The following is a 72,089-nucleotide window of genomic DNA, read 5'->3' on the forward strand; positions in this document are numbered from 1 at the left end:
ACTACATATAGGTCACTACCTATGTGTAGCTTCACAATGGTAACTCCGAATATGGCCATGTAACATGTCTATGATCATGGAATTGCCCCCTCTATGCCATCCTGGCATAGTTGGCACAATCCCATGATCCCAGTGGTCTGTAGCACAGACCCTGGTACTGCCAAACTGCCTTTCCTGGGGTTTCACTGCAGCTGCTGCTGCTGCCAACCCCTCAGACAGGCTTCTGCCCTCCTGGGGTCCAGCCAGGCCTGGCCCAGGATGGCAGAACAAAGGACTTCCTCTGAGAGAGGGTGTTACACCCTCTCCCTTTGGAAAATGGTGTGAAGGCAGGGGAGGAGTAGCCTCCCCCAGCCTCTGGAAATGCTTTCATGGGCACATTTGGTGCCCATTTCTGCATAAGCCAGTCTACACCGGTTCAGGGACCCCTTAGCCCTGCTCTGGCGCGAAACTGGACAAAGGAAAGGGGAGTGACCACTCCCCTGACCTGTACCTCCCCTGGGAGGTGCCCAGAGCTCCTCCAGTGTGCTCCAGACCTCTGCCATCTTGGAAACAGAGGTGCTGCTGGCACACTGGACTGCTCTGAGTGGCCAGTGCCATCAGGTGACGTCAGAGACTCCTTCTGATAGGCTCCTTCAGGTGTTGCTAGCCTATCCTCTCTCCTAGGTAGCCAAACCCTCTTTTCTGGCTATTTAGGGTCTCTGTCTCTTGGGATTCCTTAGATAACGAATGCAAGAGCTCATCCGAGTTCCTCTGCATCTCTCTCTTCACCTTCTGCCAAGGAATCGACTGCTGACCGCGCTGGAATCCGCAAAACTGCAACATAGTAGCAAAGACGACTACTGCAACTCTGTAACGCTGATCCTGCCGCCTTCTCGACTGTTTTCCTGGTGGTGCATGCTGTGGGGGTAGTCTGCCTCCTCTCTGCACTAGAAGCTCCGAAGAAATCTCCTGTGGGTCGACGGAATCGTCCCCCTGCAACCGCAGGCACCAAAGAACTGCATCACCGGTCCCCTGGGTCTCCTCTCAGCATGACGAGCGAGGTCCCTTGAATCCAGCAACTCTGTCCAAGTGACTCCCACAGTCCAGTGACTCTTCAGTCCAAGTTTGGTGGAGGTAAGTCCTTGCCTCCCCACGCCAGACTGCATTGCTGGGAACCGCGACTTTTGCAGCTACTCCGGCCTCCGTGCACTTCCAGCGGAAATCCTTTGTGCACAGTCCAGCCTGGGTTAACAGCACTCTAACCTGCATTGCACGACCTCCTAAGTTGTTCTCCGGCGACGTGAGACTCCTTTGTGCGACTTCGGGTGAGCACCGTTTCATGCATCCTCGTAGTGCCTGTTTCTGGCACTTCTGCGGGTGCTGCCTGCTGCTGAGAGGGCTTCTTGTCTTGCTTGACAAACCCTCTGCCCCCAGACGCAATTGGCGACATCCTGGTCCCTCCTGGGCCACAGCAGCATCCAAAAACCCTTACCGCACGATTTGCAGCTAGCAAGGCTTGTTGGCGGTCTTTCGGCGGGAAAACACTTCTGCACGACTCTCCACGGCGTGAAGGATCTGTCCTCCAAAGGGGAAGTCTCTAGCCCTTGTCGTTCCTGCAGAAACCTAAGCTTCTACAGTCCAGTAGCAGCTTCTTTGCACCCACAGCTGGCATTTCCTGGGCATCTGCCCATCTCCGACTTGCTTGTGACTTTTGGACTTGGTCCCCTTGTTCCACAGGTACCCTCGACTGGAAATCCATCGTTGTTGCATTGTTGGTTTGTGTCTTTCCTGCAGAATTCCCCTATCACGACTTCTATGTCCTTTGGGGAACTTTAGTGCACTTTGCACTCACTTTTTAGGGTCTTGGGGTGGGCTATTTTTCTAACCCTTACTATTTTCTAATAGTCCCAGCAACCCTCTACAAGGTCACATAGGTTTGGGGTCCATTCGTGGTTCGCATTCCACTTTTGGAGTATATGGTTTGTGTTGCCCCTATCCCTATGTGTCCCCATTGCATCCTATTGTAACTATACATTGTTTGCACTGTTTTCTAATACTATTACTGCATATTTTGGTATTGTGTACATATATCTTGTGTATATTTGCTATCCTCATACTGAGGGTACATTCTGAGATACTTTGGCATATTGTCATTGTTAGAAATGGGGTTTTTGGTTGGCAGTCAGGTTACCCTCTGTCCAAGCAAAAGCCCTCACTCTAGTCAGGGTAAGTCACACACTATCCAAGATTATACTGTGCCCACCCTCTGGTAGCTTGGCACGAGCAGTCAGGCTTAACTTAGAAGGCAATGTGTAAAGTATTTGTGCAATAAGTCATACAATACCACCATATAACACCACAAAAAAACACCACACAGTGTTTAGAAAAATATATAATATTTATCAGGATATTTGTAGGTCAAAAAGAATAAAGATGCAATGGAAAATTGTAGAACTATCACAGGAAAGTGATATAAAGTGTCTTAAGTTTTTAGAATGCAATACAGTGTCTTTCAAGCACAAAGTACCTGGTTTCTGGTGGAAAATCTCCTCAGAGGGCCACAGGAAAGTGGATGCGTGGAAAAAGGGTGTGTGCGTCGATTTCTTCTCAGCACACAAAGACTTGCGTCGGTCCTTTCCACGCGGGGAAGTCGGGCGTCGTTTTCCGGCGCGCAGACAGTCTCTTTTTGTGGATCGCGGGGATTACCAGATGTCCCGGGTCTGTGCGTGGATTCTCCTGCTTGTTTTCCGGCTGCGCGTCGTTCTGCGGGGCTGCGCGTCGAAGTTTCGATCTCACGGTAGGCGTCGCGTCGATTTCTCCTTGGAAGTCGGGCGGCGTTGTCCTTGCGAGGCCGTGCGTCGAAAGTTTGGTCTCACGGCAGGCGTCGCGTCGATTTCTCCTTGGAAGTCGGGCGGCGTTGTCCTTGCGAGGCCGTGCGTCAAAGTTTCGCACTCACGGTAGGCGTCGCGTCGATTTCTCCTGGAAAGTCGGGCGGCTTTGTCCTTGCGAGGTTGTGCGTCGAAGTCTCGATCGTCCCGAGGGCGTCGCGTCGATCAGCGTCGGTGTGCGGCGTTTTTCTCGCCGCGAAACAAGCTGTGCGTCGAAATTTTCGACGCACGGAGCGTCCAAGTGAAAGGAAGAAGTCTTTTTGGTCCTGAGACTTCAAGGAACAGGAGGCAAGCTCTATCCAAGCCCTTGGAGAGCACTTTCACAGCCAGACAAGAGTTCAGCAAGGCAGCAGGGCAACAGCAAGGCAGCAGTCCTTTGTAGAAAGCAGACAGGTGAGTCCTTTGAGCAGCCAGGCAGTTCTTCTTGGCAGGATGTAGTTTCTGGTTCCGGTTTCTTCTCCAGAAAGTGTCTGATGAGGTAGGGCAGAGGCCCTGTTTTATACCCAAATGTGCCTTTGAAGTGGGGGAGACTTCAAAGAGTGGCTAAGAAGTGCACCAGGTTCCCTTTCAGTTCAATCCTGTCTGCCAGGGTCCCAGTAGGGGGTGTGGCAGTCCTTTGTGTGAGGGTAGGCCCTCCACCCTCCCAGCCCAGGAAGACCCATTCAAAATGCAGATGTATGCAAGTGAGGCTGAGTACCCTGTGTTTGGGGTGTGTCTGAGTGAATGCACAAGGAGCTGTCAACTAAACCTAGCCAGACGTGGATTGTAAGGCACAGAAGGATTTAAGTGCAAAGAAATGCTCACTTTCTAAAAGTGGCATTTCTAGAATAGTAATATTAAATCCGACTTCACCAGTCAGTAGGATTTTGTATTACCATTCTGGCCATACTAAATATGACCTCCCTGCTCCTTTCAGATCAGCAGCTGCCACTTCAACAGTGTATGAGGGCAGCCCCAATGTTAGCCTATGAAGGGAGCAGGTCTCACAGTAGTGCAAAAACGAATTGAGGGTTTTTTACACTATCAGGACATATAACTACACAGGTACATGTCCTGCCTTTTACCTACACAGCACCCTGCTCTAGGGGATACCCAGGGCACACATTAAGGGTGACTTACATGTAGAAAAAGGGGAGCTCTATGCTTGGCAGGTACTTTTAAATGCCAAGTCGAGGTGGCAGTGAAACTGCCCACACAGGCCTAGCAATGGTAGGCCTGAGACAAGGAAAAGGGGCTACTTAAGTGGGTGGCACAATCCGTGCTGCAGGTCCACTAGTAGCATTTAATCTATAGGCCCTAGGCACCTGGAGTGCACATTACTGGGGACTTATAAGTAGATTAAATAGTTCAATCAGGTATGATTCAAGGTTACCATGTTTACAGAGAGAGAGCATATGCACTTTAGCACTGGTTAGCAGTGGTAAAGTGCGCAGAGTCTAAAAACCAGCAAAAACAGTATCCACAAAGTGGAGGGAGGCAGGCAAAAAGTTAGGGGTGACTACCCTAAGGCTGTCAGGTCTAACATGTGTCCCCCCCAGCTGAAAGTGGGGAGAGCTACCCGACCTCTTGGGAGCTCTCATCGCTAAGGCGGAAGTACCTGGAGAGACCATCAGCATTGGCGTGGTCAACCCCTGGGCGATGTTCCACCGTAAAGTCCATCCCCTGTAGGGAAATGGACCACCTCAAGAGTTTTGGATTCTCACCCCTCATCTGCATGAGCCATCTGAGGGGCCTGTGGTCTGTCTGAACTAGGAAGTGAGTCCCAAACAGGTAGGGTCTCAGCTTCTTCAGTGCCCAGACCACAGCAAAAGCTTCTCTTTCAATAGCACTCCACCTCTGTTCCCGTGGTAATAGTCTTCTGCTAATAAAGACTACCGGTTGATCTCTGCCCTCCTCATTTAGCTGTGCTAGAACTGCCCCTATGCCATGCTCTGAAGCGTCTGTCTGCACGATAAATTCCTGGGAGTAGTCAGGGGCCTTGAGCACGGGGGCCGTGCACATGGCTTCCTTCAGGGCGTCAAAGGCTTTCTGACAAGCCTCTGTCCAATTCACCAACCTAGGTTGCTTCTTGGAAGTGAGTTCTGTCAAGGGTGTTGCAATGGTACCATAGCCCTTGACAAATCGGCGGTAGTATCCTGTGAGGCCTAGAAAGGCTCTCACCTCCGTCTGTGTTCGGGGTGGTTGCCAGGCCTTGATAGTTTCAATCTTGGCCTGGAGTGGCTGCACCTTGCCACCACCCACTAGGTGTCCTAAGTACACCACGGAACCCTGCCCAATCTGGCACTTACTGGCCTTGATGGTCAGGCCTGCCTGTTGCAGGGCCTGAAGCACCTCCTTGAGGTGAAGCAGGTGTTCCTCCCAGCTGGAACTGTAGACAGCTATGTCATCCAGGTAGGCTGCACAGAAGGCATCCTTGCCAGCTAGGACCCCGTTAACCAACCGTTGGAAGGTAGCGGGGGCATTTTTCAACCCAAACAGCATCACCCGGAACTGGTAATGGCCATCCGGGGTTGAAAATGCGGATCTTTCCTTGGCCCCCTCAGTTAGGCCGATCTGCCAGTACCCTGAAGTAAGATCAAACGTACTCAGGAACTTGGCAGCGCCTAGCCTGTCCACGAGCTCATCAGCTCGGGGGATGGGGTGAGCATCAGTCCGTGTGACTGAGTTGAGACCCCGGTAGTCCACACAGAACCGGAGTTCTGGCTTCGCACCTGGGGCAGTAGCCTTAGGGACCAATACCACTGGGCTGGCCCAGGGACTACTGGATTTCTCAATGACCCCTAGAGTCAACATCTTGGAGACCTCCTCCTTGATGCTGGCCTTCACCTTATCCGACAACCTGTAAATTTTGTTTTTCACAGGGAGACTGTCACCGGTGTCAATATCATGAACACAGAGGTGGGTCAGCCCAGGAGTAAGGGAGAACAGGGGGGAGAACTGCTCCAACAGCTCATAACAGTCTCCTTTCTGATTTAGAGTCAGGGTGCCAGACAGAATGACCCCGCTTACTGACCCATCACCTTCTTGGGCAGAGAGGAGGTCGGGGAGAGGTTCACTCTCCTCTTCCGTTCCTTCATCTGTGACCAGAAGCATGTTGATCTCCGACCTCTCACAATGAGCTTTTAGTCGGTTCACATGGAGCACCCTTAGGGGATTCCTAGGGGTTTTGAGGTCCACTAGGTAAGTGGCCTCCCCTTTCCGCTCCTTTATTTCAAATGGGCCAGACCAGCGGTCCTGGAGAGCTCTGGGCTCTACTGGCTCCATTACCCACACTTTGTCTCCAGGTTGAAACTCTACCAGGGTGGCCTTCTGGTCATACCATTGTTTCATCACCTCTTGACTGGCCTCAAGGTTATCTTGGGCTTCTTTCCAGAAGCGGGTCATCTGGTTGCGGAGGGCCAACATATAGCTGACCACATCCTGAGGGGGTGCCTTTGGAGCTTTCTCCAATCCCTCCTGGACAATGCTTAAGGGTCCCCTGACAGGGTACCCATAGAGAAGTTCAAAGGGACTGAACCCTACCCCTCTCTGGGGGACCTCTCTGTAAGCAAAGAGCAGGCATGGTAAGAGGACGTCCCACTTACGCCTCATGGCCTCAGGGAGGCCACCAATCATGCCTTTCAGGGTCTTGTTGAATCTCTCCACAAGACCGTTCGTCTGGGGGTGATAGGGTGTGGTGAACTTGTAAGTTACACCACACGCATCCCACAGCGACTTCATGTATGCGGACATGAAGTTAGTGCCTCTGTCAGACACTATTTCCTTGGGGAACCCCACACGGGTAAATATCCCCATCAGGGTTCTGGCCACCACCGGTGCAGTTACTGTCCTTAGAGGGATTGCCTCTGGGTAACGGGTGGCATGGTCCACCAAAACCAGGATGAACCTGTTGCCTAAGGCAGTTTTGGGGTCCAAGGGGCCAACAATGTCGATGCCCACCCTTTCAAAGGGGGTGCCAACGACAGGAAGTGGAATCAGGGGGGTTTTAACCCTTTTTACTGCTTTACCACTGGCCTGGCAGGTAGGACAGGATCTGCAGAACTTGTCTGAGTGTGTCCTCATTTTGGGCCAATAAAAGTGGGAGACAAGCCTGTTAAAGGTCTTGCCCTGCCCCAAATGTCCTGCCAGGGGAATGTCGTGAGCCAGACCCAGTAGGAAGGTTCGGTAACATTGGGGGACCACCAGCACACGTGCTGCCCCAAAGCCCGGAACCTTAGGCTCACTGTAAAGGAGATCATTCTTCCAATATAGGTGGTGATCGCCAGAGGCGTCGCCGGCTGCCTGGTTTGAGGCTTGTTTCCTCAAACCTTCTAGAGTGGGACATTCTTTCTGCGCCTTGCAGAAGTCCTCCCTGGTGGGTCCACCCTCAACTTGCCAACCAGCAAGCTCAGGTAAGTCACCTAGGGCGGCGATGTCTTCCCCAGTTGGCTCGGAAGCCTCCTCCTCAGGAGCCCCGTCAGCCACTGTGGGAACAGCGGGGGCCGGTTTCCCGCACCCCTGGTCCCTCCTCCTGGCAGCTCTCTGGGCCATCGTTCCAGGCTCCAGATGCCCTTGACTTCCCTCTCGGTCAGCCATGGACTGTGTGGTCATGCAGACCCACTCAGGTAACCCTAACATCTCCAGGTGAGACCTGAGCTCCACTTCTTTCCAAGCAGTGTGCTCAAGGTCATTGCCTAACAGACAATCTACAGGCATGGCAGGACTCACAGCTACTTTCAGAGTACCAGAGACCCCCCCCACTCAAAGGGAACCAGAGCCACCGGTAGGTGACTCTCGCGATTGTCAGCTACTCTGACCTGGTGGAATGTATTAGGCATTATCTGCTCTGCTGACACCAGCTGACTCTTGATAGTAGTCATACTGGCTCCTGTGTCACGCAGAGCCTCCACCCTCTGCCCATCAATGGTGACCCACTGCCGGTACTTGGAAGTATTTCTAGGCATGTGGGCCTTGGGCACCATTTCTCCTTCTCCCAGGGACACTAGGGAAATCTCTACCTGTTCCCCAAAGCTAGTTGGGTCCATCTCCCCCCCGAGTGCTACACTAGTCAACCCAGGTGCCTGTCCGGTAGTGGACGGTGCCCTCTTGGGGCACTGAGGATCGCCTTTGTAGTGACCATATTGGTAACATTCCATGCATTTGGGGCTAGATTTCCTGACTTGTCAAATGTCCCTGGCTTTCTCCCAAATTTGGAAAAGGAAGGGTTGCCACCCCCTCCCTGGGAATTCTTTTGGGGGCCTTTACAGTAGAGAGTTCCTTATCTGTAAGTTTATCTCCCCCCTCTTTCTTCTGTTGGGAACCCTGACCACCTTTGTGGGAGTCCCCCCCAGGTACCTTTTTGGACACTCTGGTGCTAACCCAGAGGTCCGCCTCCTCAGCAAGCTTCCTGGGATCAGTCAGCTTACTATCCACTAGGTGCTGGCGCAAATCTGTATAAGTAACATTAAGCATATGCTCTCTCAGGATCAAGTCATATAAACTTTTATAATCTGCTACTTTGTTGCCCCGCACCCATCCATTCAGTGCCTTACTAGAGAAATCAAAGAAATCTACCCATGTTTGTGTGGTTTGTTTGGTGCTGTCCCTGAACCTCTGACGGTATCCCTCAGGGGTCAGCCCAAACTTGGCAAGTAAAGTGGCTTTCTGGAGTGGGTATGTGTTTTGATCCGGTGGATCCAATGTGAGAAGTGTGTCCCTCCCCAATGGCGGCACATAACCCCACATAGCTACCCCCCATTGCCCTTCAGGAACCTCATGAGCCCTTAGTGCAACTTCATAAGCAGCTAACCATTTATCTATGTCATCTCCCACCACAAAACTGGGCACCACATTTTTGGGTATACAAACCTTCTTTTCTCCAGCAGGTCCTGTCTGTATGCTGCCACCATTATTGCTGGATTCAGACTGTCTTGCCTTGATCTCCAGCTCCTTGAGACTCAGTTCATGAGCCAACAATAGTTTCTTTTCAGCCAAAGCTCTTTCAGCTTCCACTTGTTTGGCTGCTCTTTCAGCTTCTGCTTGTTTGGCTGCCCTTTCAGCTTCTGCTTGAATCTGTTTGGCTGTCCTTTCAGCTTCAATCTGTTTGGCTGCTCTTTCAGCCTCAGCTTGTTTGGCTTCTCTTTCTGCCCTCCTCTCCTCCTGTTGCGCCTCAATTTTCAGTTTTGCCATTTGCAATTGGAACTCCCTTTCCTCTCTCCTTTCCTCTGCGGTCAGGCTTTGCATGGAGACACTGCTCCCTGGTCTGGAAGGGTGCACAATTGCAGTGGTAACACCATCCATAGATAGTGAAAATCCTTCTGAGGGGCCATTTTCTGGCTCCCCTTCCTCATCATCCTCTAAATGGGCTTCTGCCCAGGCCCTCAGCGCCACTTGAAAGTCCTCCTTTCTGGAGGCCCCTTGGGTGGGTACCCTCAATGCCCTGCAGAATCCTCTTAGTTGTTTGACCGTGTATGTATCCAACTGGACTAGGTCAAAGTCCCCTGTCTGAGACCCAGTCAGAGACATGTTGAGTGAGGATTTAGTTTTTGAAAATTGTCAGGAAAAAACGGATTTTCAAAAAGAGATAAAAACCAAGTTGACCTTCAACTGTGGGTAGGTAGTGAGATACTTAGCTACTGTATGTCACTGCACAAATACAAGTCCTATCCTCACCGCTGATCACCAATGTTAGAAATGGGGTTTTTGGTTGGCAGTCAGGTTACCCTCTGTCCAAGCAAAAGCCCTCACTCTAGTCAGGGTAAGTCACACACTATCCAAGATTATCCTGTGCCCACCCTCTGGTAGCTTGGCACGAGCAGTCAGGCTTAACTTAGAAGGCAATGTGTAAAGTATTTGTGCAATAAGTCATACAATACCACCATATAACACCACAAAAATACACCACACAGTGTTTAGAAAAATATATAATATTTATCAGGATATTTGTAGGTCAAAAAGAATAAAGATGCAATGGAAAATTGTAGAACAATCACAGGAAAGTGATATAAAGTGTCTTAAGTCTTTAGAATGCAATACAGTGTCTTTCAAGCACAAAGTACCTGGTTTCTGGTGGAAAATCTCCTCAGAGGGCCACAGGAAAGTGGATGCGTGGAAAAAGGGTGTGTGCGTTGATTTCTTCTCAGCACACAAAGACTTGCGTCGGTCCTTTCCACGCGGGGAAGTCGGGCGTCGTTTTCCGGCGCGCAGACAGTCTCTTTTTGTGGATCGCGGGGATTACCAGATGTCCCGGGTCTGTGCGTGGATTCTCCTGCTTGTTTTCCGGCTGCGCGTCGTTCTGCGGGGCTGCGCGTCGAAGTTTCGATCTCACGGTAGGCGTCGCGTCGATTTCTCCTTGGAAGTCGGGCGGCGTTGTCCTTGCGAGGCCGTGCGTCGAAAGTTTGGTCTCACGGCAGGCGTCGCGTCGATTTCTCCTTGGAAGTCGGGCGGCGTTGTCCTTGCGAGGCCGTGCGTCAAAGTTTCGCACTCACGGTAGGCGTTGCGTCGATTTCTCCTGGAAAGTCGGGCGGCTTTGTCCTTGCGAGGTTGTGCGTCGAAGTCTCGATCGTCCCGAGGGCGTCGCGTCGATCAGCGTCGGTGTGCGGCGTTTTTCTTGCCGCAAAACAAGCTGTGCGTCGAAATTTTCGGCGCACGGAGCGTCCAAGTGAAAGGAAGAAGTCTTTTTGGTCCTGAGACTTCAAGGAACAGGAGGCAAGCTCTATCCAAGCCCTTGGAGAGCACTTTCACAGCCAGACAAGAGTTCAGCAAGGCAGCAGGGCAACAGCAAGGCAGCAGTCCTTTGTAGAAAGCAGACAGGTGAGTCCTTTGAGCAGCCAGGCAGTTCTTCTTGGCAGGATGTAGTTTCTGGTTCCGGTTTCTTCTCCAGCAAGTGTCTGATGAGGTAGGGCAGAGGCCCTGTTTTATACCCAAATGTGCCTTTGAAGTGGGGGAGACTTCAAAGAGTGGCTAAGAAGTGCACCAGGTTCCCTTTCAGTTCAATCCTGTCTGCCAGGGTCCCAGTAGGGGGTGTGGCAGTCCTTTGTGTGAGGGTAGGCCCTCCACCCTCCCAGCCCAGGAAGACCCAATCAAAATGCAGATGTATGCAAGTGAGGCTGAGTACCCTGTGTTTGGGGTGTGTCTGAGTGAATGCACAAGGAGCTGTCAACTAAACCTAGCCAGACGTGGATTGTAAGGCACAGAAGGATTTAAGTGCAAAGAAATGCTCACTTTCTAAAAGTGGCATTTCTAGAATAGTAATATTAAATCCGACTTCACCAGTCAGTAGGATTTTGTATTACCATTCTGGCCATACTAAATATGACCTCCCTGCTCCTTTCAGATCAGCAGCTGCCACTTCAACAGTGTATGAGGGCAGCCCCAATGTTAGCCTATGAAGGGAGCAGGTCTCACAGTAGTGCAAAAACGAATTGAGGGTTTTTTACACTACCAGGACATATAACTACACAGGTACATGTCCTGCCTTTTACCTACACAGCACCCTGCTCTAGGGGATACCCAGGGCACACATTAAGTGTGACTTACATGTAGAAAAAGGGGAGCTCTATGCTTGGCAGGTACTTTTAAATGCCAAGTCGAGGTGGCAGTGAAACTGCCCACACAGGCCTAGCAATGGTAGGCCTGAGACAAGGAAAAGGGGCTACTTAAGTGGGTGGCACAATCCGTGCTGCAGGTCCACTAGTAGCATTTAATCTATAGGCCCTAGGCACCTTGAGTGCACATTACTGGGGACTTATAAGTAGATTAAATAGTTCAATCAGGTATGATTCAAGGTTACCATGTTTACAGAGAGAGAGCATATGCACTTTAGCACTGGTTAGCAGTGGTAAAGTGCGCAGAGTCTAAAAACCAGCAAAAACAGTATCCACAAAGTGGAGGGAGGCAGGCAAAAAGTTAGGGGTGACTACCCTAAGGCTGTCAGGTCTAACATGTGTCCCCCCCAGCTGAAAGTGGGGAGAGCTACCCGACCTCTTGGGAGCTCTCATCGCTAAGGCGGAAGTACCTGGAGAGACCATCAGCATTGGCGTGGTCAACCCCTGGGCGATGTTCCACCGTAAAGTCCATCCCCTGTAGGGAAATGGACCACCTCAAGAGTTTTGGATTCTCACCCCTCATCTGCATGAGCCATCTGAGGGGCCTGTGGTCTGTCTGAACTAGGAAGTGAGTCCCAAACAGGTAGGGTCTCAGCTTCTTCAGTGCCCAGACCACAGCAAAAGCTTCTCTTTCAATAGCACTCCACCTCTGTTCCCGTGGTAATAGTCTTCTGCTAATAAAGACTACCGGTTGATCTCTGCCCTCCTCATTTAGCTGTGCTAGAACTGCCCCTATGCCATGCTCTGAAGCGTCTGTCTGCACGATAAATTCCTGGGAGTAGTCAGGGGCCTTGAGCACGGGGGCCGTGCACATGGCTTCCTTCAGGGCGTCAAAGGCTTTCTGACAAGCCTCTGTCCAATTCACCAACCTAGGTTGCTTCTTGGAAGTGAGTTCTGTCAAGGGTGTTGCAATGGTACCATAGCCCTTGACAAATCGGCGGTAGTATCCTGTGAGGCCTAGAAAGGCTCTCACCTCCGTCTGTGTTCGGGGTGGTTGCCAGGCCTTGATAGTTTCAATCTTGGCCTGGAGTGGCTGCACCTTGCCACCACCCACTAGGTGTCCTAAGTACACCACGGAACCCTGCCCAATCTGGCACTTACTGGCCTTGATGGTCAGGCCTGCCTGTTGCAGGGCCTGAAGCACCTCCTTGAGGTGAAGCAGGTGTTCCTCCCAGCTGGAACTGTAGACAGCTATGTCATCCAGGTAGGCTGCACAGAAGGCATCCTTGCCAGCTAGGACCCCGTTAACCAACCGTTGGAAGGTAGCGGGGGCATTTTTCAACCCAAACGGCATCACCCGGAACTGGTAATGGCCATCCGGGGTTGAAAATGCGGATCTTTCCTTGGCCCCCTCAGTTAGGCCGATCTGCCAGTACCCTGAAGTAAGATCAAACGTACTCAGGAACTTGGCAGCGCCTAGCCTGTCCACGAGCTCATCAGCTCGGGGGATGGGGTGAGCATCAGTCCGTGTGACTGAGTTGAGACCCCGGTAGTCCACACAAAACCGGAGTTCTGGCTTCGCACCTGGGGCAGTAGCCTTAGGGACCAATACCACTGGGCTGGCCCAGGGACTACTGGATTTCTCAATGACCCCTAGAGTCAACATCTTGGAGACCTCCTCCTTGATGCTGGCCTTCACCTTATCCGACAACCTGTAAATTTTGTTTTTCACAGGGAGACTGTCACTGGTGTCAATATCATGAACACAGAGGTGGGTCAGCCCAGGAGTAAGGGAGAACAGGGGGGAGAACTGCTCCAACAGCTCATAACAGTCTCCTTTCTGATTTAGAGTCAGGGTGCCAGACAGAATGACCCCGCTTACTGACCCATCACCTTCTTGGGCAGAGAGGAGGTCGGGGAGAGGTTCACTCTCCTCTTCCGTTCCTTCATCTGTGACCAGAAGCATGTTGATCTCCGACCTCTCACAATGAGCTTTTAGTCGGTTCACATGGAGCACCCTTAGGGGATTCCTAGGGGTTTTGAGGTCCACTAGGTAAGTGGCCTCCCCTTTCCGCTCCTTTATTTCAAATGGGCCAGACCAGCGGTCCTGGAGAGCTCTGGGCTCTACTGGCTCCATTACCCACACTTTGTCTCCAGGTTGAAACTCTACCAGGGTGGCCTTCTGGTCATACCATTGTTTCATCACCTCTTGACTGGCCTCAAGGTTATCTTGGGCTTCTTTCCAGAAGCGGGTCATCTGGTTGCGGAGGGCCAACATATAGCTGACCACATCCTGAGGGGGTGCCTTTGGAGCTTTCTCCAATCCCTCCTGGACAATGCTTAAGGGTCCCCTGACAGGGTACCCATAGAGAAGTTCAAAGGGACTGAACCCTACCCCTCTCTGGGGGACCTCTCTGTAAGCAAAGAGCAGGCATGGTAAGAGGACGTCCCACTTACGCCTCATGGCCTCAGGGAGGCCACCAATCATGCCTTTCAGGGTCTTGTTGAATCTCTCCACAAGACCGTTCGTCTGGGGGTGATAGGGTGTGGTGAACTTGTAAGTTACACCACACGCATCCCACAGCGACTTCATGTATGCGGACATGAAGTTAGTGCCTCTGTCAGACACTATTTCCTTGGGGAACCCCACACGGGTAAATATCCCCATCAGGGTTCTGGCCACCACCGGTGCAGTTACTGTCCTTAGAGGGATTGCCTCTGGGTAACGGGTGGCATGGTCCACCAAAACCAGGATGAACCTGTTGCCTAAGGCAGTTTTGGGGTCCAAGGGGCCAACAATGTCGATGCCCACCCTTTCAAAGGGGGTGCCAACGACAGGAAGTGGAATCAGGGGGGTTTTAACCCTTTTTCCTGCTTTACCACTGGCCTGGCAGGTAGGACAGGATCTGCAGAACTTGTCTGAGTGTGTCCTCATTTTGGGCCAATAAAAGTGGGAGACAAGCCTGTTAAAGGTCTTGCCCTGCCCCAAATGTCCTGCCAGGGGAATGTCGTGAGCCAGACCCAGTAGGAAGGTTCGGTAACATTGGGGGACCACCAGCACACGTGCTGCCCCAAAGCCCGGAACCTTAGGCTCACTGTAAAGGAGATCATTCTTCCAATATAGGTGGTGATCGCCAGAGGCGTCGCCGGCTGCCTGGTTTGAGGCTTGTTTCCTCAAACCTTCTAGAGTGGGACATTCTTTCTGCGCCTTGCAGAAGTCCTCCCTGGTGGGTCCACCCTCAACTTGCCAACCAGCAAGCTCAGGTAAGTCACCTAGGGCGGCGATGTCTTCCCCAGTTGGCTCGGAAGCCTCCTCCTCAGGAGCCCCGTCAGCCACTGTGGGAACAGCGGGGGCCGGTTTCCCGCACCCCTGGTCCCTCCTCCTGGCAGCTCTCTGGGCCATCGTTCCAGGCTCCAGATGCCCTTGACTTCCCTCTCGGTCAGCCATGGACTGTGTGGTCATGCAGACCCACTCAGGTAACCCTAACATCTCCAGGTGAGACCTGAGCTCCACTTCTTTCCAAGCAGTGTGCTCAAGGTCATTGCCTAACAGACAATCTACAGGCATGGCAGGACTCACAGCTACTTTCAGAGTACCAGAGACCCCCCCCACTCAAAGGGAACCAGAGCCACCGGTAGGTGACTCTCGCGATTGTCAGCTACTCTGACCTGGTGGAATGTATTAGGCATTATCTGCTCTGCTGACACCAGCTGACTCTTGATAGTAGTCATACTGGCTCCTGTGTCACGCAGAGCCTCCACCCTCTGCCCATCAATGGTGACCCACTGCCGGTACTTGGAAGTATTTCTAGGCATGTGGGCCTTGGGCACCATTTCTCCTTCTCCCAGGGACACTAGGGAAATCTCTACCTGTTCCCCAAAGCTAGTTGGGTCCATCTCCCCCCCGAGTGCTACACTAGTCAACCCAGGTGCCTGTCCGGTAGTGGACGGTGCCCTCTTGGGGCACTGAGGATCGCCTTTGTAGTGACCATATTGGTAACATTCCATGCATTTGGGGCTAGATTTTCCTGACTTGTCAAATGTCCCTGGCTTTCTCCCAAATTTGGAAAAGGAAGGGTTGCCACCCCCTCCCTGGGAATTCTTTTGGGGGCCTTTACAGTAGAGAGTTCCTTATCTGTAAGTTTATCTCCCCCCTCTTTCTTCTGTTGGGAACCCTGACCACCTTTGTGGGAGTCCCCCCCAGGTACCTTTTTGGACACTCTGGTGCTAACCCAGAGGTCCGCCTCCTCAGCAAGCTTCCTGGGATCAGTCAGCTTACTATCCACTAGGTGCTGGCGCAAATCTGTATAAGTAACATTAAGCATATGCTCTCTCAGGATCAAGTCATATAAACTTTTATAATCTGCTACTTTGTTGCCCCGCACCCATCCATTCAGTGCCTTACTAGAGAAATCAAAGAAATCTACCCATGTTTGTGTGGTTTGTTTGGTGCTGTCCCTGAACCTCTGACGGTATCCCTCAGGGGTCAGCCCAAACTTGGCAAGTAAAGTGGCTTTCTGGAGTGGGTATGTGTTTTGATCCGGTGGATCCAATGTGAGAAGTGTGTCCCTCCCCAATGGCGGCACATAACCCCACATAGCTACCCCCCATTGCCCTTCAGGAACCTCATGAGCCCTTAGTGCAACTTCATAAGCAGCTAACCATTTATCTATGTCATCTCCCACCACAAAACTGGGCACCACATTTTTGGGTATACAAACCTTCTTTTCTCCAGCAGGTCCTGTCTGTATGCTGCCACCATTATTGCTGGATTCAGACTGTCTTGCCTTGATCTCCAGCTCCTTGAGACTCAGTTCATGAGCCAACAATAGTTTCTTTTCAGCCAAAGCTCTTTCAGCTTCCACTTGTTTGGCTGCTCTTTCAGCTTCTGCTTGTTTGGCTGCCCTTTCAGCTTCTGCTTGAATCTGTTTGGCTGTCCTTTCAGCTTCAATCTGTTTGGCTGCTCTTTCAGCCTCAGCTTGTTTGGCTTCTCTTTCTGCCCTCCTCTCCTCCTGTTGCGCCTCAATTTTCAGTTTTGCCATTTGCAATTGGAACTCCCTTTCCTCTCTCCTTTCCTCTGCGGTCAGGCTTTGCATGGAGACACTGCTCCCTGGTCTGGAAGGGTGCACAATTGCAGTGGTAACACCATCCATAGATAGTGAAAATCCTTCTGAGGGGCCATTTTCTGGCTCCCCTTCCTCATCATCCTCTAAATGGGCTTCTGCCCAGGCCCTCAGCGCCACTTGAAAGTCCTCCTTTCTGGAGGCCCCTTGGGTGGGTACCCTCAATGCCCTGCAGAATCCTCTTAGTTGTTTGACCGTGTATGTATCCAACTGGACTAGGTCAAAGTCCCCTGTCTGAGACCCAGTCAGAGACATGTTGAGTGAGGATTTAGTTTTTGAAAATTGTCAGGAAAAAACGGATTTTCAAAAAGAGATAAAAACCAAGTTGACCTTCAACTGTGGGTAGGTAGTGAGATACTTAGCTACTGTATGTCACTGCACAAATACAAGTCCTATCCTCACCGCTGATCACCAATGTTAGAAATGGGGTTTTTGGTTGGCAGTCAGGTTACCCTCTGTCCAAGCAAAAGCCCTCACTCTAGTCAGGGTAAGTCACACACTATCCAAGATTATCCTGTGCCCACCCTCTGGTAGCTTGGCACGAGCAGTCAGGCTTAACTTAGAAGGCAATGTGTAAAGTATTTGTGCAATAAGTCATACAATACCACCATATAACACCACAAAAATACACCACACAGTGTTTAGAAAAATATATAATATTTATCAGGATATTTGTAGGTCAAAAAGAATAAAGATGCAATGGAAAATTGTAGAACAATCACAGGAAAGTGATATAAAGTGTCTTAAGTCTTTAGAATGCAATACAGTGTCTTTCAAGCACAAAGTACCTGGTTTCTGGTGGAAAATCTCCTCAGAGGGCCACAGGAAAGTGGATGCGTGGAAAAAGGGTGTGTGCGTTGATTTCTTCTCAGCACACAAAGACTTGCGTCGGTCCTTTCCACGCGGGGAAGTCGGGCGTCGTTTTCCGGCGCGCAGACAGTCTCTTTTTGTGGATCGCGGGGATTACCAGATGTCCCGGGTCTGTGCGTGGATTCTCCTGCTTGTTTTCCGGCTGCGCGTCGTTCTGCGGGGCTGCGCGTCGAAGTTTCGATCTCACGGTAGGCGTCGCGTCGATTTCTCCTTGGAAGTCGGGCGGCGTTGTCCTTGCGAGGCCGTGCGTCGAAAGTTTGGTCTCACGGCAGGCGTCGCGTCGATTTCTCCTTGGAAGTCGGGCGGCGTTGTCCTTGCGAGGCCGTGCGTCAAAGTTTCGCACTCACGGTAGGCGTTGCGTCGATTTCTCCTGGAAAGTCGGGCGGCTTTGTCCTTGCGAGGTTGTGCGTCGAAGTCTCGATCGTCCCGAGGGCGTCGCGTCGATCAGCGTCGGTGTGCGGCGTTTTTCTTGCCGCAAAACAAGCTGTGCGTCGAAATTTTCGGCGCACGGAGCGTCCAAGTGAAAGGAAGAAGTCTTTTTGGTCCTGAGACTTCAAGGAACAGGAGGCAAGCTCTATCCAAGCCCTTGGAGAGCACTTTCACAGCCAGACAAGAGTTCAGCAAGGCAGCAGGGCAACAGCAAGGCAGCAGTCCTTTGTAGAAAGCAGACAGGTGAGTCCTTTGAGCAGCCAGGCAGTTCTTCTTGGCAGGATGTAGTTTCTGGTTCCGGTTTCTTCTCCAGCAAGTGTCTGATGAGGTAGGGCAGAGGCCCTGTTTTATACCCAAATGTGCCTTTGAAGTGGGGGAGACTTCAAAGAGTGGCTAAGAAGTGCACCAGGTTCCCTTTCAGTTCAATCCTGTCTGCCAGGGTCCCAGTAGGGGGTGTGGCAGTCCTTTGTGTGAGGGTAGGCCCTCCACCCTCCCAGCCCAGGAAGACCCAATCAAAATGCAGATGTATGCAAGTGAGGCTGAGTACCCTGTGTTTGGGGTGTGTCTGAGTGAATGCACAAGGAGCTGTCAACTAAACCTAGCCAGACGTGGATTGTAAGGCACAGAAGGATTTAAGTGCAAAGAAATGCTCACTTTCTAAAAGTGGCATTTCTAGAATAGTAATATTAAATCCGACTTCACCAGTCAGTAGGATTTTGTATTACCATTCTGGCCATACTAAATATGACCTCCCTGCTCCTTTCAGATCAGCAGCTGCCACTTCAACAGTGTATGAGGGCAGCCCCAATGTTAGCCTATGAAGGGAGCAGGTCTCACAGTAGTGCAAAAACGAATTGAGGGTTTTTTACACTACCAGGACATATAACTACACAGGTACATGTCCTGCCTTTTACCTACACAGCACCCTGCTCTAGGGGATACCCAGGGCACACATTAAGTGTGACTTACATGTAGAAAAAGGGGAGCTCTATGCTTGGCAGGTACTTTTAAATGCCAAGTCGAGGTGGCAGTGAAACTGCCCACACAGGCCTAGCAATGGTAGGCCTGAGACAAGGAAAAGGGGCTACTTAAGTGGGTGGCACAATCCGTGCTGCAGGTCCACTAGTAGCATTTAATCTATAGGCCCTAGGCACCTTGAGTGCACATTACTGGGGACTTATAAGTAGATTAAATAGTTCAATCAGGTATGATTCAAGGTTACCATGTTTACAGAGAGAGAGCATATGCACTTTAGCACTGGTTAGCAGTGGTAAAGTGCGCAGAGTCTAAAAACCAGCAAAAACAGTATCCACAAAGTGGAGGGAGGCAGGCAAAAAGTTAGGGGTGACTACCCTAAGGCTGTCAGGTCTAACATGTGTCCCCCCCAGCTGAAAGTGGGGAGAGCTACCCGACCTCTTGGGAGCTCTCATCGCTAAGGCGGAAGTACCTAGAGAGACCATCAGCATTGGCGTGGTCAACCCCTGGGCGATGTTCCACCGTAAAGTCCATCCCCTGTAGGGAAATGGACCACCTCAAGAGTTTTGGATTCTCACCCCTCATCTGCATGAGCCATCTGAGGGGCCTGTGGTCTGTCTGAACTAGGAAGTGAGTCCCAAACAGGTAGGGTCTCAGCTTCTTCAGTGCCCAGACCACAGCAAAAGCTTCTCTTTCAATAGCACTCCACCTCTGTTCCCGTGGTAATAGTCTTCTGCTAATAAAGACTACCGGTTGATCTCTGCCCTCCTCATTTAGCTGTGCTAGAACTGCCCCTATGCCATGCTCTGAAGCGTCTGTCTGCACGATAAATTCCTGGGAGTAGTCAGGGGCCTTGAGCACGGGGGCCGTGCACATGGCTTCCTTCAGGGCGTCAAAGGCTTTCTGACAAGCCTCTGTCCAATTCACCAACCTAGGTTGCTTCTTGGAAGTGAGTTCTGTCAAGGGTGTTGCAATGGTACCATAGCCCTTGACAAATCGGCGGTAGTATCCTGTGAGGCCTAGAAAGGCTCTCACCTCCGTCTGTGTTCGGGGTGGTTGCCAGGCCTTGATAGTTTCAATCTTGGCCTGGAGTGGCTGCACCTTGCCACCACCCACTAGGTGTCCTAAGTACACCACGGAACCCTGCCCAATCTGGCACTTACTGGCCTTGATGGTCAGGCCTGCCTGTTGCAGGGCCTGAAGCACCTCCTTGAGGTGAAGCAGGTGTTCCTCCCAGCTGGAACTGTAGACAGCTATGTCATCCAGGTAGGCTGCACAGAAGGCATCCTTGCCAGCTAGGACCCCGTTAACCAACCGTTGGAAGGTAGCGGGGGCATTTTTCAACCCAAACGGCATCACCCGGAACTGGTAATGGCCATCCGGGGTTGAAAATGCGGATCTTTCCTTGGCCCCCTCAGTTAGGCCGATCTGCCAGTACCCTGAAGTAAGATCAAACGTACTCAGGAACTTGGCAGCGCCTAGCCTGTCCACGAGCTCATCAGCTCGGGGGATGGGGTGAGCATCAGTCCGTGTGACTGAGTTGAGACCCCGGTAGTCCACACAAAACCGGAGTTCTGGCTTCGCACCTGGGGCAGTAGCCTTAGGGACCAATACCACTGGGCTGGCCCAGGGACTACTGGATTTCTCAATGACCCCTAGAGTCAACATCTTGGAGACCTCCTCCTTGATGCTGGCCTTCACCTTATCCGACAACCTGTAAATTTTGTTTTTCACAGGGAGACTGTCACTGGTGTCAATATCATGAACACAGAGGTGGGTCAGCCCAGGAGTAAGGGAGAACAGGGGGGAGAACTGCTCCAACAGCTCATAACAGTCTCCTTTCTGATTTAGAGTCAGGGTGCCAGACAGAATGACCCCGCTTACTGACCCATCACCTTCTTGGGCAGAGAGGAGGTCGGGGAGAGGTTCACTCTCCTCTTCCGTTCCTTCATCTGTGACCAGAAGCATGTTGATCTCCGACCTCTCACAATGAGCTTTTAGTCGGTTCACATGGAGCACCCTTAGGGGATTCCTAGGGGTTTTGAGGTCCACTAGGTAAGTGGCCTCCCCTTTCCGCTCCTTTATTTCAAATGGGCCAGACCAGCGGTCCTGGAGAGCTCTGGGCTCTACTGGCTCCATTACCCACACTTTGTCTCCAGGTTGAAACTCTACCAGGGTGGCCTTCTGGTCATACCATTGTTTCATCACCTCTTGACTGGCCTCAAGGTTATCTTGGGCTTCTTTCCAGAAGCGGGTCATCTGGTTGCGGAGGGCCAACATATAGCTGACCACATCCTGAGGGGGTGCCTTTGGAGCTTTCTCCAATCCCTCCTGGACAATGCTTAAGGGTCCCCTGACAGGGTACCCATAAAGAAGTTCAAAGGGACTGAACCCTACCCCTCTCTGGGGGACCTCTCTGTAAGCAAAGAGCAGGCATGGTAAGAGGACGTCCCACTTACGCCTCATGGCCTCAGGGAGGCCACCAATCATGCCTTTCAGGGTCTTGTTGAATCTCTCCACAAGACCGTTCGTCTGGGGGTGATAGGGTGTGGTGAACTTGTAAGTTACACCACACGCATCCCACAGCGACTTCATGTATGCGGACATGAAGTTAGTGCCTCTGTCAGACACTATTTCCTTGGGGAACCCCACACGGGTAAATATCCCCATCAGGGTTCTGGCCACCACCGGTGCAGTTACTGTCCTTAGAGGGATTGCCTCTGGGTAACGGGTGGCATGGTCCACCAAAACCAGGATGAACCTGTTGCCTAAGGCAGTTTTGGGGTCCAAGGGGCCAACAATGTCGATGCCCACCCTATCAAAGGGGGTGCCAACGACAGGAAGTGGAATCAGGGGGGTTTTAACCCTTTTTCCTGCTTTACCACTGGCCTGGCAGGTAGGACAGGATCTGCAGAACTTGTCTGAGTGTGTCCTCATTTTGGGCCAATAAAAGTGGGTGACAAGCCTGTTAAAGGTCTTGCCCTGCCCCAAATGTCCTGCCAGGGGAATGTCGTGAGCCAGACCCAGTAGGAAGGTTCGGTAACATTGGGGGACCACCAGCACACGTGCTGCCCCAAAGCCCGGAACCTTAGGCTCACTGTAAAGGAGATCATTCTCCCAATATAGGTGGTGATCGCCAGAGGCGTCGCCGGCTGCCTGGTTTGAGGCTTGTTTCCTCAAACCTTCTAGAGTGGGACATTCTTTCTGCGCCTTGCAGAAGTCCTCCCTGGTGGGTCCACCCTCAACTTGCCAACCAGCAAGCTCAGGTAAGTCACCTAGGGCGGCGATGTCTTCCCCAGTTGGCTCGGAAGCCTCCTCCTCAGGAGCCCCGTCAGCCACTGTGGGAACAGCGGGGGCCGGTTTCCCGCACCCCTGGTCCCTCCTCCTGGCAGCTCTCTGGGCCATCGTTCCAGGCTCCAGATGCCCTTGACTTCCCTCTCGGTCAGCCATGGACCGTGTGGTCATGCAGACCCACTCAGGTAACCCTAACATCTCCAGGTGAGACCTGAGCTCCACTTCTTTCCAAGCAGTGTGCTCAAGGTCATTGCCTAACAGACAATCTACAGGCATGGCAGGACTCACAGCTACTTTCAGAGTACCAGAGACCCCCCCCCACTCAAAGGGAACCAGAGCCACCGGTAGGTGACTCTCGCGATTGTCAGCTACTCTGACCTGGTGGAATGTATTAGGCATTATCTGCTCTGCTGACACCAGCTGACTCTTGATAGTAGTCATACTGGCTCCTGTGTCACGCAGAGCCTCCACCCTCTGCCCATCAATGGTGACCCACTGCCGGTACTTGGAAGTATTTCTAGGCATGTGGGCCTTGGGCACCATTTCTCCTTCTCCCAGGGACACTAGGGAAATCTCTACCTGTTCCCCAAAGCTAGTTGGGTCCATCTCCCCCCCGAGTGCTACACTAGTCAACCCAGGTGCCTGTCCGGTAGTGGACGGTGCCCTCTTGGGGCACTGAGGATCGCCTTTGTAGTGACCATATTGGTAACATTCCATGCATTTGGGGCTAGATTTTCCTGACTTGTCAAATGTCCCTGGCTTTCTCCCAAATTTGGAAAAGGAAGGGTTGCCACCCCCTCCCTGGGAATTCTTTTGGGGGCCTTTAGAGAGTTCCTTATCTGTAAGTTTATCTCCCCCCTCTTTCTTCTGTTGGGAACCCTGACCACCTTTGTGGGAGTCCCCCCCAGGTACCTTTTTGGACACTCTGGTGCTAACCCAGAGGTCCGCCTCCTCAGCAAGCTTCCTGGGATCAGTCAGCTTACTATCCACTAGGTGCTGGCGCAAATCTGTATAAGTAACATTAAGCATATGCTCTCTCAGGATCAAGTCATATAAACTTTTATAATCTGCTACTTTGTTGCCCCGCACCCATCCATTCAGTGCCTTACTAGAGAAATCAAAGAAATCTACCCATGTTTGTGTGGTTTGTTTGGTGCTGTCCCTGAACCTCTGACGGTATCCCTCAGGGGTCAGCCCAAACTTGGCAAGTAAAGTGGCTTTCTGGAGTGGGTATGTGTTTTGATCCGGTGGATCCAATGTGAGAAGTGTGTCCCTCCCCAATGGCGGCACATAACCCCACATAGCTACCCCCCATTGCCCTTCAGGAACCTCATGAGCCCTTAGTGCAACTTCATAAGCAGCTAACCATTTATCTATGTCATCTCCCACCACAAAACTGGGCACCACATTTTTGGGTATACGAACCTTCTTTTCTCCAGCAGGTCCTGTCTGTATGCTGCCACCATTATTGCTGGATTCAGACTGTCTTGCCTTGATCTCCAGCTCCTTGAGACTCAGTTCATGAGCCAACAATAGTTTCTTTTCAGCCAAAGCTCTTTCAGCTTCCACTTGTTTGGCTGCTCTTTCAGCTTCTGCTTGTTTGGCTGCCCTTTCAGCTTCTGCTTGAATCTGTTTGGCTGTCCTTTCAGCTTCAATCTGTTTGGCTGCTCTTTCAGCCTCAGCTTGTTTGGCTTCTCTTTCTGCCCTCCTCTCCTCCTGTTGCGCCTCAATTTTCAGTTTTGCCATTTGCAATTGGAACTCCCTTTCCTCTCTCCTTTCCTCTGCGGTCAGGCTTTGCATGGAGACACTGCTCCCTGGTCTGGAAGGGTGCACAATTGCAGTGGTAACACCATCCATAGATAGTGAAAATCCTTCTGAGGGGCCATTTTCTGGCTCCCCTTCCTCATCATCCTCTAAATGGGCTTCTGCCCAGGCCCTCAGCGCCACTTGAAAGTCCTCCTTTCTGGAGGCCCCTTGGGTGGGTACCCTCAATGCCCTGCAGAATCCTCTTAGTTGTTTGACCGTGTATGTATCCAACTGGACTAGGTCAAAGTCCCCTGTCTGAGACCCAGTCAGAGACATGTTGAGTGAGGATTTAGTTTTTGAAAATTGTCAGGAAAAAACGGATTTTCAAAAAGAGATAAAAACCAAGTTGACCTTCAACTGTGGGTAGGTAGTGAGATACTTAGCTACTGTATGTCACTGCACAAATACAAGTCCTATCCTCACCGCTGATCACCAATGTTAGAAATGGGGTTTTTGGTTGGCAGTCAGGTTACCCTCTGTCCAAGCAAAAGCCCTCACTCTAGTCAGGGTAAGTCACACACTATCCAAGATTATCCTGTGCCCACCCTCTGGTAGCTTGGCACGAGCAGTCAGGCTTAACTTAGAAGGCAATGTGTAAAGTATTTGTGCAATAAGTCATACAATACCACCATATAACACCACAAAAATACACCACACAGTGTTTAGAAAAATATATAATATTTATCAGGATATTTGTAGGTCAAAAAGAATAAAGATGCAATGGAAAATTGTAGAACTATCACAGGAAAGTGATATAAAGTGTCTTAAGTCTTTAGAATGCAATACAGTGTCTTTCAAGCACAAAGTACCTGGTTTCTGGTGGAAAATCTCCTCAGAGGGCCACAGGAAAGTGGATGCGTGGAAAAAGGGTGTGTGCGTCGATTTCTTCTCAGCACACAAAGACTTGCGTTGGTCCTTTCCGCGCGGGGAAGTCGGGCGTCGTTTTCCGGCGCGCAGACAGTCTCTTTTTGTGGATCGCGGGGATTACCAGATGTCTTGGGTCTGTGCGTGGATTCTCCTGCTTGTTTTCCGGCTGCGCGTCGTTCTGCGGGGCTGCGCGTCGAAGTTTCGATCTCACGGTAGGCGTCGTGTCGATTTCTCCTTGGAAGTCGGGCGGCGTTGTCCTTGCGAGGCCGTGCGTCGAAAGTTTGGTCTCACGGCAGGCGTCGCGTCGATTTCTCCTTGGAAGTCGGGCGGCGTTGTCCTTGCGAGGCCGTGCGTCAAAGTTTCGCACTCACGGTAGGCGTCGCGTCGATTTCTCCTGGAAAGTCGGGCGGCTTTGTCCTTGCGAGGTTGTGCGTCGAAGTCTCGATCGTCCCGAGGGCGTCGCGTCGATCAGCGTCGGTGTGCGGCGTTTTTCTCGCCGCGAAACAAGCTGTGCGTCGAAATTTTCGGCGCACGGAGCGTCCAAGTGAAAGGAAGAAGTCTTTTTGGTCCTGAGACTTCAAGGAACAGGAGGCAAGCTCTATCCAAGCCCTTGGAGAGCACTTTCACAGCCAGACAAGAGTTCAGCAAGGCAGCAGGGCAACAGCAAGGCAGCAGTCCTTTGTAGAAAGCAGACAGGTGAGTCCTTTGAGCAGCCAGGCAGTTCTTCTTGGCAGGATGTAGTTTCTGGTTCCGGTTTCTTCTCCAGCAAGTGTCTGATGAGGTAGGGCAGAGGCCCTGTTTTATACCCAAATGTGCCTTTGAAGTGGGGGAGACTTCAAAGAGTGGCTAAGAAGTGCACCAGGTTCCCTTTCAGTTCAATCCTGTCTGCCAGGGTCCCAGTAGGGGGTGTGGCAGTCCTTTGTGTGAGGGTAGGCCCTCCACCCTCCCAGCCCAGGAAGACCCATTCAAAATGCAGATGTATGCAAGTGAGGCTGAGTACCCTGTGTTTGGGGTGTGTCTGAGTGAATGCACAAGGAGCTGTCAACTAAACCTAGCCAGACGTGGATTGTAAGGCACAGAAGGATTTAAGTGCAAAGAAATGCTCACTTTCTAAAAGTGGCATTTCTAGAATAGTAATATTAAATCCGACTTCACCAGTCAGTAGGATTTTGTATTACCATTCTGGCCATACTAAATATGACCTCCCTGCTCCTTTCAGATCAGCAGCTGCCACTTCAACAGTGTATGAGGGCAGCCCCAATGTTAGCCTATGAAGGGAGCAGGTCTCACAGTAGTGCAAAAACGAATTGAGGGTTTTTTACACTACCAGGACATATAACTACACAGGTACATGTCCTGCCTTTTACCTACACAGCACCCTGCTCTAGGGGATACCCAGGGCACACATTAAGGGTGACTTACATGTAGAAAAAGGGGAGCTCTATGCTTGGCAGGTACTTTTAAATGCCAAGTCGAGGTGGCAGTGAAACTGCCCACACAGGCCTAGCAATGGTAGGCCTGAGACAAGGAAAAGGGGCTACTTAAGTGGGTGGCACAATCCGTGCTGCAGGTCCACTAGTAGCATTTAATCTATAGGCCCTAGGCACCTGGAGTGCACATTACTGGGGACTTATAAGTAGATTAAATAGTTCAATCAGGTATGATTCAAGGTTACCATGTTTACAGAGAGAGAGCATATGCACTTTAGCACTGGTTAGCAGTGGTAAAGTGCGCAGAGTCTAAAAACCAGCAAAAACAGTATCCACAAAGTGGAGGGAGGCAGGCAAAAAGTTAGGGGTGACTACCCTAAGGCTGTCAGGTCTAACAGTCATAAAAATAAAGTACCTTTATTTTTAGTATATCTGTGTATTGTGTTTTCTTATGATATTGTGCATATGACACTAGGTGGTACTGTAGGAGCTTCACTCGTCTCCTAGTTCAGCCTAAGCTGCTCTGCTAAGCTACCATTATCTATCAGCCTATGCTGCTAGACACCCTATACACTAATAAGGGATAACTGGGCCTGGTGCAAGGTGCAAGTACCCCTTGGTACTCATTACAAGCCAGTCCAGCCTCCTACAGTAATTGAGCTGGGTTTTGTACTATTTCCTGTTCTTGGCAAGTACCAGGAATTATGTCTTGGTTGTGTTGAGCTTCAGCTAGGCACTAAACATCCAGTTCTGGGTGATGTGCAAGTAGTGTATGAGGCATTGGATATCTGAAGCAAATAACATTTTTGAGAAGAGTGGTGTATTATTGAGATATTGGTAACTTTTGGTGTGAGTAGAGCACCAATTAGCTCTTTGTAGAGGTTTAACATTACTGGGGACAGTATAGAACCATGGGGGACTACACAGGTGACATTGATCTTTTGTGACCTATGATATGAAAAAAACAGTATCAATTGGACACGTGGGAACAGAACCCATGAAATAAATTGCTGTTGAAACCCTGAGAAAGACTCCAGGGTGCATATGAGGGTGGGATGATCAACTGTGTCGAAGGCAGCGGAGATATACTATAATTATAAAAGGAATGGGTCATCTTCATCTGTTATCAAGAGGGCATTGCCAGTGTAAGGTAGCAGTCTCTATATTGCAGCATGAAGTGAACCCAGACTGGTAGTTATGCACAAGATGGTTAGCACTGATGTGAACTTGCAGTTGAACGTGGACTACATTTTTAAAGATTCTAAATCTTAATGGTAGGTAAGTCATGTCCTGGTAGTTTGTGTGATGATCAGGGTCCAGTGTAGGTCTCTTAAGGAGAGGGAATACGTGGCCAGCCCTGAGAACTTCTTGAGAGATCCTTTCACAAGAGAGGCAGTAACAATACTGAGTAGAGGCAAGAGAGCATCGTCAGTAAGAGTTTTATGAAGGTTGTCTTTATGAGAAGTGACTTTGAGGGAGTTGCATACATCAGCAAGATCTTGGAGAGATATAGCTTTCAAGGCATTAGTGTAGCACACGTTGATGTGTTTCCGGTTCTTCTAAGGAAGAGGTTGAAATTTTGCAATTTTGGTGTAAAATGTGGGATAGGTGGGTTTGGTAAAGAGTTGACACAGTGATTGATTGTCTTGCTGTGTCTTGCTTCTCCTGGAGGATTCATTGATTGTTTTAAATTGCTGACACTGCTTGAACTTAACTTAACATATTAAGATGCATCAACCCTGATTTTCTTTTCCTTCTTGGGAGTGTGTAAACATATTTTGCATATGTGTGTAGACTGCAGGTGGAATATAGTTTGATAATTGCAGACATGAATAATGACCTTAGCCATCTCAAAACTAGCTGCACAGTGTGAATGATCTTGACAAGCACCCACCTTTGATACTAAAAGCATGTGCAAATTCATGATCAGCTGAGGAGCTGAGTTAGAAGCAAATCTAACTGATTGTGAATGATTTGGGCTGTCAATAATTGCCCTCACTCTAGAAGTGCCATAGCTTATTTAGATATTTAGCCCCAAAAGAACATCATTGGCAGCAGATAAACAATTGAAGTGATAAGTGAAAACATTTTTGGCTTCCTGCGCTTATCATAGCAAATAATTTTCCCAGTAATATGCATTGTCTGATGCTCCCTTTTGAACGATTTCAGCAGCTGATGCAATCTATGTTAACAGAAATGTTATCTCTGTGATTGATCCTGCAGGTACCTTTTATTGGGCAAATGAAAGATGGTAATGGGACATCAGTCACAGAATTCATCCTCCTCGGACTAACTGATGATCCATGACTACAGATCCTACCGTTTATTTTCTTTTTTCATTTATATATTATGACTGCTGTGGGTAATCTTGGGATAATGAACCTTATCAGCATATCACCCCACGCCAATGCACTTCCTGCTCAGTTTCCTATCTTTGGTAGACATCTGTTACTCCTCCACCATCACTCCAAATATGTTGACAAATTTGCTGTCGAAGAAGAAAACAATTTCACTCTCAGGCTATGCAACACAGATCTTTGTTACTATGGCAAGTGTCGAGATTTTACTTCTTTCGGTGATGTCATATGACCGTTTATGTAGCTTTATGTAACCCCTTGCTTTATGCTGCCATAATGAACAAACAAACTTGTTGGTACCTTGTTGCTGGAGTTAATTTATTAGCTTAATTTAATTCAATTGTCCACACAACTTGTACCTAACATTGTCTTTTTGCAGTTCCAATGAAATCACTATTTCTACTGTAATATGCCTCCACTGTTAAAGCTGTCTTGCTCTGATATCTCTCTCAATGTCGCAATGCTGTTTTTTGTTGGTGGAGGAATGACAGTAGCATCCCTTTTCCTCATTATTATCTCTTACGTTAACATTGTTTTCACTATCTTGAAGACAATCTCTTCAGAAGGCAGATGGCGGGCCTTCAGCTCTTGTTCATCTAATTTCTTCTGTGTCACCTTAGTTTTTGGAACTCTTGGCTTCATGTACCTCAGACCCAGCTCAAAGTACTCCATGGTGCAGGGCTGCGTGGCTTCAGTGTTCTGCACAATGGTGATTCCAATGTTGAACTCTCTAATCTATAGCATGAGGAACAAGGAAGCCAAAGAGGTCTGGAGAAAATTAATTTACAGAACACATTTTCCAAAATGATATTGTAAAGAAGAATGATATGTGGCTTCATTCAGGCATCCTAACAATTAAGTTCATGTTGAAGGATTTGAAGATCTGATGCTGAATTGATCATGTAGAGAAAATGTCTCATGTGTTAGGCTGCCAAAGGGGATGGAGGCCTTGCCCCAAAGGAAAACCAAGCCCCTTAGAAATTGATCTATTCCTTTCTGTGTCTTTCTGTGATTTAAGTATGCTTCAGTTTGTATGAGCTGGCGGCAATGCTGTAGCCAGCAGGGTGCACTGCAGACAGTAAACATTGCAAGGGTGCTGGGCAGGGGGCCCCTGAACTGCCCATGCCGAATGCCCCTCTGTGGCCTCCTGTACCTGTTCTCCACCAGGCTGGGGGGGAACGAGGTCATAATCCGCAGGGCAGTGCTGCATGCAGCGATGCCCTGGTAGACTAGGATTTCTGCCACCACCAAACAAGCCATAATCCAAGATCCTGGCATAGCTGGTGGCTCCCTGGTGGTGGAACTGTCTCTGCTGTGCACTCTCTGCCCCCCTGGCACGAGCATGGGTGTGGAGGAGGTACACCAGATCTCTTACAGGGCTCAGGTCACCCTGGGATCTGCAAGGCAGGTGTGGGATGGTACTCCCAATGGAACCTGCTTTGAATCCTGGAGGACATCTTTGTGTGCTAGATCCAGGGAGATGGGTCAGAAAATAAACATGGAAAGGCATCTCTGCTCAGATCCCCGCTCCATGGAAATAGATAATGAAAGTTGCACTGACTCAAGGGTACTGGTAAATCCTGGTACATCCGTGGGTAATTTTAAAGACATTAGGCAAACTGCTACATATTTCTTCATTTTGTTTGATGTTTTTATCTGGTGGCCAGCCCTAGCCAGCAGGAACATTTTCTTTAGGCCTCCTGGCCTCTAAATGTTGAGTAGAGCACCAAGTACAATTTATTGACTTATTCTTTAGTGTTCAAAATAGGCAAATAGCATTTTGTAATTAATTAATAAATATTTATAATGTCTATATATTTTTACATACATTTCTTTTATTACCTCTTTTATTAAATGTAGTTTAATTTGATGGTCATTCTCATGGGGGTTCAGTTTCGGTCCCTACCTCCATTGTATTTCTTGGGAGGGTGCTACAGTGGGTGGCAATATGTGAAGCTGGACTTCCTACAGTTTGTTTTCTTTTTTTAGTAGTAAATTACATTTAGAATTTGTGAGTACTAAAAAGTAGTAAACTTACTTAAAAGTGTAGGTAAATTAGAAGAGCAGTTTGACAATCGGGCCGTACATTGTGACGAGTATTCTTTTTCAATTTTGAGGGAAAGTTAATGTAAATGTATTAATACTGTAGACAGATCGAGAAAGTGAAAAGAAAACAATAAAGGATCTCTGAGGTTCCCATGCATAATTCCTTTTATGTGTAATTATATTTAACCCCTTCGCTGCCAGGCCTTTTCCCCTCCTGTGCAAAGCTTTTTTTTGGCTATTTGGGGCAGTTCATGCTTAGGCCCCATAACTTTTTGTCCACATGAGCTTTCCACACCAATTCTCGTATTTTTTTCCCAACATCCTAGGGATTCTAGGGGTACCCAGAGTGTGTGGGTTCCCCTGAAGGAGACCAAGAAATTAGGCAAAATGCTCAAAACGTTTTTTGTTTTTTTTTAAATGGGAAAAAAGGGCTGCAGAAGAAGGCTTGTGGTTTTTCCCTGAAAATGGCATCAACAAAGGGTTTGCAGTGCTAAAATCGCCATCTTCCCAGCTTTCAGGAATAGGCACACTTGAACCAGAAAACCACATTTTTCAACACAATGTTGGCATTTGGGACATGCCCCATTTTTACTATTTTTTGTGCTTTGAGCCTCCTTCCAGTTAGTGACAGAAATGGGTGTGAAACCAATGCTGGTTCCCAGAAAGCTAAACATTCCTGAAAAGTAGACACAATTCAGAATTCAGCAAGGGATAATTCGTGTAGATCCTACAAGGGTTTCCTACAGAAAATAACAGCTGAAATAAAAAAATATTGAAATTGAGGTAAAAAAAGCAATTTTCTCCACATTTTACTCTGTAACTTTTTGCTGCAATGTCATATTTTAAAAAGCAATATTTTTTTACATCTGCAAGACTATTCTGGTTGTGGGGATGTATAGGGCTTCTAGGTTCATCAAGAACTCTTGGTACCCAGAGCCAATAAAGGAGCAGCACCTTACAACGGGTTTTCATTGTATACCAGGCATACAGCAATTATTGTGGTGAAATATAAAAAGTGAGAAACAGGTATCAAGAAAACCTTTGTATTTCCAAAATGGGCACAAGATAAGGTGTTGAGAAGCAGTGGTTATTTGCACAAATCTGAATTCCGGGGTGCCCATACTAGCATGTGAATTGCAGGGCATTTCACAAATAAACGACTTTTTTAAACACTGTATGGCATTTGAAAGGAAAAAATGTAGCAAAAGACAAGGGGCAATAACACTTGTTTTGCTATTCTGTGTTCCCCCAAGTCTCCTGATAGAAATGGTACCTCGCTTGCGTGGGTAGGCTTAATGCTTGTGACAGGAAACACAACATGGACACATCACATTTTTACATTGAAATCTGACGTGCTTCTTGCAAAGTGCCTAGCTGTAGATTTTGGCCTCTAGCTCAGCCGGCACCTAGGGAAACCTACCAAACTGGCACAGTTTTGAAAACTAGACACCTAGGGGAATCCAAGATGGGGTGACTTGTGGGGCTCTTATCAGGTTCTGTTAACCAGAATCCTTTGCAAACCTCAAAATGTGGCCAAAATATATTTTTTCCTCACATTTCAGTGACAGAAAGTTCTGGAATCTGAGAGGAGACACAAATTTCCTTCCACCCAGTGTTCCCCCAAGCCTCCCGATAAAAGTGCTACCTCACTTTTGTGAGTAGGCCTAGCGCCCCCTAAAGGAAATGCCCCAAAACAATATATGGACACATCAAAATTACCAAATACAAAAGTACCTGTTTTTGCGGGGGGCACCTGCGCTTTTGGTCCTTGGCTCAGCAGCTATCTAGGGAAACCTACCAAACTAGACACCCGAGGGAGTCCAGGGAAGTGTGACTTGCGTGGATTCCCCAATGTTTTCTTACCCAGAATCTTCAGAAAACCTCAAATTTAGCTAAAAAATAAAAAATTTACCACATTTCTGTGTGGGATCACCGGGCTAGGACACATTTCCTACCACCCAACGTTCCCTTCAGTCTCCTGGTAAAAATGATACCTCACTTGTGTAGGTGAGCCAAATGATTGTGACAGGGAAGAGCCAAAAACATGTCGAAATTGAGGGGGAATCAAAGCGGGCCCAAAGGGCAGTTTGAAAAAAAACTGACAAGTGCAGCTGATTTTTTATCGGCATAGAGGAGACAATGCTGGTCGATAGGAATTTTGTGGATTTCTGCAGATTCTGGAAGGTTCCGTCACAAAAATGTGGGAAAAATGTGTGATTTCCTGCAAAGTTGGAGTTTTGCAGGGCATTGTGGGTAAGAAAATGGTGTCGGGTGCATGTGAAGCACACTGCCCTGGAATCACCCAGACGCTTAGTTTTCAAATGTGTCTAGGTCTTGTGGATTTTTCTACATGGCCGCGCCCCAAAGTCCATAGAGTACAGCCCATTCTAAGTGGGCCGATTTTGAGAGTTAGCCAAGCTCTCGTGGCCCAAATGTAAAACCAAAGCTCAAACAAATAAAATGTCCTCTTGCTTGCCGTGCGATAAGATGTTTTAGTGTGCAGGAGGAGAGATGAAAGACTGTTTCCCCCTTCAGTTGGGGTGGGGGCATAACTAGGTCCATACTGGCTGGTAGCCACCACCCCACAATTTATTTTTTAATTCCCTGGCATCTAGTAGACTTTCTGCCCCCCCCCCGGAGTGTGGATCAGGGTAATTGCCCCATCTGCCCACTGGTGGGCAGATCAACTTTGGCCCCATTTATTTGGGGTGGTGATATGGTCATACCCCTAACCTCTTATTTTGAAAAACAAATCCTCCCTGGTCTCTGGTAGGCTTTTTGCCCCCCTTCGGGGCAGATGGGCCTTCCAAAAATAGGCCAATCTGCAAGGGGGCAGATATCTACAACAGTAATGTGCTCCATGGGGAGCGACCCTTGCCCAAGGGGCTGCCCCCCCAAACAAAACAAACAGATACACACACAGCAATCCTGGTGCCTAAGTGGTTTCTGCCCCCCCGGGGGCAGATCTGCCTAATTATAATAGGCCGATCTGCCCCCAAGAAGGGTAGAAAACACCTAAAAATATGTTGCCCCCCTGGGGAGTGGCCCTTGCCCAAGCGGCCGCTCCCCTTATGCGCAAGTATATAAAAAAAAAGAAATCCCTGGTGTCTAGTGGTTTCTCTCCCTCTTGGGGCACGATCTGGCTCCTTAAATGCTGTGAGAGACTTCAAATGGAAGGAAATTCCTTTCCTTCCATTCAAAGCCTCTCAGGCCCCCATCACATGATCGGAAGAGAAATGCTTTGCATTTCTCTTGCGATCGTACTGGAAGCTGAGCTTCCAGCGCGATGGGAGGTGGCCTCAGATGTCACTGGGGGGGGGTCGGGGTGGAAGGGGAAGGGCTTCCCCTTCAAGCCCTGCCCAGGGGGGATGGGAGGGAAGCCCACGGAGGGAGCGCTATCGGAGCTCATGTGTGAGGACGTAACCATTACGTCCCCGGCACAGAACCGGTGAAAGACAGATCTCTGATTGCACTTCTTAATAACATATGCCAGGTGGAATAATAGAGTGTAGTTATCAACTTTAAGAAACTTGATGGAATCACAAATGCCACCAACTTTTTTTAGAGGGTGTGTTTCTATGGACATTATCTAAAACTATAGAAACATTTATAAAAGCTGCATTGACCACCTGTCAGCATAGATTTTACTGCTGCTTTACAGTCCAATAATGAATCATTGGCTTTAAAGCACGTCACCTTCAAGCTCCTGACACACACCTATAAGGCCATGCACAATATCAGACTGGCCTACCTCAACCACCACCTGTCGTTCTATTCCCCCACCATACAACTCCGATCTTTTCAACTTGACCACACCACCACCCCTAAAATCAGGAAGAGCACAGTGGGAGGCAGCTCATTCTCCTACCTTACAGTGCAGACCTGGAACATGTAACCAATCCAACTCAGGCAGGTCTTCTCGCTGAATCACTTCAAGAAGGACCTCAAGACCTGGCTGTTTGACAGCGCCTTGAGACCCCATGGGTGATAAGCAGAACTGTACACATTGCTGATTAATTGATTGAGCACATCCCATGCAACAGCACACCTAAGAAGAAAAGTGACATTCTCAAATTTGACACATGCCATGGACTGTGTGGACACTACAATTACATCCATATGGAGGTCTCATGGACCACAAACAGCCCCCCCCATTGATATTCCCAAAATGAACCAGCACATATCACCCACATTACAAGAGAATGCTAAGTAAATATGATGCAGAGAATTCTGTGCCACAAACATTCATAACTCACAATGTGAATAATACCTGTAGAATAGGGATGGGGGCATGAGGCAGAGATAAGGAAGGCAGAAGGAGTGGGTCACATCTCATCTGCACATGTTTCAAAAACACTATCATAACAGGAGCGGTGGCCTGAGGAATATCAGGGACAACCAAATGTATGACCAAGTCACATGCCTATGTAGTACATGGGTAAGTGCAAGTCTGGAAAGCACATACACCAGTAAAGGCTCATTGGGGAACGGACCCAGGCAACTAGGTAGGGAACAACCAAGAGGTTGAACATGGTAGTGGAATTGCAGACAAGGATGTTGGTGGAATAGGTCCTAGCTGTCCCGCCACCAGCAGGAAGTGTCCACTAGAGCTGGCGTCTGAATATGATGACAATTTGGTTGCCTCCATGGCACACTCCTCATTCTCTGGGCCACTAGGTCTCTCACTGTCAGTGGTGTCGTGACCGGATACACCGTGGTCAGCTGCTTCCCCACTTGCATTGGCCCTGTCTTCTCTTCTTGCCTGTAATAATGCTGCAATGACAAATACAAATAGGGTCAGTCCATGTGACAGGACACCCTTGAACAACAGCTTTGAAACACAAACATTGTCATAATTTACAGTTGCCCCCAGCCACAAGGTCCAACAAAATGGCCTGAACGTTTTCCACACCCCATGCATGCATAATACATGAACTATAAACAGTAGTCCACAGAAAACTAAGCTTCATAGACCACTTAAATTACATGAGCAAAGTAGTCTCTTCACAATACCCATAGGTCACCATGAATGGTCTGGCACATAAATCATCCACCCCATAACCTGTTAACATAACATCCAATGGCAATGCCAAGATCACCTTCACAGATTCCACACAAGGAACTGTAATTAGCAAATCCAGTCATGTTGCAGTATGACGTGCAGTAACTGGAAAAAAGGTGTCATCCAAAACACCCATGTCACACCGATCAAACACACCAATGCCTAATTCACATACTGCACCGTATCTAAATAATCCCAGGGAAGTTGTACCAATGTCTCCTATTGCCAGAAAACACACCTTCCATAGTAAAATACCCTGAAGTCAAACTGGTCAATATGTCGGGGAGATGTGTCAACAATTATCCATAGCCCAAGTAATTAGTTAGGCTCTTGAAAAACAACTGCTTGAAACACACTTCAAATACTGCATCTAGAAAAGGAACTAGTCTATTGAATTTTGTAGTGGATCAGTGAATCTCCATTATTTGAAGAGAGCCTTTAACATTTGTTTTCACTCAGAAGGTACAACACTATACAATTTTGTCATGCAAACATAGATTCCAGCAGATCACTAAAAGTACACACTCACATATGAATCCAACATTTCCACATGACACTCCCTGATTCATGTCAACAGTCAGGTAAGGTACTGTCACAAGTGTTCCTATGCACAACACCTACCAACATATTCAACCTCAATGGCATGGAAATGTGCATTGTGACCAATTACTGTATGTCATACACAGGTCCTTCATTGCATATGCATTTGTACATGGCACATTACATGTTTTGATGGGTTAGGTAATGTGTTACCCAAACATGAATGTTAGCACACTCCTGTCTGTGGTACCTCATGATCTATAGATCCATCATATTAGACTATTTTCAAAAGATGCAGACATGCACACACATGTGATGGAATTCAACATCATCCTGTGATGGAAAGGTCACTAGAAAAGTTCAAAGTACACATTCCAACATGTAGGCACAAATACTGATACCAACAGTGGTCACCCAAATCATGTAACTGTACATTCCCTACTTAATAAGGGAATGTGTTGCTCAGTGACTGTACACAAAGGACAATGTTTTCCATGTAGCATGTATGTGGGCATAATCACATGAGGGACAGCAGAAATGCAAGGGCATTCATGAAACACTGAATTTGCGTGAACGGTTGGATACAGACGCCAATGTACCCCCTTGAACAGACGCATAGCTGATTACAAACATCTACTAGTTTATGTGATGTGATGCTGGGGCTGACACCCTCATGTCAAGTGGATTGTTGAGTAACATTCACCCCCCACTACATGAAAATACATGAGCTAATTCACCACTGGACTCAGCCATGTGTCTGTCCAAAAAAGTAGAATGGCAGTAAATTATATTCAGTTCTGTCCCTGATCATCATAACTACAGCAACAACCACACATCTTGTGTATTGCACATGGACCTCAAACAAAATGCCTATTAAGCGCTGGGTAGGCCATCACCAGTATGCAGGCCATCAGTGGGGTCAGGGTCTGGTGTGCACCACACCCACACTGGGAGAACATCCCCTTCTGGACCTCTGTGATATTCTGGGCATCCCACCTCTTCCTGAAATTAACACTCTGCCGGCAAAAGAACCCCAGGATCTGCACCTTCCAGGTGATGGCTCTCCAAATCCCTTGCTTCTGATCTGTATTTACCTGTATGGATGCAAATGACAGATGAAGAGGTCGTATTAGCTCCTTTTTTGGGGGATAGCCGTTATCTCACACACACTTAGGAAAAACTGAGCACAAGCATTTTGTAATTGACAACACACTACATATGTACAGCACATATGCTGAAATATACTAGTACATTAACGCATACTTTTGGAGCTATCTGCTGACTATCCACAACTCTAGTCTTGCTCTACACTGATTCAGCAAGCTCACTGACATTATGTAGCCTAGGGCCAAGCAACACGTACTGTGATGAGAGCCAGCAGGTCACAAAATACACCAATGTGAGCTTCTAAGGGGTGAACTACTTATGCATGACTGTACCAACACCAATCCAGGGACATTGCTTTTCTGCATAGAGTGCAAACAGGCAACCACCAAGGTACAAACAACACCCTAAAATGTGGATGATGATTAAGGTGTTGCTATGGGTCTTAAGGGAAGTTACTTTACTGGGGATGACTGGACATGTGCACAAACTATTTGACCCACATACTACTTCTGAGTAGGTTTGTGTGGTATGAATTAGTATCACAGGTGGCACATTTTGGCACATGTGCCATCCCAACAGAGATGTCATTTATCATGTAAACTATGTTACTTGTGATTTCTTGCCTGTGACAAATCTACTGACTCACACATCATGATCGCTACTGAATTGACCAATCATCTGCACTGTGGATCTGTCACTTGGCCCACAGACCTGTACTGTACAGACAGGACTTATGGAAAGGTGGCAAGTAAGGACCATATCACTGGACACACATTGAAAATTATGGTCAATGGCAATAAGTACCATGTCATTTGGTTACCTCGGTCTCTATTACTAATGTTGTTCATTTAATTACATTCAGCCCATATCTAACTACTGAAGACCCATGTTTGGCACATCCAAGAACACACAAGTGCAAAGGGAGTGTGTCTGGTGCCTAGTTGTATAGCCACAATTACAGCCTGGTCTATGTCCAACCCTGTGAATACGCTTTGACAGGCCTTGCTCAATGCAGGCTGTGTAGACTGAACATACATAAAGATTGCATTTCCATCACACCCATGCACAACAGTACATCCTGTGTCCATCCCACAGGTGTCTTCTAGATTGTGGGGCACTTTGAAGGACTCAGTGAGTATAACAGCATCCCCACATGAAATATTGCGAAGGCCTGATCTGGTCTGAGTGGCTTATGGAACTTGACACATTGCTCACAACATGATGCAAGCAACACACATACACAGCTTATGTTCTGATGCAAATACATTTACTGTGTCATTTACCATCTTTAGATCATCAGTGATGGAATTGTTTGGCTGCAAAGCTGTATTGCATATAGACATTCGTGCAACAGAAGGTAAATATAAGGCTTCACACAGACCATACTATACAATGGTTAATCACAATACACAGAGTACCTGGCTACCCAATCCCCTGGACGTACCATGCCTGGAGCACTGATTTGGGGACAGGCCTGCAAAAGACTAACTTTGACTCAGAGGCACATTGTAGCCTGTGAGGAATGCAAGAATGGTGAGTACAGAGCCCATTCCAAAAAACAACAGTTACCTGCTCCTCTGGTGAACCAAAGAGCTGGCCACAGAGTGGAAGGATCACCTCAACGAGCCTCTCCAGCTCTTCTGGGGAGAAGGCAGTGGTCCTTTCAACTTCTTAGCCAGGCATGATTGCTCCCTGAGGTGGCACATAGCAGCTGAAGTCAAGTCTTTTTGTTTGAGTTTTTTAGGTACCTTCACCATAGCATCTTCACTCCATGTTGTGACATTAGCATTTACATTATGCTAGGATATACATTGTGAACATGATTTGTTCCTGTAAATGTGTGTCACAAACTTTGGGTGTATAAAGCGTGTACCAACATAGCTAGCACAGTGATTGGATGATAGTTAATTGGAATTGTTCATCATTGTGTGGTGTCTCTAATGCTTCATGTGTGTTACCATGTGAACTGTTACTATGTACAGTTGTAGGCAAGATTCATGTTACTTTCCCCTCAAATTAGTCATCAGTATTTTTGTCGAAACTGTTTGTAGTTGATTATATGTTTTATCATTGTAGGCCAAAGTGTCTGTGGCACATCATTGACATTTGTTTATGTCATACCATCAGTTGCTGATGCACTGGATTGTATTGACCCTGTGGTCAGGAACTGTTGTACTGCTATCTTTCCGGATGTTGAATGATATGAAGTGGTTTACATAGTAAGTGTTAGGTAATATGGCTCCAGCTGAGGACCTCAAACAGTTACATATTTTGACTATTATACAGGATAATGTTTGATGTGTACATTTCATCAATGTTCAGTGGTTCTGTACCTGTAACTGTGATCACATACACAGTATACTACAATCATCTGGGTGTTGCTATGTTCCTGACACATTGACAAGTTTTTAGCCGACCAATGCAATACCTTTTCCTCATTTACAAGACTAGTGTATGTATGTGTATGTGTGGAATGGTGGCAATCCTGAGCCAGACACTGCGTATATGCTAGAGTTCCCTCCTCCACATATAACTTGTAGGTACATTGCATAGTACACGTGCATTTACAAATTTACATTGCACAAAGTTACATTTAAGACACCAGACAATAAGTTTGTGGCTTTTGAATTTATTGTGGTACACAGAGAAATGAATATTTGAAGGTAAAACAGTATCATAAATGAAAAGTTAAGGGGTCAGTCATGATGATTGAAATCATATGAGTAGATGCTACAACATCTGAAGTCCAAAGTCCAGAGTACTCCTTGTAGGAAAGTACCCTCTTTCTAGCATGGTTACCCCCACTTTTGGCCTCTTTGTGAGTGTGTGTCTGTGTGTTTTTACTGTGTCACTGGGATCCTGCTAGCCAGGACCCCAGTGCTCATAGATAAAAACCTATATGTCAGTATGCCTGTCTCACTGGGACCCTGCTAGCTATCTAATGTTCATAGTTTGCGGTCTAATGTGTATGCCTGTGTAGTGCCTAACTGTGTCAGTGAGACTCTGTTAACCAGAACCTCAGTGCTTATGCTCTCTCTGCTTTTAAATTTGTCACTGTAGGCCAGTGACTTTTTTTACCAATTTCAATTGGCATGTTGGACCCCCCTTATAGGTCCCTAGTATATGGTACCTAGGTACCCAGGGCATTGGGGTTCCAGGAGATCCATATGGGCTGCACCATTTCTTTTGCCACCCATAGGGAGCTCAGACAAACCCGTACACAGGACTGCCATTGCAGCCTGCGTGAAATAGTGCACACACTATTTCACAGCCATTTTCACTGCACTTAAGCAACTTATAAGTCACCTATATGGCTAACCTTCACTTGCTGAAGGTTAGGTGCAATGTTACTACGTGTGAGGGCACCCTTGCACTAGCAAAGGTGCCCCCACATAGTTCAGGGCCATTTTCCTGGCCATTTGTGAGTGTGGGGATGCCATTACACGTGTGCACTACATATAGGTCAATACCTATATGTATAATCACAATGATAACTCTGAATATGGCCATGTAAAATGTCTAAGATCATGGAATTGTCCCTCCATTCCAAATCTGACATTGGGGAGCCAATTCCATGCATCCTGGGGGCTCTGCCATGGACCCCAGTACTGCCAAACCAGCTCTCTGAGGCTTACACTGCAGCTACAGATGCTGCCACCTCACAGACAGGGTTCTGCCCTCCTGGGGTCTGGGCAGCCCAGTCCCAGGAAGGCAGAACAAAGCATTTCCTCTGACAGCATGGTGTTACACCCACTCGCTTTGTTACAGGCTGGGGAGGGGTAGCATCCCCCAGCCTCTGGAAATGCTTTGAAGGGCACAGATGGTGCCCTCCTTGCATAAACTAGTCTACACCAGTCCAGTTCAGGGACCCCTTATCCCCTGCTCCGGTGGGAAACTGGACAAATGAAAGGGGGGTGACCACCCCCCTGTCCATCACCATCCCAGGGCTCCTCCAGTGTGTCCCAGACTTCAGCCATCTTGTCTTGCAAGGTGTGGGGGCACTCTGGAGGACTCTGAGTGGCCAGTGCCAGCAGATGATGTCAGAGACCCCTCCTGATAGGTCCATACCTGATAAGGTAGCCAATCCCCCTCTCAGGGCTATTTAGGGTCTCTCCTGTGGGTTCTCTTCAGATTCTGCATGCAAGTTTCCTTCAGGAACCCTCTGCAACAACTTCAGACTCTTCTGACCTTGGATCAACTTCAGCCTGGTCCAAGAAGCACTGTACCTGCAACAAAGTGTCTACAAGAGACACTTTTCTTCAGCAACCTCAGCTCCAAGTCAGCAACTGCAACAGTTTCCATTGTGTGCATGCTCTGGAGACTCCCTGTCTTCATCCTGCACCAGAAGGACTGAAGAAATCTTCGGTGGAGTGATACAGTCAATCCCCTGCTCCAAGCAGGCAACTTCCAAGGTAATGACCGGTACACTGGGCCTTCTCTCACGGTGACGAGCATGCTCCTAAGGACACAGAGGGGCCTGAGGTCCTGCTGATGCAGTTTGGAGGAGGTAAGGCCTTGCCTTCCTTGAGAACAGTGGTACCCCTGTGTATTATGTCTTCTTCGCCTCCTGAGGCCTCTGTCCACTCTTTGCATAATTCCTTTGTGCATAGCCTGGCCCAGGTCCCCAGCACTCCATCCTGCAATGCTGAACTCTCTGAGTTGTTCTCCGGTGGCGTGGGACATTCTTTTGTTGTGCTGCATCAACCGTGTTTTGCACCTCCTTAGAACCCAGATCCTGCAGCTTCTGGGGGTGCTGGCTGGCATGCTCAGAGCTCTCTAAAGTGCTGAGAGCCCCCTATTCCTCCTCACACAGAGTTGAGGCCCTCAGATCCCTCCTAGGTCCACCCCGTGCCATTTTGATGAAAAACACACTTTTGTCATAGCCAATGCTTGCTGGCACCTTCCTACACAAAATCTAATCTGCAATGATATTCACTCCATAGGACATCTTTTGCATCATGCAGGAACCTGCTGCCATCTTCCTAGGGTGCATTTCTGCAGTCTTCTACTAACCAGGGGCTCTTCTTTTGCACCCTCTTCTGGGTTGGCAGGGGCTCCTGTCCTTCCTGGAACATCTTACAACTTATGGACCTGGTCCTCTTCATTTGCAGGTCTTCAGGTCCAATAATCCAGCAGTTGTTCTTATCAGACTTGGTTGCCTGCTCAAAATCCCAAAAACGAGGTGTAGTGTGTCCTAAGGAAACTTGCAGTACTTTACTCCGCCTTCTCTGGGCTCTGGGTCGGGGAGATTTACTTACCTTTACTGTATTCTTACTCTCCCAGTGATTCTGCACACACTACACTTGTCTAGGGGGGAATTTGTGATTCACATTCCACTTTTTTAGTATATGGTTTGTGTTACCCCTAGACCTATTGTCTCCAATTGCATTCTATAGGATTTCCTACTGTTTGCATTGTTCTATGACTATTTACTTGTCTAGTTTTGGTGTCTAGTGTCTACATTGTGTATTACACCTACCTCCAGAAGGAGTATTGTTTCTAAGATATTTTTGGTACTGTGTCACCCAAATAAATACCTTTATTTTTGGTAACACTGAGTATTGTCTTTACTTGTGTATAAATACTGTGTAACAATAAGTGGCATTGCATGAGCTTTGCATGTCTCCTAGTTCAGCCTAAGCTGCTCTGCTATAGCTACCTCTATCAGCCTAAGCTGCTAGAACACTACTACATTCACTAACAAGGGATAACTGGACCTGGTGTAAGGTATAAGTACCCAAGGTACCCACTACAAGCCAGGCCAGCCTCCTGCACTCCTCCCATCAGAAATGGAATGTGCTTCAGGATTAGTCCACTAAGTGAATATGTGCAACACAAATGAGAACATCAAGGAGGAGGTTTCTTGCTGGCAGTGGGGGGGTGACTTGCCATCCACACCTCAAGCATTTTTGGGTGGACATCCCTGCTTGCGAGAGCTGGGGGTGCCCACTGCTGCGTAGGTAGACTGGTGCCTCCTCTTGTGGGCCTCCCTCCCTGTGGATGCCACAAATGGACTTGGGCTACATATATTTGGCTCACTGGGAGGGGCAAGTGTTGCAAGAAGAGTCCTGTCCAGAGTTATATGTATGTCCATCAGCACCGCTGTTAAGGAGGCAATGTTATCATTGTGGACCTCCATCTGCTGGAACATGTCCCTCTAATAGTCCCTTTGCAGATGCTTCATCTCCCGGAGTTTGCCTAACACCTGACCCATCATGCCCTGTATCGTGGTCAAGAACGGCCCTAGTGGCCTCTCTTTGATGGCCAACAACATGCCCCCCCCACAAGCCTGTGTCCTTGGCACAGGATTCCCTCTTCCAGTGGGTCCTGTACTCTCAGTATCCTGATTTTGTTTGGCCCCTCAGGATCCAGGACGGGGGGGGCATGAGGAGGTGGGAACAGTGCTAGGTAAACAGGTTGGGAGGGGGCATGTTGTTGTTAATTTTTAAGCAACTGGGATGGGAACTGTTGTTGTGGGTACGCTGAGACTGACTGCTGCCCTCTGACAAAGGTGCCCAGATGGGCCAGGACCATCATCCACGTCCAGGACTGTTGTCATCACAGAGGGCTTCCTCTGGAGGTGGGTTGGGCGTCTGGTTGGTGGTCGATGTCTGCCTGGTTGATCTGCCAGCTTGACCTATTGTGTAATGGAGAACATTGTCATTGAAGTGTGGAAACCACATCCAAAAGCTTTTATCACAGACCATAAGTCTGTTTGGGAATTGAGCTTTGTTACCATAGTATTGAAGTTGTTGGCTTGACGTGTAAAGCTTGAGATGAATATTGGACTCAAGCAGCACATTAGCTATGCTGATAAGATGCACGTTTGATAAGGTAATGAACCAGACATCAATCAAACAATTCAGTTAACACATTGGAGAGCTGAAATATGTATTTGACCATTCCAAGGGCTAGTTTTGTTAGATACAGGCAACCACACAACTTTGTTGTAAATGTAGCTGCAGCCATCATATTTTCAGTGTTGAGTCAATTTATTAGCTGCTACTACCAATCTGATGAGGCAGGTTGATGTCTTGGGTATAGTTGATGTTTGCACTTGGTAAGGTGTCATTTGTGTCCTCAACAGATTCATTTTGGGATACCGTGACAAGGGCAAGCTAGGTAGTCACACAAACCTTTGAGTTGAGCATGATATGCGGATTGCTTACTCCCATGTGAGTCAACATTTGTAGAGCGAAGGCTGCCAGGTGTGTTTGTGCAAGTGCAGTGGGGCCTATTGGATTGAGATACCAAAACAAGACATCCTAGCAGTTTTAGGCATGTCAGTTGCTGAGTCCCCACACTACACCACTGCTATACTTATAGGTACATGGAAATCATTTGAAGCCAGATAGGTGTGTTTGTGCAAGTGCAGAATGGACTCTTATTACAGAGACAAGGCCTCCTGGTAGTTGTAGACATGTCACTTGTTGAGTCCCCTGACTACACAACTGGTATACTTCCAGAAGAGACTAGTTCAATTGAGAGAAGGCAGACAGGTGTGATTATACAAGTGCAGGATGGCCTGTTGGTTGGAAATACTAAAACAGGTCCTCCTGGTAATTGTGGGCATTTCACTTGCTGAGTCCCTGGGTTTCACAACTAGTATACTCCCAGAAGAGGCTATGTCAATTGAGAGAAGGCAGACATGTGTGTTTGTACAAGTGCGAGATGGTCTATTGGTTAGAGTTACAGAAACAGGGACTCCTAGTAGGTGTAGGCATGTCACTTGCTGAGTTCCCACACCACTACACTGCTATACTGCTATATACATTGACATCATTTGAGAGAAGGCAGACAGGTGTGTTTTAGCAAGTGCTAAATGCTCATTGTTTTCAGTCACAGAGACAAGGCCTCCCAATCGTTGTAGGCATGTCACTTGCTGTGTCCCCAGACTGAACAACTGGTATACTCCCAGAAGATGCTAGTTCAAGTGAGAGAAGGCAGACGGTTTTGTTTGTACGAATGTTGATAACCTGTTGATTATAGTTACAGAAATATGGCTTCCAGGTGGTTCTAGGCATGTCACTTGCTGAGTCTCTGCACTACACCACTGCTGTCCTTCTAGGTGCATGGACATCATTTGAGAGAGGGAAGACAGGTGTGCTTGTGCAAGTGCTGAATGGCCTGTTGGTTTCATTTACAGAGACAAGGTCTCCTGGTATTGTAGGCATGCCACTTGCTGAGTACCCAGAATACAACACTGCTATACGCCCAGAGTAAAGAATGCAGGTAGGTGTGTTGATACAAGTTCAGGAGGGCATGCTGGTTGGAGTTACAGAAACAGGGCCTCTTCTTAGTTGTGGGTATTATACTTGTTGTGTCCCCTGACTATACAAATGGTATACTTCCAGAAGAGACTAGTTCAATTGGGAGAAGGCAGACAGGTGTGTTTGTACAAGTGCAGTATGGCCTGTTGGTTTGAGATACTGAAACAGGGCCTCCTGGTAGTAGCAGGCATTACACTTGCTGAGTTCCCGGACTACACAACTAATATACTCCTAGAGGATGTTAGTTCAATTGAGAGAAAGCAAGTTTATATAAGTTCAGTATGGCCAGTTGTTTAGAGTTACAGAAACAGGCATGTCACATCTCTATTTCCCTACACTTGACAGTTATTCAAATTTACATTTCAGCAATCACACTGCAGTTATGTTGGAACATACATTGACATCATGGAACATGCCTTACGTCCTGGTATGAGCTTTCATTGTTGTGACACTTACAGGCCCCATTGCAACCTATTGCTTGTAATGTGAATGGCTACTTGTGATGTAACATACAACATTACATATTTACTGACTGACATTTCCGTCACTCTGGGTATTGCATGTTGGGTAAATAGATGAACAACACAGTGTAGAATGTGACAGTGTTTTTGTTGTGACTTACTAGACTCCACTGTCCCAGGTATTCCTGCCAGGTCCTTAGGATTCAGGATGGCCAGGGCCTTCTCCTTCAATGGATTGAGTCATAAGCGGGTACTGGAACTCCCACCGCCAGTCTATTTGGCCCTCATTTTTTGCCTGGGGGCCATGGAAAGAACCTTCTCTATAGGGTCGTTCCACCTTTTCCAAATGTCCTTCTTTGTGAGCAGGGTGGTGCCTCCAGCATTCACTCTGTCGACTTTCCTTTGCTACATTTCAATTTTTCAATGGAGAGGAGTTTGCTGGACATGGACTTCAAACAATTGTGGCTCTACTCTTATGATTTCATTTAACATGACTGTCAATTCAGCCTCATTAAAATGGGAATTTGAGACTTGACATTCAAAAAAAGGGTGACAGTGCTTCTGCATATGGACAAGGAATGGTGGACAAGAAAAAACAAACAAATGTGAAGTAAATTTGGGTTGGGTGAGAAAAGAATATACACAAACATTCTTCTGTCTTGCTGTGTTACAGTGAAGTGGAAAAGGATCATGGTCTGGGAAGGGCTGTGCTTTATAGTGTGATTTGTAGGTATGTCCACTGTGCCAATGCATGACCCTGTGCTGTTTTTTAAACCACTCAATGGGAAGTTGTCTTCTGCTTTGCTTACTGTGTACCACTGCGGCCGACCACCGCCGATAAACTGCCACATGGCCTGTTTGTTTGTAATGGGCTCAGAGGTCCCTGCAGCCATGTTGGCACTGGAGTGTGCACCTCCACGGTTACAGATCGACATGCATCTGGCAGTTCGGCATTCGTCTTGCTGGGTGGTGGTTCGGTCTGTATGCAGTTCCAACTCCAGTGTTAGCAGAAGTAAGGGAAGCATTGGCTTTTGCAGTAGTTAAATTTACTATTCAGTCTAAATAACAGTAGGGGAAGTGCAGGACTTAGAAGAGTTAGGCATACTAATACTACTAAATTCTAAGCAACATTAAGGAAATTGTTAAACTTTGGAGTGGTTAGATTTATTGTTCCCACTTCAGTCTAAGTAATAGTTGGGAAGGCATTGGACATTGAAGAAGTTGGATTTACTATTTCCACTGTAGTCTAACAAAACAGCAGGGAGGTGCTGGACTTTGGAGGGGTTAGATTTAGCATTCCTACTCCAGTCTAAGTAACAGTAGGGAAAGTGCTAGACTTTGAAGACATTAGATTGACTACTCCTACTCCAATTTAAGCAACAGTAGGGTAAGTGATTGACTTGAACACAATTACATATATGAATTCAAGTCCTATTTATTTACCAAAACTTTTTAAACACTTAATAGAAAACATTATTTAAAGACAGTATATAGGAAGAAATATATTTTTTTTAACAGAAATACAAATCAATACATAAATTAAAAAGGAAGAAAAAACATAAAATTACATGTAATAATACAAAGTTTTCAAATTTACCAAATAACTAAATTGCGAAATCATTACTTATTGATTTAATTTCAATGTATATATAAAGCTACAAAAAATAACTAACAAACATAATTTCAATAACAAAATGTCAAAGTTACAATTAAATAACTTCAATTTTTGTAGATAATAAAATATAAAAATCTACATACATAAAAAATAATAATTTACATGTCCCTATCTATTAGTACAAATATTTTATATTTTTTCTGCTCAACCTACTCACCTGAAAAAAGCATAACAAAATCAATGAGTAATAAACATATAGAAAATTAAAATACATATTGAAACAAATAACATAGTACAACTATTACACAGTAATGAATATGTTCATTAAGTGACATAATTATTAACCTAATAACATTTAATAAAAAAATTACTTTACATTACAAAACATATATTTTATTTAACTATCCACCATATAATCTAAAAACGTAGCAAGACACTTCGATAATATAACTTAAATATCTCACTATTAAGCTATTTACATATTTAATAATCAATACAAATAATTAACAATTAAAAATTAAAAGAAAGGGCCTGATTACGAGTTTGGCAGTTGGGGGACTGCCATTGTGGTGCAGACTAGGAGGTAACAGAGGGTGGACAGAGATGTACCATGGTTGAGCAGAGAAAAGGGTTGCTAAGGGAGACGGCGGAGTACTATAATACATGATAATAAAAATGGAGAGGACTTAGGCGAGAGACAGGAACTTGAGTGAGCTGAAAGGAAATTGGAAAAGATACCAGTAGGAAGAAAACAGGATGATATTAAAATGCCTTTTTGATCAATGTTAGAAATGGAGTCTCTGGTTGACAGTCAGGTTACCCCCTGTCAAAGCAAGGAACCTCACTCTAGTCAGGGTAAGTCACACACAATCCAAATTATCCTGTGCTCAACCTCTGGTAGCTTGGCACTGAGCAGTCAGGCATAACTTAGAAGGCAATGTGTGAAATATTTGTCCAATAAATCATGCAAGAACACAGTAGAACACCACAAAAATGCACCACACAGTGTTTAGAAAAATATATATTATTTCTCTGATAATATGCAGGTCAAAACGATTAAGATGCAATATGTATGTATTGAAATATCACTGTAAAAAATGAGTTAAAGTGTCCTTAGTCTTTAGTCTTTTAAAAGCAACAAATGTCTCTTGCAAGCACAAAGTACCTGGTTTGTGTTCAAAGGAGATGCGTGAAAACGGGGAGGTGTGCGATGATTTTTGCAGTGCACACAGATGATGAATCGCTGAGTTTTCACGCAGAGCAGGCTTTGCGTCGATTTCCGGCGCATAGACTGGAATCCTCTTCGGGTTGCGGGGTTTTCAGACACCCAGGGGATGATGCGTTGAAATCCAGCGCTTGAAATCACAGGGGTTGCATTGATAAGGTGGGCGTTGCGTGGAAATTTCTACCGCATGGCAGGCGCTGCATTGTTTCCTCTCAGAAAGTTGGGCTGGGTCATTCCAACTCTGCTTTGGGTCAATCCAGTGGGCTGTGAGTCGAATTTCCAGTCGCTACGCTGGCGCTGCGTCGATCTTCTCCTTGCGGGCTGCGTCATTCCGGTTTGGCGTGCAGTGATTTTCTCACCGTGATGGATCATGTGTGTTGTTTATTGCAGGCTGTGCATCGATTTTCACCGCACAGGGAATTCTTCTTGCAAGAATGAAGTCTTTTTGGTCCTGAGACTTCAGGAAACAGGAGGCAATCTCTATCCAAGCCCTTGGAGAGCACTTTTTCAGCACAGCCAGAGAGCAGCAAGGCAGCAGGGCAACAGCAAATCTGCAGTCCCTCTCAGAAAAAGCAGTCAGGTGAGTCCTTTGGGCAGCCAGGCAGTTCTTCTTGGCAGGTTGCTGGTCCTGTTTAAATACCCAAATGTGCCTTTGAAGTGGGGGAGACTTCAAAGAGTGGCCTGGAAGTGCACAAGGTCACCTTTCAGTTCCATTCTGTTTGTCAGGGTCCCAGCAGAGGGTGTGGCAGTCCTTTGTGTGAAGACAGGCTACTGTCTTTTGACAGGCAAGATGTCAGACTCTCCACCCTCCCAGCCCAGGAAGACCCATTCAATATGCAGAAGTGTGACTGACCATCCTGGGTTTGTCTGACTGAATGCACAAGGGAGCTGTCAACTAAACCTAGCCAGATGTGGAGTGTAAGGATTTAGGTGCAGAGGAATGCTCACTTTCTGAAAGTGGCATTTCTAAAATAGTAATATTAAATCCAACTTCACCAGTCATCAGGATTTTAAATTACTATTCTGGCCACACTAAATATGACCTTGTTACTCCTTTCAGATCAGAAGCTACTACTCAAACAGTATATGATGGTATCACTAATGTTAGCCTATGAAAGGAGCAGGCTTCGCAGCAGTGTAAAACAAATTTAGGAGAGTTACACTACCAGGACATGTAAGCTACACAGGTATGTGTCCTGCCGTTTGTCTACATAACACCCTGCCCTATGGGTTACCTAGCGCCTACCTTAGGGGTGACTCATATGTAGAAAAAGGGGAGTTTTAGGCTTGGAGAGGACTTTTAAATGCTAAGTCGAATTGGCAGTGAAACTGCACACACAGGCCTTGCAATGGTGGCCTGAGACATGGTTAAGGGCCTACTTGAGTGGGTGGCACAATCAGTGCTGCAGTCCCACTAGTAGCATTTACTCTACAGGTCTTGGGTACATATAGTGCACTTTACTAGGGACTTCTAAGTAAATTAAATAATCCAATTGGTTATGATCCAATGTCATCATGTTTAAAGGGAGAAAGCATATGCACGCTAGCACTTGTTAGCAGTGGTAAAGTGTGCAGAATCCTAAAACCAGCAAAAACAGTGTCCAAAAAGTGGAGGAAGGCAGGAAAAAGTTAGGCTAAGGCTGTCAGGTCTAACAATCAAATAAACTAGTGCATGCATGTGAGAATTGGAAAGGTGCACAACCAAAGAGATAGTGTTCAGAGAATGACAAATATATGAACTCAAAATTACAATGATCACTACCCACAAAAAAGAAGGAGGGAGAAAGCAAAGTGATAGGGGTCATTCTGTGATACAGGTCTGGAAGTGGAACAGCCATACATCACTTTCAGTAATCGTCTGTAGTGCTCCTTGCTTCTGGTTCTGGCAATTTGTCTGTGTGCACTGCCTTACTACTATTCTCAAACCCCGTTCGATCCAAATGCTCCTGCTAACTGTAGGCATGGTGTCCCAGTGGGGGTGGAGATGTTACCTTCTTGGTTGAGGCACATGATGCATACAAAATTGAGGTATTTTACACATGGGTCACTTTTCCTGCAGTGGATACTAACACAAATACATTTCATACATGCTCAGCGGCCAATGTACTAGGTCAATATAGACTATATTATAATTTAGAAATATCCTTAACCTTTCAGGACCATCAAAATTGGTTCCAAGGTGCCTTACCACACATTTTAGAAAACATCAGACTGGGTCCACTCAATAATGATAGGGCCACATGCCCAGTTCTAGCTGGCTATACACTATATTCTAACATATTTATGGGCAATTTGCATCTTTTATATAATAATTTAGTTAGATTGTACAGACTTTTAATACAGCGTGTTATGCATACATTAACAGCTGCCGCAGCAAGGCTAGCTCCAGCTGTCTAAACACAATTGGCGACGCCTGGGATTAACCCATTGACCACTGATGCTATCATGGGTGAAGTACTCACCAAACAGGAGGAAATTTCATTCTGGATGGCTCAAAAACATACCGGTTTGAAGCAGTGTTTCCCCATACGGGACCCCAAGATGAACATAGAATTCTAAAAATGCACTTGTCATCATTACCTTCATTGGTGACTATGCAACATGTGGTATAGTTTTTGCTGCAGTGTATACCATAAAACAAGGTACACCATGTCTTGCTGTTTTACCTGATAAGATAGAACACGCTTTCCCTTCCCTGGATTTGGAGATTAATTGGCAACTTTGCCACAGTTTCCTCAATTATTTTAGGAAAGATTAAAGGGGAAGCAGGGCAATTTGGCAATGACTCAAGCAGGTTCCATTATTAGATCAAGAGGGCAAGTTTCCAAAATGTATTGCTGAAACCTATACATCTATAGGTCGAGATAATTGAAGGCCAGGCTGAATAAGCCACAGCTTAAAGGTAGTCCTCAAAAACATAATTCCAAGCAAATATGAGAGTCCTCTAATAAAAGCTAGAATAAACAAAGATAATAAAGAAAAAACTAAATCACCGGGAGAATGTTTGCAACTGTAGAGCTCTGAGAAACATTATAATTTATTTAACCGTGATACTTTAAAACAATCTGACAGGTATCAGTACACCAATACACGCCCTTCTGGTTTCTTTCTGGACTCATCGGAGAAACTGTTTGAGAGAAAGGGGTGGTCAGAGCACAGGCAAGAGTATGTGACACCACAAAAGGGCTCAACATAAAAATCAAAGAGACCTTTCACAACAAAAACTCCAATTAAAAAATATGAAGGTTGTGGGTCTTTTGTCGCAATATGCAGCGCATACTGAGAACATTACTTCAGAATAGGACGTGGGCAGAGACTCTGTAAGACAGCTCAGCAGAGGGCATGTTAGTTCACCAACATCTTCAGGAGTGTTTGGATGTGAAATCAGCCCACGACTACACAGAATTTGAAACCCCAGATTGGCGGGTCGCCACTCCTGACAGAGTGCATGCACTGAATATGCAGAATGAGTGGGACATAATTGATACGATTAAAGTAATTTTCTGGGAAAAACTAAAACTAAGTTGTGATATTCTCCTGGCTAAAAAGGATTGGCCTACAGAGTTTTTTAGAATTCTCTAACAAGGGGAAGACCTAATAGTATCATATTTCTCTGGCCTTGCCCTAAAGAAGTTAAACAAGCTTCAGCTGCAGAATGGATCCTTGAAAAATTATCTGCACTATAACTCTGTACTGGGATAAGGACTCAGCTATCATGTCATACTCCTAAGGTCCAGCAAGCAAAGTGCAACCTGAATACCAATTCAGAAGCAAAGAGTACCTATGAGGGAAATTCTCTCACAACTGGACTGGATGAAGGACAACTATCCCAAATACAACATGGACAAGGAGGAAGACCTCATCTTTGGAAACAACACTTAGCCATGGAATGATGCATAGTGGCCTGTGGAAATAAGTCCATCCCCCACCCCTACAGATCATGCCCACAACCTCAGCATCATCCTGGATAGCAAGCTATGAAGAAACAAATAAACACAGACTCATCCACCTGCTTCCACAACCTTTTCATGCTCCGCAACATCTTCAGATGGCTCCCAGTCAAAATCATAAGAAACATGGCTCAGGCACTCATTATCAGCAGACTGGGCTATGGAAACACACTTTAATCACAAAACTCAGTGGCAGGACTCATACTTGATCTCTCCAAAAGGACCCAGGTCACAATCCACCTCAAGAAACAACATCGGCTCCCAATTCAGAGGAGAAGCTAGTTCAAGATGCTGAACCACACTTACAAGTCCTAGCCCAATGAAGGGCCAGAAACAAACGCCTGTCCTTTCACCAACCATTTAGACAATCCTCTTCTCCCACCCTCACAGACACCCCACAGATCTACCAAATCAACAGTGGAGAATGTCAAGGCATGGAAAAACATTTCCTTGTACTTCGGGACCGCACTATCACTCCAGCAATTCAGGAAAACACTAAAAACCTGGTTGTTCGAATTATCAAACCACCACACAGCAGCCAATGAACTCCAGCACCTCAAGATCATCACTGGTGTTTTGCTGCAATCTATAAATATTTGATTGCTTGATTGATTGAGTGATAACTTGAGTATCAAGGAGTAATTAAAACCTGTGCATCTCCCATCAACAATGTTCTGTTTACATTAGCTAAGTCGCATCACTTCTATAGGATAGTCTTAGATTACTGTCATCTAAACAGCCACACACACAAATATGCAATACAAAATTCACACCGTGCAACTTTAATGAACAATATTGTCAGTAAAAAATACAAAAACACCCTGGATATTTTCAATAGGTTTTTCTGTCACAACAAAGCACCAGAAAGCAAGGATTTAAATGTGTTTTCTATGCTTGGCTCGCACCACCACTTTTGTTGGCTCCCACAAGCGTATGAGCACAGTCCTAGGCTGTTTGCTGCCCTTGTAACATCAATATTGCATGATGTTGATTCAGAAGCATTGTCCTATGTTGATGATATATATCTCATGGAAGATGACTTAAACACACACTAAGGCAGGGTAGATGATTTTATTTCTTTGAGATTTGCTGACATGAAAATAAATTCTACTTAATAAAAAACTGCTTCTAGGATATGTGTTATCAAATGTGGGAAACAGTCTGGCACCACACTTCCTAGGGAAGTGTGCCCAATTACAACCACCAAACACAAATGAAAAACTACAATACTTATTCAGAATATTACATTTTGGCAGAACATACATTCCTAATTATGCAGAATCCATAACACTACTGTATGATTTAATTTGTCCAGATTTCTCAAGCAAACATTGGCACCAGAACACAAAAATTCTCAGATCACTACAGACTGATATGCATGCAGCAAGACACCTACACACATGTGTAAACAAAACAAACGTTGTCATCCGGATAGTACCAGGTGACACTGGCTTCACTTATGTCACATTCAATGAAGGTGACACAGTGCTGATTGTATATATATATTGCATTTATATTCTACTGTAAAAATGTGTTTTACATCCACTGAAAAAATTCTGACTACCGTTCAGATGTCGGTCAAAAAGGAAAGACCACTGGCTCAAAGAAAACACATCATTGTTGTTAGTACCTTCGCAGCCTTAGAGGCTATCACAGATGCCAGTGTCCCAAATGCCAAAGCCTTACATCCTAGTTAGATACAATGGGCATCTTCCTTGACTGCTACTGATGTGTACTATGTCTTTGCTCAACCATAGATGCTCAACCAGCTCAACCTGCTGTAGGAACTAAGCACCAATACTCCACAGTTTGCACAGCTGTTAATGGAGTAATAAGGGAATGGAGAGTTACATCCTCAACAAACTTTCGCATATTCCCTACTGGACTGCACTGCACAACTGGCTGAACTAAAAACATTCATTCTGGTACTGGAGCATACGAGTAAAGAATTCCCCACCCTTATATTATATGATTCATATTACTGTGTTCAGTCCATCTATGAAAACATTTGGCACCTAAATTGGCACCTAAATTGATTCAGAGAATCAAATAGGAATACTAGAAGCATAAAGTGGTTTGGAGAAAGGTGGAAGAACTCAAAGACAGTCTGCCGTGGGCTCATATAATTCATACAAAGAGTCACCAACATGTTGGAGTACACGCTGTAGGAAATTCACTGGCTGATGAAGCAGCCACATCTGTAGTAAAAACTGCAACAGTAGCTGCGATTACTCGTTCTCATTCAAGAGTAGATGAAGAAATACATGCTGCGGTTACTGCTTTAAACAATGGCACTCCTTTACCAAAAGCATGTCCAGCAAAATACTCCTACCACAGAAGTGCCCAAAGCATTTCTTAATGCTACCATTCCAGCGATGGGTGATCAAGCGATCTCCAACCGAGGACGCAGATAGAGAAAATTAAAGCAGCCCATAAGTGTGTAGCATATGCCCTTGCTGGTGTGGCAGCCACAGTGTCTCTGTTACTTTGTAAAATCTATTGGTGGCACAGTCTGTACAAACAGACAAAGCAGTATGCCCTTAGCTGTCACAGATATCAACAAATTAAAGGTTCCACCATCAAATGCCCACCGCTGACATCCCTCTTAGTTTTAAACAAACTGCTACAATTAATGTACCTAGACCATTACATCTAAATATATTTGGATGGTACATTTGAAAATACATTCTACTTGCTGTAGATTCGTGCTCCCAATTCCTCTCGGTCTGGACACAGCGATTTTCTGACACTTGCACTGTTATTAAAGATTTGCAAGTCTTTATCAGAACATATGCAGTAGCTGCACTCCACGCAGACCATGACCCTGTGTTTGCCTCTAGGGCTTATAGAGGTACGATGTAAACCCTGGGTATAGCTGTGCATTATTCCTCTCCATAATATCCTGAGGGAAATTCAATGGTGTAGAGGAAGAACTGAGACTTGAAGCAATCATCCTTAACAGCTAGAGTACTAGGTTCAGGTCGCAGTTGGATCCATCACCAGAGAGCATTACATATTCTGCCTGGAAGACCTTTGGAGACCGGACCCCATATGAAGTCCTTTTTGGCATCGAGATGTATGTCCCAGATCTTGAAAGTCCTTGCGCATTTGCAGCAGAACACCCTCTGCCATAAATGAATGTTTTGCTGCTTTACACGAACTCCAAGACTTCTAAAATGAGAGTTCAAAGGCACATGCTGCCACTGAAGGAGTGTCGAGCAACCAGCAATCTGGTTTGAGACAAAATTGTGGTGAAGAAAGAATTTGGCCCATCATACTGTGCACAGGTGCCAGTCCTTGGAATTTAAGGTACCCGTACTGTAATTTTTCGACCGCTTGCTGGTAGTAAAGACAAACACTTTGGGACTCATTACAACTTTGATGGGCTGCGGACACCACCCACCGAAGTCCCACATTGGGATGACCGCCCTAGAGGCTGTCTCTCTGCAGGCTCTATTATGAGTTTACTGAAGGGCAAGTGGGTGAAAACATAATTTCCATCTGCCGGTCCTGAAGGAAACACACCACAACATTGACGCCGGCTCGTAATCGAGCTGGACGCAATGTTGCGGTGCGTCGGGTGCGACAGCTCCGTTGTGCTTTTCACTGCCCGTCATTCGGGTGCATGGGTTTTCTTCAATGGTTGAAACACACTTATCTGATTTGTCTGTGGTCCTTTTTGTGGATTACACTTGCATTATTTTCATAGCTCCTGTAGATTGGGATGCTGGCTGCTTGCTCGTAAATGGGCATTATCTTCAAGAACTCTCTGCGGTAGAACTAGTACCTGAGATGTTAATACCTCATTCTTCTTCTCACAAAGTGCAAAGAGACTTGTCACTTGTGAACATTTCTGCTGTTCCAGTTCCAAACAGAGTTGTTTGGGGTAAGGTCTCATATGATATCTTTGATGCTAGAGAGACTATAAAATTCAATATGTTTTTAAAGTGTTTACGGATGATGTGATAACTCCAGGTATAGTCCGATGAATGCAACATTAGAACGGTTTCTTTAATACTCTCTGAGCTTGAATATTGTACAATACTTAAAAGTGAGGATATGCATATGAATTATTTGAAATATGGTGAAATGTTTTGTTATCATCACTATGCACACCATTACCTACATAGAGCTAGCACTCCACATATAGGGGCAAATTTAAGAAAAGTGGCAGCGCCACTTTCCTTGCTCCCCTTGGCGCCCTGTCCCGCCACCATGTGTGCGCCATACTTAGAATATGTTGCACCATGGTGCAGGGTAGGGGGAACTAGTGTTATTTTTGGACACTATTAAGGTACTCTGCAGGAGTAGTGCCAAAATGTTGGCGCTACTCCTTAAGAGTACATATTGGCTCATTATAAATAATGGAAGCCCCCTGTCAATGACTTCACTCAACAGGCATTAAAAGTGCCAAAAAATGGTGCAAGGAAATATCTTAGATTCCCTTGCACCATTTTTATGACCCCCCTAACCAGCGAATGCCCCCTTGCATACATTATGCCTGGCGCAGGCATAATGTGGCACAAGAGTTTACACTTTGTAAATATGATGCAGGGAAAATGCATTTTAGCCCCGCCTTAGCCTAACCAAATTACGCTATGGCAGTGCTAGGGTCTCTTAAATCTGTCCTATAGTTTTCAATTATATGCAATGGGAAAACTGCCTAATTTCACTAGTCGGAAGTTCCAATACATATTTAGATAAATTCATTGAGGGTTCTGGACATGAAACCTCAGATCCTGTGTCTTATTATTTTAAATTAACAACTTTGCATGCAAAGAAAAATAGGCTGACCCATATGAGATTAATTTATTCAAATATATTTGTTTGCCAGTTAGCAATTTAAGGCTATGACTATTATAACAAAATAATTGATTTAAAATCAGTTTGAACAACATAAAGCTGGCAAGTGCAGGGCATGGATGACTAATTCAAAGCTTGTTTAACTCTACTACAAGTTATTTTTCTGAATGTCATGGTGCAGCAGACCACTTGGCTAGGAAAAATTAAAGACATGAATGTGCCCAGTATTCCTTCAATTGCATATGTATTGAAAATTAGCAACATTTAGAAAATTACATTGAAGAACCGCTCAATTGTATGGTAGAGAATGGTATGCTGAATTCTACACTTCCAGGTCCCAGAGGATGGGTATTGTGGCCAGTGGACACAAATGGTTGTCATGCACATTTTTTTAAACTCCTTAAAGCAAGCAGACATTATATTTAGTCACAGCACTCAGGGGTGGTCACTATATAGTGTGGGAAAGTTTTGTCAGCAATGGTTCAAAAATTCCACTTTATCAGCTGTAAAAGAGCACCTCTCTCTCCTCCCTGATGACATTGATTTGCAGGATTTCTTGTTAGATCCTAGGTCACGGAGCTCCATTTTATTCCTGTGTGCCATTAACATTGAAGTGTGGAAGCTTTCTCAAATGGAAGCTGCTGCTCATTTAAGGCTAATAGATCAGAAAAAGCATTGTCTGTTGATGATGGAATGAATATATTGTCCACCCATACTTACACTTTAAATAACATTGCCACTTCTGTGATTGACATTGTACAAAATGACATGTCTTCTTTACAGTATGGCAAAGTCAACTTAGATCTATTATACAGTTGAGTTGGACATTACAGGGTCCTAAATCGAATTATTCTTACCTTTTACGTAAACACATAAAACAACTAATAATGGCAAAGAAAGATACTACGTGCAATATGCTTAATCTAGAGAAATTAGAAAAGCTGCCTTTCACAGTAGCAGGAACACTATAAGCAGTATGGATAGTACATGGAGTTATCTCACTGCCAATCTCAACGTTTCAGTGTACATCATGTTTTATATATTTATCAGTAGGCAGAAATGAGGTTCTAGGGGAGAAATGTATACAGGAGGTGTGAGAAAAACTGTTCAATTACACATGTGTGAGTCGGAAGAAAGAGGGTTTTCTTAGTGGAAACAAATGTAAAACTTCTCTAAGCCACTCAATGATTTATAAGCAGGTGATATCGCGTGGTGTCTGAAATGTGTAAGTGGCTGATTTAGCTTGTTACTTGAAGGGAATACCAGTTTCCTAAATTTGCCTGGTTCTTTAGTTACTTTCAAATGTAATTACTTGATGCTGAATGGTCATGACTGTGGTGGGATAAGATCAGGTGACCCTATGAATGTTCTGCTTCCCAAAGAGTGACAAACTTTTTCCTCCTGTACATGTGATTAGGGTAGTGAGCTTTTAGTATTTCATTCCTATCTTGTGAGAAAACTGGGGTGATTGCAGAGGCCCCCTAACTGTTCCTCCCATTTTTCACTTTTTGCTGGTGCTTTCATAACACTCATGGTTCCCTGGGTACTGCTAACCAGTCCCAGGTCCTTTGCTCTGTGTAAACTGAGCATGCACGTTAGGCTAATTATAATTGGCAGTATTAACTTACCTATAAGTCCCTAGTTTATGGTATGGCATGTAGGTTTAGGGACCCCAGCATAGGTAGTGCACCTATAGTTACACTGCTGAGGAGCCTAGTGTCACTTTAAAGGCAGGCCTGCCTTGCAGTCTGCTTTTAGACTAAAGTCATGTGCAAATTCGACTTTTGAATTAAAAGTACTTCCAAAGTCTTAAACAAACTTCTTTTTACATATAATGCACCTGTAAGGCATGCCCTCAGTGACCCAAGGGTTGGGTGCCATGTAACTATAAGCAGGGAACTTATGAAAATTGTTTTATAAGCCCTGGTGAGAAAATACAGCCACATTTGTATTTCCCTCACTGTAGTGAATGGCTTCAATAGGCTAAAATGGGGAAACTTTATTTTAATTAACAAAGTCCCCATAATATAGCCAAATTTATATTTCGTTCACTGTACTGAATGGCTTCAATAGACTAAAATGGGAAACTTTATTTTAATTACCAAAATCCCCATAAGAGCCAGATATCCTGAGTTTGGTATCAAATTAATTGTTATAATAAAACCCACAACTTGCCATTGTTGGATTTAATAACACTAGTCCAGGTAAAGAGTTTTAAAGCACTCCCTGAATGATGCCAACTTCAGCTCTGTAGTGCCCTTCTCTGAATGGCCAGGCTCTGGCAGCCTGCCCAGGCTGCCTTGATGAGGTGTGAAGTGGCCAGGGCTGAACACAAAGGATGTCCTGGGGAGGAGATCTGCCTCAGCAGATGGTGAAACAGGATGGGGGAGAGCAGCCAAACTAGTCTTCAAAGGTAGGGTAGGACATTTGGAGCAGCTCAGGACCTTCCCTATTTCCTGACACCCCTGACAATTAGGTGCAATCTTGATTAGATGAGGAGAGGGCAGGAGAGAGGTGTGCTTAGGATTTTTAGCCACACCAGTGGGTGGGCTCAGCCAGATCTATCTTCAATCAATTTCAGCCATGTTGGATTTTTGAAGAATGTTGCTCCGTGGGATTGATTTTGCCACACTTCCCAGGAAGTGGTCATCTAAGGGGGAAGTGGCTTCCCTATGATTGGACAGTCGAGCCTCCCTTGCTTTTCACCCCAATAGCATGGATAAATAGGGCACAGCTGCACCCATATCTCAGATCCCTAAAAGGAACAAGAGAAAGGAGAAGAAGGACTGCCCTGCTGTACCCCTGAACCTAACCTGGACACTGCACTCTGAAGGACTGCACCAGCTCCAGACTTGAGCTTCTCCACTAAAAGCACTTTGCCTGTCTTCTACTGCTTCAAGAAGTGACGACTTGTTTGCTACAGGTACAAAGGAGCTGCTCAGAGTCCTCTGCATCAAGTCCTGCTAGCAGAGTCCAGCTGACCAGAGTCCACTGGGCATTTGAAGATTCTGACCAGGTGCATCCTGGAATTGTAGTTTCAACTCCCAAGGAGCAACTCAGGGCTTCTGCAACCTTGGATTAAGTTGTGGACACTTCAAGGGACCAACAAGGACTTATGGGAGAACATTCAGAAGTTTGGAGACGTTTTGAAGCAACTCCATAAGTTGAAAAGGTGCATTGTGGGAGTTGTAGTCCCTGGCCTCATGAAGCAAACCTGAGCCTCTGAACCCTTGGCTGGTGCTGTGGGCCATATTTCTGAATCAAGTAACAGTGTTGCCTCGTGGTTGGCCTAAACGCTGCACTTTGTCCCTGTGCAGTGTAACCTCTTTTAACCCTTTGAGGGCTATTTGCTTATATGTACTGAAAACATTAATTCTTTAAAAATTCATATTACAGACTCCCCTTATCCGAATCATTTTTGTGTTGTTTTAAAGACAAAATATAATCTATTTTTCTAAACTGGTGTTAGATTTTTATTGTGTTTTGTGATTTTTAAATGCTTTACACACTTGTCTCCTAAGTTAAGCCTTGTCCCTCATTGCCATGCTGCCAAGGGTTGAGCTGGGTTTAATTTATTGAGACCTAACTGGACATGAGTGGAGGTTAGTGGCCTATTTCTAGGTGTAGGTAGCCTGATGTGTAGTGGGGACCTACGGTACTCACGCCTTATATCAGGTCCAGTTATCCCTTATTAGTTAAGTATAGGCAGTGTCTAGAAGCCAGGCTCTCTAGAAGTAGTTGTGGATAAACAGCCAAGGCTTATCTAGGAGACATGCAAAGCTCATGCAATACTACTGTCGTCATACAGCACTCACACACTTGAAAGAAAATACTCAGGCCCTCATTACAACCCTTGCGGTCGGTGATATAGCGGCGGTAATACCGCCAACAGGCCGGCAGTAATAAGTATGAAATTATGACCACGGCGGAAACCGATCAGACAGACAGCCATTTTAACACACCGACCTCCAGGACGGATTCAACAAGCACCACGGCGGTAACCGCCAACAGCCAGGAAGAAGACAATGCTCTGCCCACTGTATTATGACAGGCCAATCCAGCACCTTTTCCGGGGCGGTACCAACAACATCAAAAGCCTGGCGGAAACACTGCACAGAAGGGAAACGACTCACCTCTGGAGACTCAAGGAAGAACCATGCCGCCATGGAGCCCGAGTTGTATGTGTTCCGAGTGCTCTTCTATGTACTGCTCCACTACGAATCCCAACGCCGGCTAAGATGACCACGGTGAGTACAGCCGCCTAGCACACAGAGGAGGGGGGAGGAAAAAGAGAGTGACACACACACGCAACACCACTACCCCAACACCATACACACAACCAGATGCAGTGAGTGTAATAAGATAAAATAGTATAAATACGTGCATCCAAAACAACAAGTATATACATGTATACAAATGTAGGGTCATTGCCCAGTCCTCAATGTCCGTGGGCCACAGGCCCCTATCACATAGTCCAAGGCCCCACTTCACTCCTGCAACAACCAAGGAGAGAACACTACAGGGGCATCAGGTCAAAAATAGCCAGGCACCTCAGGGGGACAGGGAACAGGGGGGGCACCTCAGCTGGAAGATGGTACAACGCCACTGGTCGTGGTAGGGGCAACATGCCCATTACTCTGCGGTGGGGAGTGCAAGGCCACAGTCTTTCAAGTGGATGACTTGCCCACATGCTCTGGAGGGGGCAACATGCCCCGTGCTTGGTCCTGGGGAGGGTAATGCCACCGTCTATCAAGTGGGTGACTAGCCCACTGCTTGGTCCAGGGGAGTGCAAGGCCACAGTCTCTCAAGTGGGTGACTTACCACATGCTCTGGAGGGGGCAACATGCAGGGCACTTTGTCATGGGGAGTGAGAGGCCACAGACTCTCAAATGGATGGCTTTTCCACTGGTTCTGGAGGGGGCATTGTGCCCAGTGAGCTTCATCCTGGGGAGGAGGGGAGGAGTGGATGGCTTCTTCCACTGGTTCTGGAGGGGGCATTGTGCCCAGTGAGCTACATCCTGGGAAGGATAGGATGAGTGGATGGCATCTCCACTGGTTCTGAAGGGGGCATTGTGCCCAGTGATCTTCATCCTAGGGAGGATGGGGTGAGTGGATGCCTTCTTCCACTAGTTCTGGAGGGGGCATTGTGCCCAGTGAGCTTCATCCTGGGGAGGATGGGGTGAGTGGATGGCTTCTTCCACTGGTTCTGGAGGAGGCATTTTGCCCAGTGAGCTACATCCTGGGGAGGGTGGGGTGAGTGGATGGCAGCTCCACTGGTTCTGGAGGGGGCATTGTGCCCTATGATGCAGATCTTGTGGAGTGCAAGATCACAGTCTCCCAGCTGGGTGTCATAACTACAGGATTAGCATGGGCCAGGCCGCACAATAGCCCATGGAGGCAGGACTACACACTGTCCTCCGGCGGAGACGGCTGTTCAGTGGTGGCAGTGGTGGTGCTGCTGCTGGCAGTGATGGGGGGAGGCTCCAACCCTTCCCCTGCAGCCCCGGATGGCTGAACCCTGCCCAGTAGTAGATGCCTACCTTCTTGGTTGGAGTACTTTCACATCAGAACCCTGCCCAACATGGGACCTACCCAGCAATGCCAGGCCTGGTCTAGGGGCACCCACGAGGGCCACACCCCCCACCGAGATACCACCCCACCAGGCGCGCAAGTTGTATATTAGGGTACTGTACTCACCCCCTTGTTGCTGTTGTGATGGCCCCAAGCGTCCATCCAGCTCCGGATAGGCCACCACCAGTATGCAGGCCGTCGGGGGTCAGGGTTCGACAGGCACCCCTTCCTTGTTGGGAGGGCATCAGTAGCTGGTCCTCCACCGTCTTCCGTGCCTAGCGTCTCAGGTCTTCCCACCGTTTCCGACAGTGGGTGCTCAACCTGCCATAGACCGACAGGGTCCACACGTCCTTAGCGATGGCACACCATATTCCCTTCTTTTGATGGGCCCTGACAAGAAGTGGAAATACACAAAGGGAAAGGTATAAGTCACACCATCCTAGCCTGTTACACTCCTGGCCCACCATACCCTTTCCCATCCCCATTATCACAGTCATGGCCCAGTATACATGCTGCACTCTTCCCAGGGCCCATACACCCACCCCCCCACATGAAGCCTGCACACACAGCACTCCATGCATTCATGTCCCATGCATCGTACACACGGTGTACTCACCTGTTGGTCTGGAGGCCCACACAGCAGTCGGTACTGGGTTAGGACCCCATCCACTAGTCTCTCCAACTTTGCAGAGGTGAAGGCAGGGGCCCTTTCCCCAGTGAGAGGAGCCATGGTTGGTACCAAGTGACAGTGGGCTTGGCAGCAGGAATGTCACAGCCAATGTCCTCAATATTGCTGACCAGGGTGTTGTCTGCCCTGATAAAACACATGTGCAGCTACATCATTTTCCACCAGGTGGAGGATTTGGCCACAGTGAAAGCTGATTTCTATGCTATGGGACATATCCTCAACATAATTGGGGCTATTGATGGAAAACATTTTGCATGTGTACCCCCCCGGCGAAATTAACAGGTGTTCAGAAATCGAAAGAGCTTTCACTCCATGAATGTGCAGATGGTGTGCCTACCGGCACATCTCCCACATCAATGCAAAGTATCCTGGGTCTGTGCTTGATGCCTTTATCCTGAGGAATACCAGAATCCCAAATGTGATGGCTCAACTCCAGGGGCACAGGGTGTGGCTAACAGGTGAGCCCTTGTTCCCACCCAGTATAGGTTGGTGTATGGGTATGTTGTTAGCCCTAAGGGTTAGTGTGTGGCTAACAGGTATCACCTGATATTTGCAGGTGACTCTGGTTACCCCAACCTCTCATAGCTACTGACCACTGTGAGGAATACCAGGACAAGGGAAGAGGAACGTTACAATGAGGCACATGGGTTAACAAGAAGAATTATAGAGAAGACCTTCGTCCTCCTGAAGGCCAGGTTTCGTTGCCTTCATCTAACTGGTGGATCCCTGTGCTATTCACTCAAGAAGGTCTGCCAGATCATCGTGGCATGCTGCATGTTGCACAACCTTGCCTTGCGATGTCAGGTTCCTTTTCTGCAGGAGGAGGAGGCTTGAGATGGCTGTGTGGCAGCAGTGGACCCTGTGGACAGTGAAGATGAGGAGGCAGAGGATGATGATGTGGACAACAGAAGCGCAAATATTCGCAAATACTTCCATTGAGACACAGGTAAGATAGTGTTGATACACATATAATTGTCAGTTTGATGTGTGACATTGTCACTGACAGGCTGTGTATTCCTACTCCTATGGCCACTCACTGTACCCTTTGGTATCTCTTTTTGCAGATATTGGTTCCCCACTATTGCTCTTGGTGTGTTCAGTGCAGCCAACTACAGGTCAATGTAAACATTACTGTCCAGTTGAATTGCATTCTTTGAACCTTTGTTAATCTAATACATTTTGAAAAATCTGACATACGCCATACTTGTGTTATATCAAAGTGTGTTTATTGCGGTGCTCTGAAGAAGAGGGTGTAATGCAATGGACTGGGGTGATGGTGATGGTGGAGGAAAGTTCAGGATAGAGTCCAGTCTATTTGTATCACACGTGCATTGTCCAAGGGGGCATAGGAAGTGGAGCAATGGCAGTTCAAGGTGGAGAGGGTGACAGAGTGGGACACAAGGGTGACATTCAGGAGAGTCTTATTTCCTGGCGGGGATCTTGGCAATAGTATCTGGCTTCTGCCTGGATCACAGGTAATGTTTGCGGGGTGGTTCTCCTTATGCAGGGGGAGGGGTGCTGGTGACCTGTTGGTCCTGTGGCGGGGCCTCCTGTCCACTAGCGGAAGTGGAGGTGGAGGGCTTTTCGGTGGTTTGGCTAGTGTCAGGGGCTCGGTGGTGTGCCACTGCCTCCCTCATACTGCTGGCCATGTCTGCCAGCACCCTTGCAATGGAGACAAGGGCGCTGTTGATGTCCTTCAAGTCCTCCCTGTCCCCAAGTACTGTCCCTCCTGCAGCTGCATGTTCTCCTGCAACTTGTCCAGTTCCTGGCCCAGCGTATCCTGGGAATGTTGGCATGCTCCCAGGATTGCCGTGAATGCCTCCTGGAGGGTCGGTTCCCTGAGACTGATCTCCCCCAGTTGTACAGCAGTCCTCCCAGCTCCCCTGTTGTCCTGTGCCTCTGTCCCCTGAACTCTGTGCCCACTGCCAATGACCCCAGATCCCTGATCGTCCTGTGTTTGTTGGGTGGCCTGGGGTCCCTGTAGTGGTGGACACACTGATGATTGACGTGTCCGGGGGACAGAGATTTGGGCCTGCTGGGTGGGTGCTGTGCTGGTGTTTCCTGATGTGGGAGGCTCTGTGGTGATGTGTGACTGTGCCTGGGAAACTGATTGTCGGGAGGTCCCTGATCAGCCAGGTTGGTCATCCAGATCCAGGTGAGCTGAGCTGCTATCATCACTGTGGGCCTATTCTGGGGGGGACTGGATGTTGCCGGCAGTTCTTCACTGGTGACATTGGCTGGGTTACCTGTGGGGATGTAAATGCAGTGTAATGGTTTCTGTATCTGACATCATGTCCATGGGTATGTTGCCGCCGTCTATGGTTGTTGTTGCCCTGGCAGTTATGCCTTCTGTGAATTGTTATTTGGTGGGCTACGTGATTCTCCCTAGTGTGCATGCTGTGGTGATAGGTGTCCAGGCAGGTCTGTGATGGGTGTCCATGCATTGGTGTTGCATGAAGGGCTTGGTATTGGGATGAGTGGGTCATGATGGTGGGGTATGTGGGAGGAAGTGGAGTGATGGGAGTGAGGGTAAGGTTGGGGGTATGTGATGGCATGCAGGTAGGGGGGTGAAAGTAGCAGAGAGTTGACTTACCAGAGTCCAGCCCTCCTCCTACTCCTGCCAGGCCCTCAGGATGCATGATTGCCAAGACCTGCTCCTCCCATGTTCTTAATTGTGGGGGAGGAGGTCAGGGTCCACAGCCAGTCCTCTGTACAGCCAGTTGGTGTCTTAAAGCTGTGGAATGCACTTCCCCCATAGGTCATTCCACCTCTTTCTGATGTCATCCCTTGTTCTGGGGAGCTGTCCCATGGCGTTTACCCTGTCCACGATTCTCCGCCATAGCTCCATCTTCCTAACAATGGATATCTGCTGTACCTGTGATCTAAATAGCTGTGGCTCTACCCAGAGGATTTTCTCCACCGTGACTCTTAGTTCCTCCTCAGAGAACCTGGGGTGGTGCTGTGGTGCCAAGGGTGTGGTGTGAGTGGTGTGGGTGAGGGTGTGTAGGGTGATGCGTTGGGGTATGTGATGTGGGGTGCGTGGGTGGTGTATAGGTGATGGCGGTGTGTGGCTGTGGTCTTGTCTGTGGTCATGGTGTCAGTCTTTGCCAATTGTTTTTAGTCCTTAAGGGTTGTCGGTAATGTGGGTGTGTGTTTTATAGTGATGTGGGTGTGTGGGTGTGGTGTGTGTATGGGTGTCAGGTGTGTGTAGTTTGAATGGTCCAATGTGGTGTTGTTTTGTTGGGTGTGGTTTAGCGCCATTGAATGTCCGCCCTGATGAATCGTGGGTCATATTGTTGTGGGAGTAGTTCTGTTGGCATAACAGTGTGGGTTTGGATACCACTAGTTTATCACTGACCTGTGGGTTGACGGACTTGTGTGTGTGGCTATATAGGGACTGATTTTTATGTGTGTGTCATAATATGGTTGGTGGTTATCCGCCATGGCGGCGTTATGTTGGCGGCGGTCAGGCATGGTGGTAAGTGGGATTTACCGTCAATGTCATAATGAGGGCCTCGGTGTTACAAAAATAACGGTACTTTATTGTGGTCACACAAATACCAAAAATACCATATAGACTATACTCCCACGGGAGGTAAGTGATAAACAGATTATATACACTAGTTTGCAAAAATAGGCATAAAAACAGTTAGAAAACAGTTAAGGAGCACAAACCATTTACTGAGAAAGTGGAATGTGAAAGTCGGTTTCCCACCTAGGCAAGAGTAGTGTGTAGAAGGGAGCTGGAAGTACTAGGAAAGTCCAAAAGGTAAGTAGTAGAACCCACCCCAGTGACTAGGAAAGCGGGAGTAAATGACTGTATTGTTACCAGAACACACACAGAAACAAGAAGAAGAATTATGCAAAACCCAGAAGAGACTGCAAGACAACAACAGTAGATTGCTGGACAAGAAGACCTGTGGAAGAAGGGGACCAAGTCCAAAAAGCATAGAAGAGTCCAGGAAGAGCAGGAGCCACTGTTAACCCGGATGGAGTTGCAAAAGGAAAACCATAGGTGAAGAAGAAAAGTCAGCACTGCACCCAAGAAGACGAAGTCGGGTTCCTGGTGGGTGCAAATGATGTCCCACACCGGAAGGAGGATTGCAGTCAGGTTTGCGTTGTCGGAGACTGCCAACAAGCATTGGCACATGCAAAGCTTGCAGTTAGCGGTAAATGGCGCTACCTGGGACTTTACCCAGGAAGGGGAGCCAAGGGGGGCCCTCAGCAACTCAGAGAGCCCACAGAAGACCAGACAGCACACCCAGGAGTCCCACAGCATGGGGACAAGAAAGTTGCAGGCGAGGCCAATGCAGCACTGTGACAAGGCTCCACTGGAGAACCACTCAGGAAGCTGTGCATCGCAGGATAGAGTTCTAGGGGCAGGAGATACAAGATGTCTGAAGGACTTGGAGGAAGAATGCCAACCAGCCTTGGCTGCTCCAAAACGCACAGTGCAAGGTCGTACTGTCTTGCGTGGGGGGGGCAAGCTCGTACCTCCACCAAAGTTGGAAATTTGGAAGAGAGGACCATCAGAACCACTTCAGTCCAGCATCCGTGATGCAGGATCTGTGCAGCCAATCGTCGATGCAGTTGGTGCCTGCAGAAGCTGGGCAGGGAGTCCTTTAGGCAATGGGAGATTCCTTCAGTCTTTTGTCTTCAGAGGATGCACGATTGGGAAACAGTTGCAATTGCTGGCAGGAGCTGGAGATAAAATGTTGCAGAAGGCGTCTTCCTTCTTTGTTGATGTTTGTCAAGTTCCTGGAGGGTCCAGATGCAGTTGCTTCAGTGAGAAGTCGAAGTGGGGGTGCAGTGGATTCCTGCTGGCAATCAAAATCTGAGGAATAGCCCTCCAGGTACGCACCTATCAGGGGAGGGTTGTAACGTCACCTGCTGGCACTGGCCACTCTGATGCTCCCCGAGTTCCCTGCCATCCTTGAATCCAAGATGGCAAAACCCAGGGACCCTCTGGAGGAGCTCTGAGCATCGCCCCTCAGGTGGGGATGAACAGTACAGTGGTCACTCCCCTTTCCTTTGTCCAGTTTCGTGCCAGAGCAGGGACTGGTGGTCCCTGAACCAATGTAGACTGGTTTCTGCAAGGAGGGCACCAAATCTGCCCTTCAAAGCATTTCCACTGTCTTGGGGAGGCTACCCCTCCCAAGCCTGTAACATCTATTTCCAAAGGGAGAGGGTGTAACTCCCCTCTCCCAAAGGAAATCCTTTGTCCTGCCTTCCTGAGCTTGAGCTTTTTAAGCAACAGGAGGGCAGACACCTGTCTGTGAGGTGGCTCCAGCTGAGGCCACCTGGAAAACCTCATAAGGCTGAAATGGCAATACTGCGGGTCCTCTATGGAGCCAACAGAGTGCATGGAATCATACAACCAATGCTTGCAAAAGCCTTGGGGTATGATTATGAAATGTTTGATACCAAACATGCCTATGTTCGTAGTTACCATTATGTAGTTGGACATAGGTAGTGACCTATGTCCAGTACACATGTAAAATGGCATCCCCGCACTCACAAAGTCTGGGAAAATGGCCCTGGATGTTGTGAGGGGGACCTCTGCTAGGGCAGGGGTGCCGTCACACACAAGTACTTTGCACCCTGCCCTCAGGGCTGGTGGGCCTGCAATAGGGGTGGTTTATTAGTGAGCTGGTGCAGTGTAAATGGCAGTGAAAGGATGATTGCACCTTTTCACGCAGGCTGAAATGACAGTCCTGCAGAAACCTTTGCATGTGCTCCCTACGGGTGGAAAAATATTTGCTGCAGACCATAGGGATCCCCTGGAACCCCAATGCCCTTGCTACCTAGGTACCATATGCTCGGGTCTTATAAGGGGGCGCCAGTATGCCAATTGTGGCTGAAATACTGTGTTAACAGCAACAAACAACCAATTTTAGAAAGAGAGAGCATAACTACTGGGGTCCGGATTATCAGGATCCTAGCAGACACAGTCAAGCACACTGACATCAGGCAGAAAATGGGGGTAACCATAGTAAGAAAGAGGGTACTTTCCTACACGGGGCACTCCATCTGCAAACATCCCGGGAAGAATGCTGTATTTGACATGCAGCTCTGCTGGCACTAATCTTCCACCTTCCCTGAGAGGATAGCCATCCACACTACAGGCTAACCCCGGAAGCAGTTTCCAGGTATGGAGCTATAGCTAAACCCTTAGATCGGGCAAGGCAGAGTGCACGGTCCAGGTCCTGCCCGAAATTCCCCTGCGCAGCTCTGCAGAGCTTTCTGCGCCCCACTTGTCATCCCTTCTTGCTCCAAAGATGGCCATCAGCGTCGTTTGCCCTGTGGCAAAGCTCATAGAGCTGCAGGTTCAGGTCATTTGTGGACTAGATGCACTTATCAGTGCTATTCCATGAAGGAACTACAATTCCCATGTTTTTAGAGGCAGCAGTCATCTTGGGGTGTGGCAGGCCTATAAAGCCCAGCCACACCCAAACATGTTGCTCACTATTTTGAAGACTGTGATGCAGTCAGACCTCATGGGGGATTCTCCGAAGAAGAGCAGAGTTCCTGCATGGCAGAGTGACATTCGATCAAAGTATCCTTGTTTCCATGGTGAATTCAAAAACGAGTAGATCGTACTCATAGCGGTAAGGCCTTGATGACTTCAATTTTGGAGGAAATCATTACTTCCAGAAGGAAAGCGCCCCTTAGCCCAACGAGCAAAGCGTTTTCAGTTTCCAGGTTACAGCGGCCTACGCTCGATGATCAAAGGCGTTTCAGTCCACAGATGTAAAGCGCTCTAGGCACAGCAATTTAGGCGCTTCAGTCCACAGATGTAAAGCGCTCTTGGCACGGCAGTTCAGGCGCTTCAGTCCACAGGTGTAAAGCGCTCTTGGCATGGCAATTTATGTGCTTCAGTCCACAGATGTAAAGAGCTCTTGGCACGACAATTCAGGCGCTCCAGTTCAGAGATGTACAGCGCTCTTGGCACAGCAGTTTAGGCGCTTCAGTCCACAGATGTAAAGCACTCTTGGCACAGCAATTCAAGCGCTTCAGTCCACAGATGTAAAGCGCTCTTGGCATGGCAATTCAAGCGCTTCAGTCTATAGGTCTAAAGTGTTCTTGGCACGACAATTCAAATGCTTCACTTCACAGCTGAAAAGAGCTCTTGGCACAGCAATCAAAGCGCTTCAATCCACAGGAGTAAAAGGCTCTTGGTACAAAAATCAAAGTGATTCAGGCCACATGAGTAAAGCGCCCCCTTAGCATAACGAGTGTAGCACTTCAGACAAGACAAGTAAAAGCGCTTTCTGGTGTTATAAGTAAAAGTGCTTCAAGTTCAATGAGTAAAAACTTTTCGGCATTTATAGTTGTGAATGTGAAAGTATTTCTGGAGATAAGCAAATCATAGTTTTCCTTGTTTTTTGGAAAGCATAATATGTGGAAAGCATATTTAATTCTTTGAGATTTTCTAGGTCATGATCAAAGGTTTATGTTATGAATGCATAGATGTTACAGGATTGATATTCTTAGTATAATCATAATCCAAAGCTCTTGCCGTCTCTTGGTTCTGAGGTTGTAGTTTATTCTTGTTCCATGATTCAAAGAAGGGGCTTTGCCCTCATTTCAAAAGGGATCTCCATCAGATATCGGAGACGCATTTGAGTCAAGAGTCTATTGATGAGTTATATTTCTATGAATGAGTAAATGCATATTTGTTCTAACCTTTTCTTTTCAGATCTCTCTCCTTGCTGTTCCCTACCCTACATCCCTTCCCCCCGACTGCCTCCATAATAACTCTGTGCTGTAATAGCTTTCCGAGTTGGTGACGCCTGGAGGTGGGCCTTTTGTTCAGCAATGTGCAGATCCCGATGAAAGGACACTGTGACATGGAGGGTACACAAACTATGCTCTCAATGTAGTCTTAGGGTTATGTAGGGACATAATTTATCATGGTTAGTTTATTCATCCATGTTACCCTGTTTGTAATGCTGGTTACTTTGCTTTGTTTTATCTGTCTAATTATCACAGCTCATTCTCTCTATGCAAAGCTATGATTATTTTAATAAATGTCTTGAAAACCTATCCGTATCTCTCTTGTGTTTTGCCTGGGCAAGCATATGCAATACAACGAAAGTGTGAGATCTGTTTCCACAACTTTGTAGGAAATCAGAGTGTCATGTTCAGGTTGCCCCAATCACTTTTCACCCCAGAAGGGTTAGGGGTGAGGTAAGAAACTGTGAGCTA

The 72,089-nt window shown here is 47.1% G+C and overlaps 1 pseudogene; it reads left to right on the forward strand.

Annotated features, from left to right (window-relative positions):
• The first annotated feature begins 28,427 nt into the window (after positions 1-28,427).
• LOC138287051 (olfactory receptor 5AP2-like) lies at positions 28,428-29,351 on the forward strand (annotated as a pseudogene).
• Positions 29,352-72,089: the final 42,738 nt, after the last annotated feature.

This window comes from Pleurodeles waltl, chromosome 4_1 (assembly GCF_031143425.1).
Source record: "Pleurodeles waltl isolate 20211129_DDA chromosome 4_1, aPleWal1.hap1.20221129, whole genome shotgun sequence".
NCBI lineage: Eukaryota > Metazoa > Chordata > Amphibia > Caudata > Salamandridae > Pleurodeles > Pleurodeles waltl.